This window comes from Babylonia areolata, chromosome 2 (genome assembly GCF_041734735.1).
Source record: "Babylonia areolata isolate BAREFJ2019XMU chromosome 2, ASM4173473v1, whole genome shotgun sequence".
Taxonomy (NCBI): Eukaryota; Metazoa; Mollusca; class Gastropoda; order Neogastropoda; family Buccinidae; genus Babylonia; species Babylonia areolata.
In genome coordinates this window covers 37846948-37914447 of record NC_134877.1, presented here as the reverse complement: position 1 = coordinate 37914447, position 67500 = coordinate 37846948, and the positions used below count along the sequence as shown (strand labels likewise).

The 67500-nt window shown below is 39.8% G+C and overlaps 2 protein-coding genes across 3 annotated transcripts; one reads left to right on the top strand and one right to left on the bottom strand.

Annotated features, from left to right (window-relative positions):
* Positions 1–15662: 15662 nt before the first annotated feature.
* On the bottom strand, positions 15663–34393 carry LOC143300985 (uncharacterized). 2 transcript variants are annotated; one of them, XM_076614959.1, is made up of 10 exons: positions 34248–34393; positions 27665–28115; positions 25749–25796; positions 24903–25019; positions 20969–24404; positions 19674–19770; positions 18965–19086; positions 18342–18400; positions 17081–17164; positions 15663–16331 (listed from the first exon to the last, which is right to left on the bottom strand). In XM_076614959.1, exons 2-10 carry the CDS (start codon positions 28110–28112, stop codon positions 16234–16236), a joined length of 4509 nt encoding a protein of 1502 aa, XP_076471074.1. In that variant the 5' UTR covers positions 28113–28115; positions 34248–34393; the 3' UTR covers positions 15663–16233. The 2 variants fall into 2 exon arrangements, with proteins under 2 accessions (XP_076471074.1, XP_076471082.1); XM_076614967.1 differs by lacking the exon at positions 34248–34393 and adding an exon at positions 28633–28781.
* A 66-nt stretch (positions 34394–34459) lies between these two features.
* Positions 34460–48928, top strand: LOC143300998 (uncharacterized protein C6orf163 homolog). Its single transcript, XM_076614979.1, has 4 exons — positions 34460–34924; positions 36155–36357; positions 46166–46368; positions 48405–48928. Exons 1-4 carry the CDS (start codon positions 34774–34776, stop codon positions 48838–48840), a joined length of 993 nt encoding a protein of 330 aa, XP_076471094.1. The 5' UTR covers positions 34460–34773; the 3' UTR covers positions 48841–48928.
* The last annotated feature ends 18572 nt before the right edge of the window (positions 48929–67500 follow it).

The following is a 67500-nucleotide window of genomic DNA, read 5'->3' as shown; positions in this document are numbered from 1 at the left end:
AGGCCATCACTCCAACTTGGTTAGTTACACAAAGAACCTTCTCTGTATATATGGTTTCGACTACGTTTGGATATTTCGTGATGTTGGAGATGGTAAACTCTTCAATCGCAAATCTAAAAATTATATAATTATATATATATATATATATATATATATATATATAATAAAGAAATAACAAGAAATAGATAAAATAAAATAAAATAAAATCGCCTTTGTCAATGTTGGTATTTTCATGAGTTTGGAAGCAAACGATTTCGATCATATCATTATTCCAAATGTGCTTTTGAATGCGAAAATATTTTGACATTGATGATAGCCGAGTGGTTAAAGTGTTCAGTGGACTTTCTGGGCGTCCAGGGTTCGAATCTCGGTAACGGCGCCTGGTGGGTAAAGGGTGGAGAATTTTCTGATCTCCCAGGTCAACATATGTGCAGACCTGCTAGTGCCTGAACCCCATTTATGTGTCAAAGATCAAATACACACGTTAAAGATCCTGTAATCCATGTCAGCGTTTGGTGGATCATGGTAAAAAGAACACACCCAGTATGCACACTCCCCACCCCCTGAAAACGGAGTATGGCCGCCTACATGGCGGGATGAATAAACAAAACGGTCATACACGTAAAATGGTACATGTATATATATATATATATATATATATATATATATATATATATATATAGTGTGTGTGTGTGTGTGTGTGTGTGTGTGTGTGTGTGTGTGTGTGACTGAAACCTGGTGAATGACAGAGGAAACAAATGATGAGCGTCGAATGTCAGCTTTTAGTCGGCTATAATAATAATAATAATAAATTGTACCTATATGGCGCAAATTCCCCCCAAAGATGGGCTCTAAGCGCCTCACATGAAACAGTACATGTATATGAGCGCATTGTACAATACAAGAGCGCATGAAGACATAGAAGCGGAAAACAAGATCAGTATCCACCAATATAACAAACTGCAGATAAATAAATAATCGTAGGAAAAAGGCACAACACACGTGCGCGCGCTCAAGCACCAACCCACAAGCGCACACACGACAGAAATACTACAATGGTGGGGGCACACAAGGGGAGTGCAGAGGGCGGGAGGAGACAAAGAACTATGTTTCGTTACACCCAAAGACCAATTTGAACAGGTGGGTTTTCAGTTTACTTTTGAAAGAGGACAGAGTTTGTGAGTGCCAGAGATCCGGGAGAAAAGAATTCCAAACAAAAGGTGCTTGATGCTGAAAAGCCCTTTGACCGAATGTCTTTGAAGAGACTTTGGGGACTCGAAGGAGCTTTTCTCCAGAAGACCTGAGAGAAAGGGATGGAGTGTAAATATGAAGGACAGAAGGTAAGTAAGATGGGAGGCAGCCTTCGAAGTTGCGATAAGCCAATATGCCAGTTTTGTACTGAATTCTGTACTGGATGGGCAGCCAATGAAGCAGACGCAAGAGAGGGGTAACATGATCTACCCAGGTAGGCAGCTTGTGCTAATGTTTGTAAAGCGTTTAGAGTTTGGTCTCCGAACGAAGATCGGTGTTATATAAGTATATAAGCATTATTATAAGACTTCGTTTAAGAATGAGTGTTTCGACTATTGACAGCCACACCTACCGTTGTTCCACAGCTGCTGAATTGCCCTCTGTCTAGATGTCTATGAAAATCATTTTGAATGCCCAGGTAAAGTAGACTCGCTACACTGACAACGCCCCCCCCCCCCCCCTCCTTGCCCCCCCCCCCCCCCCCCCCCCCTTTTTTTTTTTCCTGCCTGCAATTTTATTTGTTTTCCTATCAAAGTGGTTTTGTCTACAAAATTTTGCCAGGGACAACCCTTTTGTTGCCGTGGGTTCTTTTACGTGCGCTTGATGCATGATTCACACGGGACCTCGGTTTATTGTCCCATCCGAATGACTAGCGTCCAGACTACCACTCAAGGACTAGTAGAGGGTGAGAAAATACTGGAAACTGCCGGTGTGATTCGAACCAGAACGCGTAGATTCTCTCGCTTCCTATACGGACGCGTTACATCCAGGCCAACATTCCACTCTCTCTCTCTCTCTCTCTCTCTCTCTCTCTCTATATATATATATATATATATATATATATATATGTGTGTGTGTGTGTGTGTGTGTGTGTGTGTGTGTGTGTGTGTGTGTGTCTGTGTGTCTGTCTGTCTGTGTGCCGTTGAGCTTGTTTCGGTAAGCAATACTTTTTAAGTTTAAAAAACGTTTTCAGGAGTCATGAGGAAAACTGGTGAAAACTGCCATATAATCTATTATGCAATATTATCTACTATATGTTTGAAAGTGGAGGGATAGTACTGTATCATTTTGACATCATGTTTAAACTTATTTCTGTTAGGATTGGAAACCGATATGTGTGTCTCCAGGACAGACGAATATTAAACAACAGAAACGTATAATACCAGCTGCACATAGCGCACGGCTAATAAAGGCCTGGAGTTATATAAATTTGTCTAACTTGTATTAATTTATTAATATTTCTAACAACTAAAAACTCAGCTTTTGTACAACACTTCCTGTTTACTAGAAAAAAAAATAGTTAAGCACTCGGATTCATCTTATACATCCTGTTTAAAGGTCAAATAAAGACATAACACTCAGATTCATCCTGTACTTCTTTTTGTAAATAATAATCTGAAAAAGGAATTTTTTTCTCCCTCCCAGACGGCAACGGAATCAACAGATGAGTTGAACTGCTGACCTTTCCAACAACACCAAAGACGTCGTCACTTCCACACGTGTACATATCTGGAGCGAAGGTCACCAGCAAAGAGTCACTGCGGGCAAAATCATGAGCATGGACGACATCGACGACGTGGAGATCGTTCTCCTCCACGAAGGAACAGTCCGGATCGTGCTCCCCTCCGCTATCTCTGAGCACAGACACGAAGGCAGCGGCGTTGGTGAACTCCCCATCACACGACCATTGTCACTATCTTCTCCAGTGGTGGTCACACCCGTCCTTCCACCAATTCAAACCAAACACTCTATCCTATCTAGGATCGATATAGCTTCTAATCCCGAAAGTCAGGCTTCCCAGGAGACTGACTGTGACAGATATGTTGGTTGTCGATCCACAGCAGAAAAGGATATTCTGCAGTCAACCACAGAAACACAAAAACTGTTTCCCCACAGACGGGGTCAAATTTTGATTGACATGACTTCTGAACAGAAAGGAAAGGGTGAAAACCTTGGTATTGACGCTGACAAAAACTACCACGAAAGCGTAACCAGTGGGACTGGAAGCAGCAAGAAAAATGGAGTACCAGTGGAAAAGCGTTTGCGTGCAGATTATTCTTCTGTTCCTTCAACGAGTGTTCACAGTCTGGCCAGCAGCTGCCTGAGCACCAGAACAAACAACAACGGTATGAAAACAAGCGAAGAGCAAAATCACAGAAAGTCCGCGTTTACTACAATGTCGCACGTGGAAATTCCAAGAACGCTAACGTATGACACAAACAACAGCTCTTATTTCACAGTGGCTGTGGATCCAAAGAAATCTGATGAACCGCTCTACCGTTTCAGCCGAGACCGTGCATCACATGGATCAGAGGTCACGACTGCACAACGGTTTGAGCAGGGTGAAAACGTGGAAAGCAGGAAACGACTTGTGAACAATCAGCCAGACTTTGTCACTACTCTCCCGACAGGTGCTACCAGAATATCAGTGAAACAGTCTTGTCTACAACGGGAGAGTAAACCCGAAAACCTACAAATACCAGAGACAGCAAATGTGGTGGAATGTGAAGATACAAAGCATTCAATCGACTCACCCAATGATACTACGTATCCAACCGAGTCACACGGAAACACTCAGCAATACGTCGATTCAAACAACACTTTGTGCAGTGCAGTGGAAGACAGAGGCACTGTGCTCAGCAACCTGACGTTTGATTGTCTTGAAGACGTCCAGGTTTCCTCGGAAACTGAGGAGCAACTCGCTCACTTTCTCCTGGCTGCAGATACATCAGAAAGCGAAAAGCGAATCTCTGCCGCACCCCAACACCCATGCTGACTGGACGGAGGACAGCATCTGCGACAAAGTTTATTCAACGATCAATTCTGAGCCGCGTGTTCTTGACCTTGATATCAACGAGGATTTGCATCTTAATAGTGACAGCTTCGATCACAACCAGCGCACATTGCACATAGCTGGAAAAATCCCCAAAGACCGTCGCCCCCCATTCACGCGGTTCACTTCAGAAAGTGGGTTGTTTGTACCGAATCCAGAAGGGAAAACGTCACCTGACAGGAAAACGAAGTGGGTGGATGTTAAACCCACCTTGGCAGAATCGGAAGGCTCAGTGAGGTCTCGAGATGTCTACGCGCAAGGCAACTCAGACAGTGAATATATTTTCTCTGGACAAACCTACAGCAGAGCGATGTGGAGAAGTACGTCTGCTGATGCCAGTCCCCTCCACCCGTCCTTCAGCTCCAGAACTCCTCTCCACAAAGCCTTCTTCAGACTTGAACGTGACTATTCGGGCTCAACTTCATCAGATGAAGAATGGATTCAGCGATCAAAGAATCCTTCTCTCTTCAGTCGATTACGATGGGCAGGCAGGACTTCACGCAAGTGGGCAGACAGCAAGCAGGTTCTCAAGGAATCAAAACAGGAACATTCTCATTCTGCACACATCGATAATCATGAAAGGGCAGTGCAAGTGCTTGGAAAATCAGACCACAGGAATACAGAACGTTATCTCGAAGCAGCCCTTGCATTAGCCGATTCTAAAAGAAGAAAATCAAAGTCAAGTTCAGTTCATTCTTCCGCCAAAGTGCGACAAAAAGATTTGAAATGTGAAGCCTCAAACCGATACAAACATTCTCAGAAAAAGAAAACCCCAGCAATTGAAAAGGCGAGTTCCTGCTCTTTACTCATATCCAGAACACACCCAACTGCAGGCACCCAGGATGCATTTTCAGAACTTGACACAACAGAAAGAAACTGCTCTCCCCGTGCTGACACTAACGATCTATTTAATGCAGATGCACTAAACGGGAAAGAAACAAATAAGCATGCAAAACACTTTTCTAGTGTTACTGCATTTCCAGCAGACTCACTGACCAGTTCAGATTCACAGAGATCAGCTTGTCCAACGTCAGAGGAAAAAAGGGAAACAGAATCAACATCCTCTGCAGATTCTGTACACACTGTCTATTTTGTACCTGAAAAAACCGCCTATATGAATTCTCCCAGTGTCATTTGCCTTGCCAACAAGTCACAGATGAGGCGTAAAACTTCCCAGCTCACATCTCCAGAAAGTCACCAACCTTCATCTTCTGTCACGGACGTTTCAGACATGGATGACAAGGGAAGAAAGATAAAGCTTCAGGGACTGGTGGCTGCCCAACACCAAACGATGTGTACACAAGACATCGCAAAGGACAAAGATGTTATCGAAAAGCGCTCCAGAACAAAACAAACAATCCGACATGACATTGGAAGAACACTCGTCACAAACGAGGCTGACAAACCCAAAGAAACTGAGTTTGAAGACATATCTTTCGGTAACCGACGAAGAAGTTCCGAGGTAGAAAAACGCAACGCAGCAGATGTCACAGAGTCAGACTCAGCGGTAAATCACAACTATTCAAACCCGCAGTCTTCGATGCTAGATCTGAAACGGCACCACGAGACCCCAACGGTGGAAACAGACGAAGAGACGTTGAAAGGAGCGTCTTCGCTCAGCGGCAGTTCAGAGCCAGGGAGTGTCAGTGGTTCTCTGCACCACAAGGACTCCGACACTGGTCAGCAGACCGCAATGTCCACGTCTTCCAGCAACGGGCTGCTCACGTCGGAGTCGGACATCGGTCCTCTGGTCACCTTCCCCAAGACTACTCTCTGGGGTGCCGCCGCCGCCACAGCAAGTCTCTCCACAGAGGCTCCAGAGTCCGGGGCTGAGAGTGAGCACGACACGGTGACCGCCCTTGAACTCAGGCGGCGCTACTCCTCCGATGAGTACGTGCCTGCTTCCCCTTTCGCCACGCTCCTGAGGCATCAGCCGTCCAACCTTTCTGAGGGAGCCAGGCCGCTGTTTCTGCAGGTGAGGTGTTGTTGTTGTTTGTGTTTTATGGTGTGTGTGTGTGTGTGTGTGTGTGTGTGTGTGTGTGTGTGTGTGTGTGCGCGTGTGTGTGTGTGTGTTCCTCTCTGGAGGACTGCTTTTCTGAAGGTGTATACAAACAGGATTTGCAACCACATAAAAAGGTTAAGGACCACTTGGAAATTTGCATGGTTCTTGTTGAAAGGATGCTGAATGTCTGGCAAACAGCTGAGTACTAAGCAGCCTATCTAACGAGCATCATTCATAGCCAGAAAGAGGTGCTTTCTTGTACCTGCACTTCAAGTTTTCACAACGAAAACCCACAACCATCCTTTATAGACCATTGAATAACTGTAAAAAAATAATAATAATAAATAAACAAAAAATAAAAATGTTGGCTTCAACATCGATTTTTCAAACGCATGTTTCAAGCTGTTCACTGATGGTACTCGTGTGCCTCAAACCGATCCGTTAGTGTGTTTACTGAGAGGCTGGTGGTAGACAAAAGACAGTCTGTATACTTTTAAATTATAATTATCTCGATTATTTTAGCATGGAGACACATGAATGCATACCTGCTCTTATGAAGTGGTCTTTAACTTTTCGTGATCGATGAATGTCCCGTGTCTCTTTGTCATTTGTCGTCGCAATAACGATTAGACTTACCTTTCTTTGATTTGTGTTGAGATGAACTTTGTTCGATGTCGCGGCATACCAATTTCCTTCACTGTAGGCCTACACAGCATGTTCACAGACCCACCAACACATAAACACGCACAGGTAGAAACATAAAACCATCAACTAGTACATGCGCGCGCAACTGACAACATCCTACAGTCTTCTCCATTTTGTCATTATCATTATCATCATTGTTATTATCATTATCAGTAGTAGTAGTTGTAGCAGTAGTATCATCACTGCAACGATGATGATAGGGTAGGTAAATTTCACTCTGTCAGATTGTGAAAAAAAAATCAAGTACTCTTCGCTCGCTTCCTCCCTCCCTCGCTCACACACGCCCAAATACACACAACGACCGTTCTATCTGTCTCTCTTTTTCTCTCGTTCTAGAACGATCAGTTCATATCCATGGCTTCAATACTTCAGTGATCTGTAAAATCATGAGAAAAAAAAAAAAGTAAGTTGACGGTTCTGAATTTCGTCAGAATATTTGAGAGCCACATTCCTGATAATTGTGGAAACTCTCTCTCTCTCTCTCTCTCTCTCTCTCTCTCTCTCTCTCTCTCTTTCTCACACACACACACACACACACACACACACACACACATACATACATAACGCACGCGCGGACATGTGCTTGTATATATGCACATGTATACGTGCGTACACAGACACTCACCGAATGAGATACAGACTGTCCCACATTCCGTCCACCGAAATAAAAAAAAAATGTTTGTAATGGTTGCTTTAATAGAAAATGTTAGCTTAGAAAACAAAAACAAAAAAACATGACGTTGATGTACGCAAAAATATAATTTATTACGTCTTATTATGCTCGTCTTCTCCTTTTCTGTCCAGAGACAGAGATCACTTTCTCGCACGGGGCACGCACGCCAGTTGTCACTGGATATTGGAGAAGAATGGGAAAGCGTTCACTCGCCAAACCTCCACACACTCTCCATGTTCCCCACTCCCCTCCAGGCTGAAGAAGATGTGTTTTTCGGCCCCAGCACTTCTTCTGAGGACCGCAGAGTTGCACAGACTTCATACGGCCGCAGTAGAGCACCGACCGTCCGGGAAGAGTACATCCCCTTGCCGACAATGACGAGTGACATCACATCGAAGTACTCGTGCCTCAGAAAGAAGTCCCACCAGACGTCGGCCAAGCTGAGGCTGCTATACCCCAACCCTGCCGAACCTAGGCCTGTGGCTATGAGCGAGGAACAACAGCGGGAAATCATGTCCACTCTCACCAGGACAGAACTTTCTCGTCTGCAGCAGGCGGGGTCTCCTTTGCTGGAGCTGCTGAAGAGTCCGAAGAAAGACGGCGCTGATAAAGTGAAGAGGATGAGGACGAAACAGGATGAGGTGGGTGATCCTTCGCCGCCGCCCGCACCGGATTCTGCAACTGCGGAACGCCGCACGCAAAACGCCCCGCCCCCCGTCCAAACTTTCACCAGCTCACTGAAACCCATAGTCACTGTCCAGCCCATGCCCCGGGCTCCACAGGAGTCTGATCCCGCTCCTCGGACAGACCACAGAAGCGGGGACGTCGCCATAGCGATGCTTCCCACCGACGTCCAGTTCGACAGCCTGGCATCGCTGCCCCTTTTCAAGCGCAGGCTGCTGCCCAACCCATACAACCGACTGAACCAGCGCTGTCATAGCGGCCTGCAGTGCCCCTGCTGCTTCTTCTTCTGCTTCTTCTGCTGCGCTCCCGCCGTGGTCTTCATGCGCCGTTCAGACTACGAGTTTGACTATGGCTCTCTGCACAAGGCCAGGTATTACGGACGCAGGACTACGGCGCTGTATGTGGTTGGTACTGTGGTGGCCGTGTGTCTGTTCGTGGCCAGCATCGTGGCCACTGTCGTCTTCCTGCAAGAGTTGTTGCTGAGAAGGCGTGGGTGGTCCTAGGGCGTCTCTTGTCTGTTGTCCTGTCTGAGATGCAAGTCCGGTGAAAAGGGTTACCTGTAAACCGTGTGCTCTGTGACAAAGTCTCTCTCTCTCTCTCTCTCTCTCTCTCTCTCTTACACACACACACACACACACACACACACACATTGAGGCCCATAATATCGTCGTTGTTTCGTTTTGTTCCCCCGAAATTTTGATCTGCGCAATTGTGCAGTTTGGCTATTTTTGGAAATTGAAGACAAGACTGGTCAGCGATAATGGTCTGCACTTCAAGTCAAGGTATCTGTCAGTTTTTTGTTGTTGTTTTTCCATACACGTGACATACTTCCAGTCCTCATGAGTACGTCCTTCAGATCTTGGTGAACACACACACACACACACACACACACACACATATATATATATATATATATATATATATATATTTCTAATATGATAGATTTTTTTAATTAAAAAAATAATGGGGCCAGTCCATTTACTCGTTCCTTTATAATTGCAAGTATTTCATCTGTCGTTTAAAAGATCTTGTAACGTACACCTTCCTCTGAGTTTGTGGTGGATGTGAAAGGTTCCCTGATGGTCTGAGGACGTCTACACTGGTATCCTTTGGGTAGAATGAATGGTACGAATGGTTCAGGGTGTACCTGCAGACTGCCGATACTGGAACTACGACAGACGATTCAGGGTGTGGCTGTGTATGGGGGACACGGAATGAGCGGCGTGGGGGCAATGCCACTGAAACGGTTCAGTTGAAAGGGACAGAAAAAAATATTAGATTAAATTAAATTAAATAGAATAAAACGAAATAAAACAAAATAAGATACAATAAAAAGGTTAAAGATGTCGACTTTATCACAGGACAAGTGTTGTCTGTATGTTTCAAAGGCTGTCGCTGTTTGTGTTTAAAGTCCTACCACACACAGCGTACACTTGGACTTGTTAAAATAGGGATCAAAAGGAGTGAGAGGATGGTTGTGCTAAGAACCACTATGAATTAAAAGTGTTGTTTTTTTTCCCCCCATTACCTTTCTTTTTGCTAAAAAGACGGGAGTACTATATGGGTTAAGATTTCTTCTTTTTCAAATTTTTTTTTTGGACAGATATGATGAGTTTGATATAACTCCATCAGAAACACTCCAGATTGCAGGCAGGTTTGTTTTATTTGGGGAGATCAGTCAATTTGTTCAGGTAGGTAGTCCCAGTAGTTTTTTCCACTTATCTCTCTGGGCTGACTTCAACCTAGATGATGTCATGATCTTGATCTAGACAAGAAGGGAGTCTCATTGGTTTTGTTGTTGCTGTTAGAAAAGGCACCGATTTTATTTATTGTGTGTTTGTGGAAGGAATCCAATGTCCATGACTTGAATTTCCTACTCTAAGAGTTTGGGTGGGGCAGGTTCTCTGATAAGCCCGTGCAGGTAGGTTTAAATTTAATCCAAAGACCATGTACTGATTGTGTTTTCAAGCTAACATCTGGTGTGGAATCTCAGCAGATTTTGAATATAGCCATCCCTTCCAACCTCTCTCTCTCTCTCTCTCACACACACACTCACAATCTGTATCTATATACTTGTCATCCAACAATCACAAAACAATGAAGTATTTACATGCTTTGATTCAATGGCCAGGTACTGAGAATTCATATGTATATGCTTCAAATTGTACGTTTACTAGGAATATGTTGTGAAAACTGATAAAGAAAAATAATGACAGTCAAAAACTGCAATGAAGAAACAGATATGAGAATGTTGCAACAAAATCATAATGTTCATTTTTTTAAAGTAAAGCACATTTGGCATTATTCTGAAACAATTTTCTTGCAAAGACAATAGTCATATGTTATCATTATATCATTCAATATTATATTCAGGGGTTGTGAGAAGACAATAGAATATTGTCATGTTTCATGCCACCATTTGTCACATTTGAGAAAATACTTGAAAGAAGCCACTAACTTAAAGCCAGAGATTTCTTTAAAAAAATCAAATGAAGAAGAAAAATAGGAGAAGAAGAAGAAAACTATTCTCAAACAGACAGGCTGAAACATTAAAAGAACCAAGAACCATCACTAAAGGCAAGGATAATCAAAGATTCAACACAAACATTGAAGATTTTCAAATAAGCTGATGTTGCAAACACATTAGACTTCCTCATTTCAGCTCCTATTTAGTAATGGAACAAGAAAGTGGCAGAAAGGTGTTAATGAAATACAGTATTGTATTGTATTACTTTGTCACAACAGAATTTTCTGTGTCAAATTCCAGCTGCTCTCCAAAGGGATAATGCATTGATAGATGCCTGTCTGTTTTCCTATCAAAGTAATTTTTCAACAGAACTTTGCCATGGACAACACTTTTGTTGCCATGGATACATTAATGTGTGTGAAGAGCATGCAACACACAAGACCTCAGTCAATGGTCTCCTCCAAATGACTAGCATCCAGACAACCGCTCAAGGTCTAGTGGAACAGGAGAAAATATTGGTGAGTGTGGGGTTTGATCCTATGTGCTCAGATTCTCTCGCTTCCTGGGTGGATGTGCTATCACAAGGCCACCACTCCACTCTACCTAGAGGTACTAATATTAGAATGTTCTCATTCAGCATAAGAACTACACCATACTAATGAAACATACTGCTTTCTTTCATTATCACTCATCAACAACCACAAGTCCACTCACTTTTCACCATATTTTCTTTTTATTTATCCAAAGTGTCCACATGTCAAGGCAAGCAAAAACAAGTGTTGTTCTAATGACAATAAATGTAGACATTCCAGATCTTGATCCATTCTCAAAAGGTATGACTTAACAAAATGCACTTCACATAAACTGTTTTTTATTATCTAAGATATTTAAGGATTTCTTTTTCTTTCTTTTTTTTCTGTAACAGGAATACAGTTTTTGAAATATTGACATGATTGGATGTGATTAACAAAACTATGATTCAGCTAAAATAGTGTTTTAGGAAATAAAGTTCCCATTTCCCCCCAAAAAATGTCAATAACATAGAGGTACCTATGACAGACAAAATCATTTGAAAAGATGAAATACCCCAATTGGACTGTCTGTGCAGGAAAAAATCAGGTTAACGATCACTCACACCTGAACAGAACATGAGACTTAGTAAATTTTACACAAATAAATCTCTTTTTTTTTTCTTTTCTTTTTTTAAAATCAAAAACAAAGCCAAAAAAAAAACAAAAAACAAACCCAATCATAAAGCAGATAGATGTGCCGGTAGAATGTTCTGTTAAATGACTAATGACAAGTAGAAGAAATAGAAACACAGATTTTCACTAATCTCACAAACAGAAAAAAAAACATTATTTCCTTGCCATCTCTGATAACAACAGTTTCACGTGAAGATACTAATTATTAGGACAACTCCCGCCCCCCCTCCCCCCCAATCAGACCATCATGGAGTACCCTTCAGAAATATTTCTATTTTTCCTTGCTGCCCTATCATCTGCACCATTTTAGTAGCAAAAATCTCATGCCACTCATTCTAATTCCCTCATGCACAGCCACTCATGAGTTCCTCTGTCGCAGTCCCAATGCTGGCAGTCCACAGGGAATTATAAATGTTAGGTTGCCATGAGGCTACACAAGAGGAGACCCTGCACTGCTGCTGAATCACTTTGGTCATGTTACGATTTAACATGCACAGGACACCACCTACCAAGCCCCCTACTGACGACAATAATCACTTAGCTGCAGAGTCTGGCTGAGAGAGAAGACCATCACCATGTTCCTCCAATGACAGTCCCCCAATAATCTGCCAACACCAGACTTTTATGGAGGTCCATTTTAGGTTTGGGACCATGTGACAAGGCTGTACTCTGTGCTTCCTTCCAATATACGTTTCAGCAGCTTGGGTTCCCTACCTTGGTTTAAACAGTACTTTATTTGGAACATCTCGCTACATCTTCATTCCTAACTGGTCTCGATGACATCATCCATCAGCTCCCCGGCCAACTCCTGCTGATCATCTGTGTCTGAGTACAAAATTTGAAGGCTTTTAACTGGAGCTGACTTCTCCTTGCCTTTGAGTTTTAATAGTCTGTAAATGGTGTCACCACTGGCTGGGACATGTTGTGAGGCTCCCTTCAAAAACAACTGCATGCCAAGCTGTGAAGGGAACATCTGCAGTAAGAGAAAGAGGGGATGGCCCAAAACAGTCTGGCAGAAAACGGTGGAGAGAGACCTCGGATGGGCTGACACCAGTTAAACTAGCTGAGTGAGGACAGACTCCAAGATCTGGCCCATTGAATGGAAGAAGAAGAAGAAGAAATGCTGATTACAATACAACACAGATTATTTCCCTGCACCGTGACATGCAGCATGAACATTTTCCAAGCTGAATGTTCCACATTTTCCACTTTCTCACTAAAACATGATTCTTTCCAAAACAATCAATCAACAGTTTTACTAAATGCATATCTAAATTACTCAATGCTCGATGTATGAATACAAACAGGTCTGTGAGAAGAGTTTACACATTTTACTGCTTCTGAGATGGGTGCAGATAAAATAACTGTCACTTTGGTTACCTTTTGAGAATGGATCATTTCTTAGTATTACTTCAAATCCACACATCTTTTGCAACTAAAGTATCCCCAATCGCATTGTGTCCATCAACAATCAAAAAACAAGTGACTGTACCTGAGTAAGTCGTTACAAAATGTCCAGACAATCCAGTTTGCAAAAAACATTGAAGTACATACAGAGGACGAAACCAAATACATATCAAAAACAGACTTTGAACATCTCTTTTAAGCAGAAATACACAAGGAGTTCAAATACAAATGGTACACACCAACCAACACACCAAAATTAGACCCAAAAGGTTTTTTTAAAAACTGAAATGCTCTTTTCAGCAATAATAGCCAGTATCCGAAATGTGATAGCAAAGTAAGGAAGTGACAATCCCCCAAACAGGATAAGAAAAGAACTCAAAAAGATCATTAAAAAAGAAAAAGAAGAGAAAAAAACAAATGTAACATAAAATACACAATCTTCATATCTTTGCGGTGGAAGGGGCAAAATGAAATAAAATTCACACATATCAAAAAATTAAAAAAGGCTGATTACACATACACATATTCACTTGGTGTACAACATTGCACATTTGAGGAAAAGCTTCCCACACCAAGTATTATCCTACGCATAGCAATAAAACCTGTACTGCTTCAAGAACTAGAAGTCAGTCTCTCTCTCTCTCTCTCTCTCTCTCTATCACACACACACACACACACACACACACGTGTACTCACTCACACACACACACACACACACACACACACACACACATGGAAATCTGGAGAAAGAACAGCACCAAACAGTCACACAAATGTTGAAGTGGACTGTGAACCATTACATTAGCAACTTGAAAACGAACACATCCGAATTCCAAACCAGTTCAGCAGTTGTGAACCTTGTTGTCTCCCTCCCCTCTGACTGTAGTATGTAGCTCTTTTCCCTGGCCTCTCAATGTTTCTTTCCCACCTCAATTGCATGCAGGATCATTTTATACAAAATCACCAGAATCTGATTTAGTCATGAATGCATCTAAGCATCCCATGCAAAAATGCAAAAACAAAATAAAAAATCCCAAGCAAAGCAAATGAATAAACAAACAAAACAATCACCCATCCTGACAAATAAAAAAAAAATATATATATATAAAGAAGCGATGACTCCCTCAATCAACCTAAATATTGTTTTTGTTCACAATAATGTCAGTTACTGGCCTTTGTCAAACCAAATGTCTTCTGGAATGTAGATGTTTTCCACCTACAGCAACCAACATCAATCAGCATTTCACCGTCTTAATCCAGGCAAATTTGATATCTATAACTAACAACATTTCACAGTTTTTCTGTCTTCATCAAAACTGGACATATCAGAAAAAGCTGAATACTCCACATAAAAACTGATGAAGCGGACAATCAAACTTTTCTTATTCACTGGACAGGTAAAATCTATTCATTTCAAATTCTTTTTTCCACCTTTCTTTTTCCTCCTTTTTCACTTGACCAGTATGATCTAATGAATTCAATTCCTCTTTTTCACAGGACAAGAATAATCTAATGAATTAAAATCCACTTTTTTTACCTTTTGTTTTTTCTTTCTTTTTCACTGAACAAGTATGATCTTGTAAATTCAAATCCTCTTCATTTGTTTGGGTTTTTTTTCCTTCCTTTTTGACTGTTATAATCTTATGAAGTCAATTCCTCTTTTCACAGTACAAGAATAATCTAATGAATTAAAATCCTCTTTTTCCATTTTTCTTTTTTTTTCATTTCCACTGAACATATATAATCAAATGAATCAAAATCCTCTTTTTCCACTTTTTCTTTCCCCTTTTTCACTGAACAAGTATGATCTAATAAATCTAAATCCTCTTTTCCTATGACTGCTTTTTATTTTATCCTTTTTGATTAGACAAGTACAATCTAATGAATTCAAGCCTTTTTTTTCACAGGACAAGTATAATTTAATGAATTAAAATCCTCTTTTTCCACCTTTTGTTTTTTCGCCTTTTCACTTAACAAGTATGATCTAACAAATAAAAATCATCTTTTTCTACTTTTTCTTCTTCATTTTGACTAGTCAAGTATAATCTAATGAATTTAAGACTTCTTGCTTAGAGGACAAGTAAAATCTGATGAATCAAAATCCTATCTTTTGTTTTTTCTCTTTTCCACAGAACAAGAATTATCTCTTTTTCTACATATGTGTTATCCCCTTTTTGACTAGATAAATATAATCTAATGAATTCAAATGCTCTTGATCAGTGGACAAGTAAAATCTAATGAATCAAAATCCTCTTTTCCTACCCTTGTTTTTCTTCCTTTATCACTAGACAAGTTAAATCTAATTAACTCCCATCTTCTTTTTCAGCTGAAAACTATTATCTAATAAATTCCAGTCCTGTTTACTGGACAAGTAAAATCTATTGAAATCAGATCCTCTTTTCCCATCCTGGTTTTTTGTGTCCCCCCCCCCCCCCCCCCCCCCCTTTTCATTCTTTTTCATTGGCCAAGTTAAAACAATTCAAATGATCTTTTTCCAACTTTTTCTTCTTTTTCACTGGACAAGTACAATCTGATGAATTCAAATGCTCTTTTCTCATCTCTTTCTCCTTTTCCTCTGGGAAAGTATAATCAAATGAATTCAAGTCCTTTTCTTTCCACCTTTAATTTCTGCTGTCCCATCATCCTACTGTTTCAATGGCTCTACCCCCAAGCCAGTAACAGCATTCCACAGAGGATTTACATGTTAGGTCTTTTTTTCTTTTTTTTTTCAAATGCTTCTCAATACCTTCTTCATCAGAGTTTAGGGGTTTATAAAGAGTTTTTGTTAATGACTGATTGGCTCACTTTTTAATTCCTTTTTTTTTTTTTTCATAATATAAATCAATACTGACAAACAATGGAAAGTTGCAAAATGAAAAAACATCTCTGCTCACACAGACGCACGTAATACATTCTTTTTTTTTTCTCCTTTTGTTGTTTTAGTTTGGTTGTTAGTTTTCCACCCCCTCTAAACAACTTCTCAAAATAAACAAGGCTGTTTTCTTATTATGCATTCTTTTTGAACCTGCGAAGCAATTCGCCATAATCCTCCACCGGTTTGCGCTGATGTGGGTTGTATTCCTCTTGAATGGACAAGTTTCCATCTGTTGAATAACAAGAACACATACTGATGTCAACCTTGACAGAAAGTACTAAAATAAAATTTTAATATGGGGTGGGGGTGAGGTGGTGGAAGAAAACACAAAACAACAGAAAACAAAACACTTATTCGACAGGATGCAATGCACAGACTTTCTGAGGAAATCATTAAAAACAACTGCAGTACAACAATCTGTTCAAAATCATTTTCCTCTTGATGTTTCTGATTCCGCTGCTCATTTTAACTTATTTCCAAGGATATAGAAGCACACACTGGTTTCTCACTGTGCTTGCATCGATTTTCCCACTGTGCTTCAGAAAGGTAAAAACGGAAAGATATAAATGAATGATATTCCATGCTTTGGTGAGCAGACATCTTCTCTAAATCTGACAAGCTGTTCTAAAATCATTTTTCCTGCAATGGAGTAGATCTAGAGAATGTTATAAATGTCCCCTACCAAAGTCCAGTTATATATGTACATGCTGTGTACATTTGTACATACTAGAAAATTGTCTTGGTGCTGTCTTTGCTTGAAAATACCAATTTTGGTAAAAATATGTTCCTGTCCAGTTTCTGTCATTGATAATGTAATTAAATCTGCATTGCAAACAGTATATTATTCATATTGAATGGCATCTCTGTGTGTGTTTTGTGTGTGTGTGAGTGTGCACATGCACACCCACACGCACACACACACACACATACTCTTTCATACACAAATTAACTGACTGTTACAAGATCTTGTTCACTTACCCAGATCAGCATACTCACTACGACAAAATTCCCGCCTTCCTCCATAACTCAATTTGAATTCCATCTCTGGGTCTTTGGATCCCTCTGAAAAGAAAAAGAAGGTGAAAAAGCATGACTGAAACATTCTAAACAATTCTAAAGCTACACAATTTGCTAACCTTGTTCCAAATAGATTTCAGTTGATCAATCATCACTCCCTTTGATTTAAAAACCCAATCCTAACTTTGACTTTTCTTTTTACTTCTTTGGAAAATTCACTTGATATTGAAGTCTTCTTATTCACTCTAAGCAACAAAGAATCTCTTCACAATAACATTATCACTGTTTATAATTCTTTATCAATATCAGGACTGTAGGGATCCATTCCTGTTAACCAACACAACTGTTCAGGAAATGAAGTCTCAAAACAGTTTACACGAAGTTGGTACAGACTTTTGCCCTGTTTTGCCAAGTTTTACTGCAAAAGTCAAGGAAGATCACAGTTTATTTTCATTTGTGGTTTGAATAATCTTTAAGTGTTCAACAATACACATGATTACATTGCAATCAATGACAAGAGCATCAACAAGCTTGAAGCCTATACTGTGCTCACAACGTTGCACTTCAATTTTAACATGACGGCTGATGAACCATATTATCAATTGTATCAAATAACATTCATAAACAGTAAGTAATGAAATAATGAAATAAAACAAAATAAACAAACAATACATAATATAGTAAAATAATGCTAATTTTTTTTTTTTTTTTTTTTTTAGTGTTGGATACAGAAAGCCATGACTCTCAGTCTTAGAATGGAGCTGCCTTGGCAAAATCTGTTAGGCTTCTGACTTCTGATCCAGTGTTCATCAGTGATCAGGGTTCCAGGCTTTGAAAACCAACTTTACTCTGATTTTCCTTACTAACCCAGGTGTGGATGGATACCAGACTTCGGTTGTGGAAGGCTAAAATGGCAGAAGGAGAGAACTAGGCCCCGCCTACCTGTGCCAAACCCTAGACACAGTGGATATCAATTCACAGCCCCAGTGGCTGTAAATGGCTATGGAACCATTAACCTTTGACTCGTAATCTGAGCAGCTAGTGTACACTGCAACTAGGTGGTAGTGGGAATCAGAGTGGATGTAATAAGCTACGGAATGTGCTGCCAGGCATCCAAAGAGCAAGGGGAAAGTCAGTAAATTTTCTAAGAGGACAGATAGATTAGCTACCATGATCTGCATTCAGAATGTAATGGTACCTAGCAGAAGAAAAGGCAACTCACGTTCAATGGCGGTGCTGGCAGCTGCTTCAGTGTGGAACGTCACAAAGCCAAAGTTGTCTCTGCAAACCGAACAAACATTTTCATGTTCTTGCATAAAATATTACAACTCACTCTGTAAAATATAAGAACTCACTCATTAAAATTTATTCTGATTCCGATTCTCTTCATCACAAACCAAACTAAAAAAAAAAAAAAAAGCATACCCTTGCAACCTGTTATTCACAGAAAAAGAAATCACCAAATATACCGCCGGTACAAACAGTACACATACACACTCAGTACCAATAGACGCTGTAAATATGCAACATATCACAAATCAATCAAATCCATCTCTTTTTTTCCTGCTGAATTACTTCTGCTTAATATCATTTCAGCATGCAGTTGTTGCTGTTGTTTTCTGTTTTTTTGTTTGTTTTTTCTATTTTATTTGATTTGGAATTTGGCACATCACAAACATGTCTGCTAAACAAAATGGTGGACATTTGCAATATGTACCATTAAATTACATATGAAAAATTAAAAGGAGGAGTTTGTATTATACTCCATGTTTGGTGTTAAATATACGAAAAATTAAACAAAAATTATAGTACAAACTGCAGTAAAATAAAAAACAACAAACTCACTGTTCCTCCCTGAAAAACAGGCGAACGTGGTCAATTCTGCCATAGTTTCTAAAACGCTTTTTCAGCTCGCTTTCGGTGTATCCTCTTGGGATACCACCAACGTACACAACCCTGCGTTCCTTCTGCAAACACAAGTATATAACCATCAGTGATTAACTACTAAAAGTTTTGTCAGTTATCAGATACTGAGATGGGTAGGTTAAAATCACAGGAGTAAAATAGTGACACTGTTTTAGCGTTTATTCATCAACTAGGCTGCAACTTTATGTAAACACAATTGAAAAAATTCAATGCGGATTTGTACTATACATAAAGAGATGTTCATTTTCACATCATTTTAAAGAAATGCTTATCTTCACATCATAAAATTCACATGTGTCTATGTAATCCAGCAACAGAACATCAATCAAAATTCAAAATTCATGTCAGGGATAACCAGTGTAAGCAATTTGAAAACAAAAAGAACAACAACAAAAAATAAACAAACAACAACAACAAAAAAAGGAGAAAATAAGGTGCTCAAAGGTGCTCAAAAGGATGATTGAAATCAGAATAATACCAGTAAAAAGCCTTCTATATATGCCACAAGGTGATGGAAATGGATAATTCAAGCTACATTATTCACAAATCCAGTCTAGTGAGAAGAAAAACATATTTTTTCTGAGGAAAGGACATAGCACAAACATTTTTATCTTAATAACTCTCTCACCATCTTTTGGGTCTGCTCCTCATCAGTCGTAGCTCTTTTCCGCCTCTTCCCATGTATAGGTCTATCATCATCATCTGATGACTCCTCAGGGTAGTTACTGAAACATACATAATACTTTTCTGAGAAAAAATAACAAACAAACAAAATAAACAAATGCTAACCTGGAGATAACCATGACCAGGAAAAAAAAAAAAGAGAAGGAAAGACCGAAAAATCCTAACTTACAGTAGAAAAATCTGAGTGATGACTCAGTTATGTCAAAATCAGAAACATCACAAATCATAAATACAACTTACAAGTACAAACTGTGAAGCAGCTTTTAAGTCTCAAGAAACTGAAAACTGAGGGTGGTGGAGTGGGACCTACTTCATAGTGCTTGACATTCCACAAAGAGAACCTAATTCTTTATTTCTTTTTTTTAAGGGTGGGGGTGGTGGGGTGGGGGGGGGGAGGTGGGACAAAGTTCTATCGGCTACAGATCCATCATCCAGTTCATTCACCTGTTTCATTATCACAACAGGCAGGTCATAATGTCAAATAAACAGCCCAGTGGTAATTAATTAACAAATGTTTTCATAATAACAGTTAATTTATAATGATTACACACACACACACACACACACACACACACACACAGGCAATGAACATACACCAGGAGTAATGAATTAAAAACAACAAAAACACTGACAGTTGTTAACAAAATCATAAAGATCTTAAACAGGACACACAGACACACAGACACATGCACACAAACACCACAGGCAATTCATTGTGAAACAATTGTTATCATTTTTATCAGGAACACACACACACACACACACACAAACACACACACAAATCATGCCACTATATCAATTCTGTCAATAGTGTCATCAACTACACTGATTCAGACGTAGTGTGACTGAAATGAGAAATGAATTAAACAGACTACTGACAAGTTCATTAAGATATATTTAACACACACACACACACACAATTTTGTCAAAAATGTCATTGTGGAACAGTAACAGAGGGCTTTTCTTTTTAAAGTAAATTATACTCTCTAAACTGACTAAAGTCCTAGTCTATGATAAAATTTTGTGGAGTAACCCACCTTCTTCCAGATTTCTGAATCTAGTAATTAACTCAAATCCCAAACATGATGTCTTTGGCTTGGTGATTGTCAGATAATACTGATATAAGTGATTTAAACCACTTCACAGTAGAATCCCGGAAGATAGATTACTGCTGAAAATTTGGATACAGTGAGTATAATCAAAGCTTTTTAAAAACGATCACAAAATTCATTCACTTACCTTGATCTGCGTGAGGAAAATGAGGATGAATCTGTGTTCTGGTAGCCCCTCGATGACCCTGAACTTGATCTTGATAATGCAATTGGCTCATCAGCCTTCCTCTTTCTTTCTCCTGTTCTCAAACCTTCTTGTGACTTTGAAGGTGTTAGCCGTGCTAAGAAACTCCTTGGAGGTGCTGGACTGGAATTCAAAGCCAATGTTATTGATGGAATGTCATCTCGATCCACAAATCTGGGTAAGTCCAGCTCTCTGACCTCGTCAAATTGTGTGCTGTTGATCGGGTTGGTAGCATAGCTCGGAAGCTTGTTAAAACCAGGCACGCTGACATGTTCAGAAGCTGATGGTTCCAGGGGAAGGAAGTCATTGGCATGCATGTTTTCAATGTCGGCGGCCCTCAGCTCCTTTCGGCCACTCTGCCTCTGAATGGAGGGGTTGGAGGGACCAATGTAGCCAGGAAGCCTGCTGATACAGCCCTTCTCTACCTCCGGAGGAGGACCTTTTCTAGGATTCCTACTCCTGTCCTTTCTTTGCGGAGTTGAGCTCCTAGAATGTGTAAAACTTCCCTGAGACTGATCGCTGTCCAGGGAAGCGTTACAGAAAGTGCCAGCCTCACCACGTCCTAGTCTGTCAGTGGCTCTAAGCGGAACCTCTGGAGGTAGCCTAGACAGCTCAGCCTCCTGCATGTCCTCCCACGAACATGTGGATTCTCTCCACCCATGTTCAATGACTGAATCTTCAAAGTGACTCTCACCAACAAATGGCGAGCCTGGTGCCTCTCCTGGATAACTCCCATCCAGAGATGGGGATGACAGGATCTGGTCTCCGTTAGGGACAACAGCATCAGATTCATTTCTGACACTGCGTGCAGGATTTCCAGGGGATGCAGGATCAGACACTGGGGATGGACTCTCTTTGGCAACAGAGCCGTTGTTGTCGACAAGTGATGACTGCAGCCAAACTGGTGAAAAACCTCTTTCAGACAATCCTCTGCTCTCCAGTGGACCAGCACCAGAAGCCGGAAGGAAATTCAATGCGACACTATGATGGCTGTCTTGGTCTGAGACTGCTGGGTTTGTAACACAAGTGGCATCTCTTTCACCAATGTTGCTTCTAATTGTCCCTATTGTGGAAACAGTTGGCTTTGTTCCGACATCACAGTTTTCTTGCTCAACTGCCTCTGCTCCAGGTTTTCCAGAAACAATGGTGTCATGTGCCTCTGATCTGCTGATGCGAGAAACAGGATCAATCTGTCCTCCTGCAAAGGAATGTGTGTGTGTTGTCCCATGTCTGTCCTTCAAAGTTTCGCCCAAGTGATATTCTTTTGCTTCCCTACTGGCAACCTCCTCTGATTTCAGTTTCTGTTTGCTTATATTATCACAAGGCATTTTATTTTCTCTGCCAGTTTTTGGAACACAGTTCTGATGAGCCGTTCCAGTGGTTCCAGCAAAATTCTGTTTCTGTGGCAGTTTCCTTTGATGACTCTGTCCATGACCATTGTTTTTGTGTTGAAGGTTTTCTTCCACATTTTTGTGAGTGAACGGTCGGCTGCGAGGACATGTTGGTGAAATCTGTGGAATGTCTTGACGTGGAAAATGAATTAATTTGTCAACACTCTTTTCTGCCACAGGCATATCATTCCTTTGTACATCAGCTACGTTAGAATCAGCCTGTCTGTCCCCATGAGCAGAAATCCAATCAACCATTGACTTAATATGCCTAGCAAGCCTTTTAACTGTGTTTGCTGTATCACTGATGGCAGGGCCAGCAGCTGCTGTGGAACTCTTGGGTGATGGGACAACTTGGGAGGTTACACTGCTTTGGCCACCGGTCACTGAAGCCCCAGTTGTAACAGCCACACAACTGTTGACCTTGCTGGTGTCAACCATCATTGTCTGGGCTGGGAGCCTTTCTGAGGCTGAAACACCAGTCTGTAACTGCTTCTTCCAACAATGAGTATTGCTCTTTAGGTTGGAAGCAGAAATACTGGATGGTAGCTGCGGCTCAGCAGTTGTTAAGTCCTTGAGTTGGACATCAGCATGCTCATGTTGAGCAGTCAAGTCCTTGGGCTGAGTAGCGAAGTGCTTAGGTTGAGCAGCACAATTCTGGGGTCTCCTCTTCAACATCACGTTTTTGTTCTTCAACTGGACAACAGTAGTATCACTACTCCCCCTGGCATCAGGTTCCACAGCAACTTTGCGCACAGAGCCAGTGTCTTTTTCCACAGGTGAAGATGCGAGTGTCACATCCAAACTCTTTTCCAGCGGTGGTTGTCTTCCCAGCAATGGTTTCAGTGTCCCTTCACAGATGGGTTTTGTATATAAATCCTTAGCGTCAACCATGACCCGGTGTGGACAAGACAGGAAGTAGTCATGATCCAGCAATGACTCTCGACCTTCAGACCCAGGAGGAGGCAACCTGCCCTCTTTGTCATTGCCAATAACTGAGACCAGATGTTCCCCATCTTTCTTTTTCTTTCCACATGTGCCACCATTTTCACTTTGTTGAACTGACTTGGAAGACGGATGGGTAGACAGTTGGGAAGAGGAAGTGGCTACATCTGAACCAGATGCCTGCTGAGCACTTCGTGTGGTAGGCACTTGGGTCTGGTTTTCAACTGCTCTGTTAGATTTTTTATCACGATTAACAATGGCCTGAGTAATATTTGTCACAGTAGAGCCAACAGTATCTGCGGGAAATGAATCTGCTGTACTCACAGTTTCTGAACTTACATTTGCACTGGAAGCCGACTGACTGTCAATAACTTTTATCACAGCTCGCTTGGTTTCGGACTGATTTACAATTTGTTGGGGACTGTCAATGAGACTGATCACATACGGACTGGTTTTGGACTGATTTACAGCACTATACACAAGTGGAATGATCTTGGCAGGCAGCAAACTTTTTGCCCAATTCTTTCCAGATCCAGACAGCAAGCTGACAGCCTGGGTTTTACCTGAGACGGCAGAGTTTCTGGCACTGGTTTGTGGTGCTTTAGGCTGTTTCCGATTTGCCTTTCTGAACACTCTTTTCTCAGGTGAAAAGCAAGGAAACAGCGCTGATGTAGATGCTCTTTGGGGCAGCGATTCCTTGTGAGTAGACGGACTCTCAAGCACCTGGCTTGGTGGATCCTGACCAGACTGATGTGAGGGCAGCGAGTCCTCCTCCTGAACAGGCTCAGCCTTGACTGGTGCAGTCTTTGGTGTGTCTGATATCAGCGGCATCACAGTTTCTGTTGATGACATCTTCCCCAGTATTTTCCGTAGTCTCGACGAGCCACCTCTGGCGTGCATCAAGGATGCAGCAGTTGTACTTGAACGACCCCGTTTCGCCGGGCCTGAGCATGGAATCATGGCCGTCCTTCGCTGTGGTTGACTCTCACGACGAGCACGGATCTTGTCGATCAAGCCAGGGGGTGGGGTCACAGGGGGTGTCACCGCTGAAAGAAAGAAAGAAAACTCTCGCATTAAGCAGTTCTACGTTTGTTACATGCACACACATGTGCGCGAGCACAAATAAAAACAAATGCATAATGATAAGCACACACATACACATAATGATAATAATACTTTAACAGTAGTAATAACAACATACAAATAATGCCAATAACATCACATTTGAATATATTTTATCTGTAATTACACAATGTGACTAAACATCATACTGAGAAAATACAGACACACACTCTCATAAAGAATGATAACAACAGAAATAACCACAATTTCTTTTTTCTTTTTTTCTTTTTAAACGCTAACAACATCATATTTCAACAGACATATATACAGTCACACAGACCACATTGGTCACAATCTCACCTTCGCTCAGCAAGGTACCACAGGATAAAGAGATCACCCACAGACCACACTGGTCACAATCTCACTTTCATTCAGCAAGGTACCATAGGATAAAGAGTTCAAACTGTTCTGTCATGCCCTACCTGGGCTGGTTGTGGCACTGCCCATCCTGGAGACCGGAAGACTCTGAGACGTCAAGGGAACTGCTCTTTCCACACGTCCATGGACCTCACTATCATCCTGGGAACTCGAACGGGATACTGCCAGACCACAAATCAAACCTTCCAAGTCAGAACAGCCACTGAGGTGTAAACATGCATGAAGTACACCATAAACAGTTCAAGGAAAAATGGGTTGAAGTATTTTGTACCAAAAGTACAACTCCTTGATTTCCTTTTTTTTCTTGTCGTTTTCCACATTTGTCTAACCTGTCGCACAGGACCCTTAAAATTCATGCCTTGAAGGCAAAATAACACAATTATTGGCTTAAGTAGGTGAATGAGGGCAAGAGGATGTGGAGTTGGGAAGGGGGAGGGGTCATTTTAATTCATATTTAATATACTTCATACAACGAAAACAGACATCTGCTTTTAGAAGGAAGAGGGAAGTAAATTTTATTTCACTATCAACATACTTTATAAAGTTATATGGTGTAAACAGGCATCGGTTTCCTGTATACTATAAAAACAAAAATGAAACTAAAGTGAGGTTATGCCTCTCATGTTACATAGTGACAACATTTTCAGCGACAAGATTTACTCTTCATTCTGAACTGAATCATTCTAGCATCAAATTGAATAACCTTTATCACTGCAAAACTAAGAAACACAAGTGAGTATATAACACACACATACACACACACACACACACACACAGAGTTACATACACACACATGTGTACACATGCACACACATATCAGCAGCACCATTACATTTACAGCCTCCATCACCACCACAACCATCCAATTTCTAGTTACGCAAACTACTTACTCTGCTCAAACTGTTCCAGCAAGCTGTCCATGTCAAATGCATGTATTCCTGGGATAAAAGAGAAAAAAAAGAAAATAAAACTGTAGCTAAACATGGTATATAAGCATGTGATAAGCATGATTACTGGTAACAGCAACACAGCCGTTCTGCTCTTATATACAATTACAAAATATTTGCATGTAAAAGACAACAGCAGTGATTATTCGCGTATTCTCTATTTTCCTCTTCCTTCCGACTCCTCCTCCCCACTTCTTTGTCTTCTTATTTATCAATATACTTTTCTTCATCTTACTGATTCTAAAGCACATGGAAACACAACAAACAAAATTTACATCTCATGTGCAAAGACACACACTGTGTGACTTAGATAGTACTGGGCGCAACAGTCACATGCAACAAACACTAACGCACAAAAAAACCCAGACATGTGTAACTAAGCCATCATCAAACATTAAAGAATGCAACTAATGTCCATCATTAGAAAAACACACACACAAAAAAAAAAGTATGAATGGGTATGTCCTGTTAACTTATCTATTTATTTCATTTTCCAATGTATGTCCTTTTTGTTTCGTTTTTTCAGCCAATAAAGAAAGCCATGTTTTGAGCACAAAGAAAAAGAATGAAAAAAAAAAGAGGAAAAACCAACAACAATAAAGGTGCTCCATGACCTGCATGCAACTGAGGCCACAAAAAACAACAACAAAAAACATGGTATTCATCATGAAAAAAAAACCGGTCATCTGTCAAGGTTTATCAATACTTTAAAATGAGAAAGCACAAAGAACATAATTCCCATTACTATTTACCCTGCAAATCTTGAAACGTAAGCAGAAATGACAGTTGCTGAAAATAATTCTAGAAAATACAGCAAAAGCCTTGGGATGAATCAATATGCTGTGACTACGGCAGTGTAAGTGAAATGAGTTCGCAAATCTCTGCATCTAAGTTGTCTACCCAGGCCAAAGGCAGCCTACTATGGTGTTGCAACAGACTGTCATATACTGGAGTTCAAGGCCAGCGTCCTTGTCAAGGCTTGCCTTTCTCATCTTGATCTGGACAGCTTCCAGTCTTGCCTTGTGGCCAGGCAACTTTAATGCAGCTGTGAACTTAGTTCACTAACAGCCTGTCCAACCCAAAACACTAACCGTCTGGCTGCAGAATGTGGTGAGAAACCACTGAAATACACTTTAAGTTGATACTTTCAATTCCATGTACAGGAGATTTTCTTCTATTGTGGGGCCAGAATTTGAGAATCTTCATTTTTTTGGAAAAACTTTAGAATTTGAAAATGAAAGTCCCAGAGTTAAATGGACCATGAGGTTCCAGCGAATCCACAGAAAGTAAAGAGGGAATTCTGCTACAAAAGCAGCAAAGTCTAGAACAGCACTTCCAAAGGTCCAGAATGTAAAACAATCATTGTTGTTCCAAAATCAGTTAAGTTCCACATGCTAAAGTTCCACATGACAACTCTTAAAACACACAAAATAACAAACTCACAGCAAAATTTCTACCCAAATTATTTTTGTCATCTGAATGAAATACATCATCTCTGGTTTGTCGCAAAACATAAAGAAAAAGTCACTTTTTTTTTTTTTTTTTTTTTTTTTTTAAATCTCAACCTAAGCTGTTCCTTTCAATTTATTTGAGTTTCTCTTTCATTTCATTTAATCTTTATAAGTGAATTAAGCTCTCTCTTTCTTCCTGGCACACACACACACACACACACACACACACACACACACACACACACAAAGTCATGATACATTCAAATGTCAGCACTGACCTGCCATAAAGTAAATGTATAGTATACATGCACAAACACACAAAATCAATCAGGAATGCTATAGATTATTGCAGTTCAGCAAAATTCTTCATTTAAAAAACACAAAAAAAACCAACAAAAAAACACCTACCCTTTGGGTCCACAACTACTGGATCAGCCTCTCGGACACCTTCATCCACTGATACAATGGTTCCAGACTCCGAGGTTGTTGCCAGAAGGACAGCAATATCTGAGACACCATCAACAGTGGCAGACTCCTGTGCATCAGCCATTACAACTTCAATCACATCCTCAATAGTGTGCTGTTGTGAGGCCGGCTCAGTGACCTCGGTGCCACCAAAATACTCCCCATCTTGTGGAGCAGGAGGAGCTGAGGAAATACCTTCCAGAAACTGTGCGATATCCTCTGCTGGCAGACCCTCATCAAATGGCAATTCTCCAAAGACTTCATCGATTAAATTGAATCTTTGAAAGTCTTCTTCATTTCCAATTTCGTCACTCGTGTTCAGGAATTCAACTGTTGGTGGTGGGTTTTGCTGAGCAGTGTCTGATGCATCCTCCACAGAAGACCAATCCATGATCTGAAAAAAAAAAAAATCAACAAAGCATGCTTAGTTGATTTACATGCTGAAACTAAAAACTAGTATGGGTCTATAAAGTATAAATGTGCACAAAGTGTCTAAGCATTTTTTTAAAGTGAATTCCAAGCAGATTAGATCTAATATGGAAAGAAAGGTGGCATGTATTCTGTAAACTTGGACGTACAACTGTGTGTGTGTGTGTGTGTGTGTGTGTGTGTGTGTGTGTGTGTGTGTGTGTGTGTGTGTGTGTGCATGAGAGAGAGAGAGAGAGAGAGAGAGAGAGAGAGAGAGAGAGAGAGACTCGAGAGCTTTGATTCTGAACTATGGAAGTGAATAAGACAGCAGCCTACAGAAGAAGAGATTGTCCAGACACTGGAGGCCACATGTTCTGCATGCCTACATCTGTCACTACAAGGTAAGCCCTTGCCTGGAACCTACAAGGAAAAAGGAAAAGAGGATGTCTGAGAAATATGTGGTGTCGCGACATGGGGGCAGATATGAAGAGGACAGGCCGCACCTTGGGACAGCTGGTGTAGGACCGGGATAGCTGGAGAGCTCCTGTTGGTGGTCAATGCCCCAGGTGTAGGTGAGGTGCAAGATAGAGTTCAGAACATAGACTGAAGCACTCAATTCTTCTTCATCTCGTGCATCACATGGACAACTAGTAAATATGATACCACTGAAGTGAAGGGAAGAGAACACTTTTTACAAAAAATTTCAATAGATTATAATCATATATATCATGAAACTCCTGTGAAATTCATATGTGGCATTTGCAACATATGAATGGATGTACAAATGTCATTTTAAGTAAAATTAAAAATAAAGACATTGTAAGACATCCACTGAAAAATCAAATGTATCTTCTTTTGCCTTGTCCTGTTCTGACTGAATTGTGTTACGATCTGATATTTTCAAGACACAACGTTAATCCAGACTGTTCTTTCCAGCCAATCAGCCAATGAATTAATGTTACTGAGCTGAAATAATGATTTCATTTTTTGTTTTCATGGTATGCATAGCCACAGCCTAACCGAACAAACTAGTACTAGTGTGAGCTTCTCTCAAGTTTTAACTACTGGCACAGGGTGTGTTCAAGCATGGTACATGCTTGTATAGCCACTACTTTACAGCATGACTTGGGCTGTTTTATGCATGTTATTTCCATTGCCAACATTTTGTGTAAGACTCAAGTGTATCATTTATGCAAAAAGGCTTCTTTTGTTCTTCACCTGTGAAGCTAATCTGATAACCTTGCAATGTACACTCATGACCAAGATATTTTGGCTTGAATTCTGTGGCAATGTTTGTGTTGAATTAAAAATAAAAATAAAAAAGACCATGCTTGAATACACCATGTATGGTTAGGTGCCATGAAAGTATTGCTATCAATCAATCAGAAATACCATTATGATATACTGGTGATCAGAAAGCATTGCTAATACTCAAAATGTTAGATTTTCCTTTACAATATCATAAATTATATGTCATCATATACACAACCCTTTCGGTTCTTTGGGGTTTTTTGTTTTGTTTTGTTTTCCTTTATTCCAGTGCATCCTATTCCTAGTGAAAATTTTAATTAACTTTTGACCAGTAACTAACTTACTGCTGCAGCACAGCTCTTCACAGACCAGTGCCAAAACAATCAGAAACAGATTGGGGTCACATCTGGAAAGCAAATCATCTAGATAACTTTTCAAGGACCTGTGGTCACATTTGGTCTGGACAAACTATTTCTAATTTAATGTATCGAACAATTTACACATATACTGATATAGTGCATAGCTCCAGTTGTTTACTATAATACTATACATTCTACTCTCATCGCAAAAAAACAAGACTTTTAATATTCATTTTAACATCCAACAGTATGAGTACTGGATCATTACAGATCCTATGTTTCAGTGTTCCATGCTTGAAATCTATGTACATTATACATACATTTCAGTAGTTCTTTAACACTAAATCAGCTTCTTCATTTGTTTGTTTTTGTTTTATTTATTAGTAAAACCCAATAGCACCCTTCTGAAATGCAAAATGTAATTTGCAACAAACTGTCTAGTTTAGTAACTATCTAAAATAAGCACTATATATATTTATATTATCTGCCACATTTTCAATCCAGTGTCCGTCTGCTTTGTTTCTCTTCCTTTCCACATCACCTACTATGTCAAGGATATTCTTTTCTCCTGTCTGCTATTGTAACATATATGAACAGATGACACTAACACACTTACAATTTCCCTTTCCCTACCACTGTTCAAACAAAGGCTATGATGGTAAATTTGATAAATAGTTTTACCTGTTAGTGTTATCAATTGTACATCATGATGCTAATACTCTGTAATTCTTTCATAGAATATTTCATTTTTGGTGAATGTTTAAGAGAACAGGAACTCCACATGATGTGGCAAAATTAAATTCATAACAGTGAGAAACAATTATAAAATAATATGATTTAAAAAAAAAATCTCCCATACACACCCCCAAAACTCAAATTTTCCATCATGCTAAGGTCACCCAGCCCCCTAGACTAACCTTCACATTCATCTGTTTATGAAATCAGGACTTACACTGTATCAGCAGTTACCTACAGACCTGAGGACCACAGGGTCAAAAGTGTTTAAAGTGGGTCAACAAGATTAAGGAACAGTTTCCCCAAGCATACCCTTCTAGAAAGTCAGGGTAATATTGGGTGTAGAAGAAAGTGTTGTGCAAGTTACATAAGTTTCAGTTTTCAATATGAATATATATACTTAAGTCTGTGAATTTAACAGGACACTGACACTGAGAGAGAAAAGTGTGTGTGTGTGTGTGTGTGTGTGTGTGTGTGTTTGCATGTGGATGCGCATGACTGCGATGGAAGAGGGAGGATGAATTTATACACTGCAAATTGTAAATACTGAATAAGCGTTTTCTTTCACACATGGTTTGAATACAAAAAGTATACATATCAAAACGAATTATACACAGTGAAGAGAACACATACCCACAATACAACTCCCCCAGCTGTCACCCTTTTTATTATTTTACTTTTCAGCAGCAAAATGTGTTTCAACAAGTTAATCAATAATCTGTTTATAAAACAATAACTGCACCACTTGCACAGACAAGCTTCCACACATACAATGATATACACCCCCTCACCCACCCTCCACCCCAACAACAAATGATTCTAAGTTGTGGTGGAGGATGGAAGAAATAGACAGGATGAGGCTGCTTTCAAAAATTGGTCTGGTTGATATTACTGTACACAGCAATCTAAGTAAAACATTTATCTGCATGAAGTTAATAATAATAATAATGGATACTTATACAGCACACTATCCAGAAATCTGCTCTAGGTGCTTTACAAAAACGCGTTTGTTAACATAAAACATTATATCTATGTTACACACACACACACACACACACACACACACACACACACACACACACACACACTGCATACAAACATTTTAACATACATGAGTATCTAACAGCTACCCTAACACATAGGCACACATAGGCAGGCACAAACTTACATAAACACATGCACACGCACACACAATACACATTCATATACATGCATGTAGTTATGTACACATACATATGTATACACACATAGACAAGCACAGCTAACGCAAAGGAAGTGGACCTGCCACAATTGAACTTATTGCTGAGGGAAAAGGTGAGTTTTGAGACGAGATTTGTTGTGTGTATGTGTGTGCGTGTGCGCGTGCGCACGTGTGTGTGTGTGTGTGTGTGTGAGGCACAGAGAGAGAGAGAGAAGGGAGGGAAAGCAATTTGTAAAGACCACTTCATAACCCTCTTGTATACTGCATAACATTTGGAAACTTCTGCATAATTCAGTTCAATAGAAACTTCAATGGTGACAAACCACTAATGTCAGCAATAAATGCTTTTTCTCCATTTGACATATATACCTGCATTTATAAATACACAGAAAATCAAATGCGTAATAAGTCTAGACATTCATGCATACCACAAAAATACAGCCTTTTGTAGGTCTAATCGGTTTCTTATCTTGTACTTGTTGTAGTTATACATCCAGAACCTGTGACTGTGACTGTGTGAGAGGCATAGAATCAAGAAACAGGAAGATAGACAAAGGCAAACTGGGTATGGGAGATTTGGGAGAAGCATAGCTTTCTGACACTTTCTTTTACATAGAAGGCAATGCACACAAACAAATGTTCACACACTACGCATCAAAGAAAAATTTCACTGTAAACAGTACCAATAAAAGATAAATAAAACCTATTACTGTACAATTACACAATTTGAAAAAAAAATTAACAAGTCAAAAATATTTTGAAGACAAAACATAAATATCACACACACACACACACACACACACACACACACGCAAACTTTCATCATTTATCCATTACATAATAACAGGGCATACAGACACATTCTGGTCAGTGTGGAAACTACTCAGCAGCATAAATTGTAAAGCTAAAAGATAGGCTCATAAGAGGAAAAAAATATATGTTCAGTTTGAAAAGAGAGATAGGGGGGCTGGACAGAGGGACTGAGAGATAGACAAGAGACACTCAGAGTCAGAGAGAGAGAGAGAGAGAGAGAGAGAGAGAGAGAGAGAATTCTTTGTTTTCTAGGGAAATATATTGGCACTGGTTGTATAGATACTTTTCATCCAGTCCTCTTGGCTTTGGACTTTGGAATATATGCTTGTCACTTTACAAAAACCAAATGATTAAAAATTAAGTAAGCATTCTGGCAGTGAACAAATAAACACACACACATCAGAATGTAACACTGTCTGTGAGGCAGACATCCACAGTCTAATACCAGTAGTGCATAAGCTTGAAGGCATAAAAAAACCCAGGAAATACATACATGAGAATACATAAACACTGATGGGGAGTCAGCCACAGAAAGTCTAATAGTAATACCATTTGTGTAGTAATAGACAACCACTCAGAGTGGGAAAGAAAGCCAGCCTGAGCCATCTATCTAAAGCATAAGTTATATCACATGTAGAATATGGTAATATTGTGTGGCACCCATACCTTATGAGACAATGTATAGCAACAGAAAGGGTCAAAAGAAGGATAACAAAATGATTAAAAGAATGCAAGAATACAAGATACCAACAAGACTTGCGTACTTAAATCTACACTCCCTAAAAGGTAGAAGATTAAGAGGAGAATTGAATAAAACTTTTAAGATATCAAATAACATAAACGATGTAAATGCAAGACATATCTTTACAATGTCAAGGAACTCAGTTATGAAAATTTGTTTAGAACACTGCAACACCACCCTTAGAAAAAATTCATTGGCAAACTGAATTGCACAAATATGGAATGCACGACAAACAGAAGTTAAACTTGCACAAAATACTAACATGTTCAAATATCTCCTTGACACCAACACCATCTCAAAAGAAAAAAATATTATTATGAAGAATGAAAACAACGTTTCTTGCAGAAGTGTACTTGCGTACCCTGCCCAACAACAACAAACAAAAGAAGAAAATAAATAAATAAAATAAAATGAAAGAAGTGAAGATGAAGATTCGATGGGGGCATAAAAAAGGCCGATAGGTCTAGGCAGATGACTTGCCAGTCCCTATATCACTACTACTACTACTCAGGCATGCAGGTGGACGGGCCAATTCAGTTTGTTTCATGGAGGTGTACAACCGTGCGGGATTATCCACACATGTCCACCACTTTTAAAAGGCATAAAAAGAAGACTCTATCACGAAAAACAAGGCAAGCAACGGGTGAGAGTGAGGCACAGATTGATCGTATCGCTCCGAACAGAAGTAACCGTATCCACTTAGAACTTCATTTGCATTTGTCAAATATGTAAACATCGGGTGTCTCGACTCATTTACGAACATCAGCAGAAGAGAACAAGGGAAAAGAACGGCTACCCCTTATCAGCCACGCAATCAATGCAATCAGAGCAGTTTGTAAACAAACTGACGACCTTTTTCCGCGAAGAAACTCGCACTTGCCGTCGCGTGAACAGAGCACGTGGTGGACGGAAAAGAAGATGTGGGCTCAAGCCTCGAGTCATCCATGACTGTTCTGGCAACCTTGGCTTCATATATCATCTGTAAATACTAAAACCTTTCTATTAACTGCTACAAACCTGTGTCTTGTGATGGGTGCTCTCAGTTGAACGTGGCGAAGGCTAGACACATATCCAATATGTAACGTGATAGCTGAGCGTAAGGGGTACCAATCTGACTTCGTCCACCATTATTGCCGTGTGACGTACATTCACGCGTCTGACCCCGAGTCTCGCGAGATTTCATTCATGGCAACGACATTGTAGCAGACGCTAAAACATGATTCGACTTCGTGGACGATCATGCGAAGTTTGTTTCTTTGAACTGATAGTTTGCTGCGTTTGTTGCTCAAATCTTTGATGATTTTGTAAAACCAGCAAACGGGCTCTACAAATCCCGTCTGGTGTGTGATACTGTGAAACAGGGAAATTTTGAGAACCAAATCCGTCTTCGTGAAATTTGAACGATGTGGAATCTTACTGTTTGTTGATTTTTTTTTTTTTCTCTCTCTCTTTTTTTTTTTTTCACATCACACGCGGCTTCTCAGAAGTTCATATCTAAGCGAGTGAAAGTTCTGTTTGTTGCTTTTTTTCACAAGGGATTTGGATGCAAAAGATGAATAAAGACAATTTAAAGATGGATTTGACAGCATCAGTTAAATTCCCTCAGTTGGCACCAAGGTATCAAGGTATGCCGAGAAGATATGAAGAAACAAAGCCGGTTGTCATCCAGGATTTTACCCACAGAAAAATCTTAGGTAAGGAAATCTTGCATAGCCTGGTGTTTCACATTCAATATTAATACCAATAATACTAGGGTGAATCTTTAAAATCCCACAGGTTTTGACCAAGCCAGTATTTTTACCCACAGAAAAATATTTTCTTGGGTGAGGAAATTTTGCATAGCCTAGCGATTCACATTCAGTATCAATACCAATGATACTTGGAGAGTCTTTAAAATCCCATAGCGTTTGACCTCCCAGGATATATCTTCAGAAAACACACACACACACACACACACACACACACACACACACACACATATTTAGATAATGTCATCATGATAACCCAAATATTAGTATCTGGGTTTCTAAAGATTCATTCATTTCATATTAAACAAAAATCAAGAACTGCATTAGAGGACAGAGTGAAAAATACTAAGAAAATAACAAATATCATAGATATGTATGTATACAGTATATATATATATATATATATATATATATATATATATATATATATATACAGACAGATGTATGTATGTATAGATAAATAGAAAGATATATATATATATATATATATATATATATATATTCTTGATCAATCCCAAGTTTTTAAAAACAGGACACGGCACCATGAGGTGTTGGGCTCACTAGATGAAGCAAGTTATGCAATTATAGAATAAATATTGAATCCAGGCCCAGATGCCTTTGTATTTTCATATTTTCAACATGGGCAAATGAGAGCTTTTTAAACCACCACCCACCCTTAACAAAAAAATACAGTATTAAAGGTATATGTGAATGTATGGATATTAGTTATATTCAGCCTTTTCAGGTTTGAATACTTTTAATGTCTGTACCAACCCTCATATGATTTGGCTGATGGGAAGCTGGAGGAGGGGGCCTATGAAACATTACACTGGCACCACCAAAATTCATGACAACACATTGAGATGTGCTGCAAAAAATGCCTATTTTTATATTGGGCATATGTGATTCAAACTCACAGATTGACTGCAAGCTCAGCATTCAGCCAACTGAGCTAACCAATCATTGCAAAATAGCAGCTGACTGAGACAGTGTTGACTTGTTTTGGGTTGTTGTTTTTTAAATCATTTTCAAACAAACCCTTTTATAATGATAAAGTATTTGTGCATGAATAAGTTTGTAGTGGATGATATGCAGTGGTTTTATGTTTGTAGAGGATGACATGACATCAACAGGAATTGCTGCTGACCTCTTCCTCTGTTTCCACTTGTCATCCAGGTATTGGCTATGACATTCAGTCTCGGCTCCTGGACAGGCTCGAAAGAGAGAAGACTGAAGCTATTGAAGCCACAGAAGTGGCCACATGGGAAAAAGCGGAAAAGAAAAAACACAGTGCTGTCAAGAAAGTCCGTGATGAGGCAGCCAAGAAAATTGAAAAAGCCCTGGAGCAGCAGAGTAAAGATCATGAACAAAGGATCAAGGTAAATTGTCATTGTTGAAAGATTTTTTAAAAATTTTATTGAAGCTCTTCTTTATTCTTGTTCTGTGTTTATCGTCTGTAACTTTCATTGTCCATGCACTGTTATTAATATTTAGGTGAACGTCTATATGTATCCTGATGTGGTCTCAAAAAACAACTATGGCCACCTTTTTTTCTTTCTTTTTTTTTTTTTTTTTTTTTTAAAGAAGTGCCAGTACCAGAAAGAAGCCAGGTCTCTGTGACTGAGCTGTCACAAAGTGACTAATGTAAATCTCTTCTCACAGGCTGTCCACATAATCTTCTTCAGCAAATTCAAAAACTTCAAAACTATGCTGCCCATCTGACTCTTAGAGTCCTATGTACTATCACAATTCTACCCACCTCCATACACTACTCTGGCTCCCAATTGAAGCAAGAATTAAATACAAAGTTGCGTGTCTCTGCAGTTCTGCTTTCAACTCCACAGGACCTACATATCTTTCTTGCGTTATCAGCGCATGCACTCCCTCAAGAACTATCCTCTCTTGCTCTGACTGTTACCTTCTGAAACGTCCTCATGTCAATACAAAAACCTACGGTGAATGTTCTTTCCTCTTTGCTGCGCCTCATATCTGGAACAACCTTCCTCATATTATCCATGTATCTGATTCTATCTCAGCCTTTCACTCTTCACTAAAAACTCATCTTTATAAAACCTATCTATGTGTACTGTCAGCTTCCTTCTCTGTCACCATCCTTGTCAGCTCACTGGATGCATAACGAATGAGAGAGGGAGAGTGCAGGGGCAGGAGGCAGTGGAGGGGTTTTGAGAAAGAGTGGTCATGAATAATTCATGTAATTTGAATTTTTACTTACATATAAAGCACTGTGAGCTCTGACAGAAAAAGGGTCATGTATAAATGTTAATTATTACTATTAGTTATTATTATTATCATTATTATTATTATTATTATTATTCTTGAAACCCAACAGTCAAACCATTTAGCTGTTGTACCTTCATTGAAATTATAATTATAAGCAACTTACTGGGACTGTAGGTGCAAAGCTGCTTTAAAAAGATAAAAAGATATATTGAATAAAGAATCACTTTCACTGATGTAATAAAACCCACAGGATATAGGCTTCATCTTAAAGTCTTTTTTGATGGCACTGGTACAGATAATGCTCAGTATTATGACTGATTATAGACTTTGTGATTATTTTCTTTCTTTTGTTTATGCAAATGCAAATGATGAGAAAGTATTAATTGGATGTATATACAAAAGTCCAAATTCATCAGAACAGAACATTGAAAAGTTATTTGAACTGATAGAATCTAAAGAATTGACAAATTTTGACAAAGTTTGTATTATGGGTGATTTTAATTACCCAGCTATACAGTGGGATGGTTTGTGGACAGGCCCTTCCGATAATAATCTTATAGAATGTCTGAGAGATGCTTTCCTGACTCAAAAGTGGCAAGACCAACAAGAAATAGGTCAAAGACCTAGCATTGCAGATCTAGTAATGGTGAACAATACCAGGTTGGTAAGTGAAATCAAACACCTAGATCCTCAGGGAAAGAGTGACCATGACATTCTGGTTTTCCAGTTCCATATTTCAGTGGTGAAGTTAAAAGCAGAAATTAAGTATAAATTTGATCTAAAAAAGGAAAATTATAATAAAATAAGAGAAACAATAAATAAAATGGATTGGACATACATGGAGGAACAAGATGTTAACAAGTGCTGGAATGATTTAAAGACACTAATACTTAAATCTATGGATAAACTTATACCTAAAATTACAGGTAGACAAAAACAGAAATTAAAACCCTTATGGATGAACACAAAAATAATGAGAAGCATCAAAAAGAAATATAAACTATATTAGTGTTTCTTAAGAACAAAAACAGGTTACTCATATTTATGTAATGTAACAGAAAGGAATAAGTACTGTAAGCTCATTAAAAAAGCTGTAAAAGAGTATGAAAGAAACACAGCAAAAAACGGCAAATATAGCCCAAGAATGTTTTGGAAGTATGTGCATGAAAGAACTAAGAACGGGAATAGGAGTACTGAAAAAAGAAGATGGTAGTTTATCAGAAACAGTTAGGGAAAAAGCAGAAACTTTAAATAATTTCTTTGCAAGTGTTTTTGCGAAAGAGACTGTTACGAATTTACCTAACCTTGGAGAAAGTTCCAGATCAGGAAATATTAATGTATGTGATCTAAGGGTCACCCCTATGGCAGTTGAAAATAAATTAAAAGCTTTAGACCCATATAAAGCACAAGGACCAGACCAAATACCTTCAAGGAACCTAAAAGAGTTGAGCAAAGAGTTGGCTATTCCATTGAGCATCATCTATAATAAGTCACTTGAAAGTGCTTCCATACCAAACGACTGGAAGATGGCTGACAACTATTTACAAGAAAGGGTCAAAACAAGAACCAGGTAATTATAGACCAGTGAGCCTGACATGTATAGTGTGTAAGATTTTAGAATGTTTTATTAGAGATGCAATGATTTCGCATATGAAAATAAATAACCTTTATGTAGAATGTCAGCATGGCTTTAGACAGAATAGATCATGCATAATGCAACTATTAGAAGTAATCAAAGATCTGACTAAAATGACAGATAGCAGTAAATCTATTGACATAATTTATTTAGACTTCAAAAAAGCATTAAATTCTGTTCCACATGAAAGACTGTTATTAAAACTAGCCATGGTATCACTGGTAACTTACTGAACTGGACAAGAAGCTTCTTAACAGGTAGAACACAATCAGTTAAGATAGGAGAAGAAAAGTCAACTTGTGCAAACGTAATCAGTGGTGTTCCACAGGGCAGTATTCTTGGATCAGTACTTTTCACAATATATATAAATGATCTTCCTGATTGTATATGAAGTATGTGTAAAATTTTTGCAGATGACACTAAAATTGATGGTGATGCACGCAACAATCACGCATTACAGACTGATTTATATACACTACAAGAATGGTCTGACAAATTGAACCTTTATTTTAATGTTTCAAAGTGTAAAGTAATGCACACAGGGAAAAGAAATCCAAATAACAATTATCATTTGAAAATAGAAAACACCACACAGAAAATTGAGAAATGCCATCGTGAGAAAGACCTTGGAATAATGTTTGACAATAAACTTTCCTTTGATACACATATTGATAATATTATAAATAAAGCCAATCAAATGATTGGTGTAATTAAGAGAGCCTTCAGTTATTTAGACAAAGATATATTTTTCAATTTATATAAAGCATTAGTTATATAGACTGCATGTGGAATATGGTAATACTGTGTGGCGCCCATACCTTAAGAGACAATCTATAGCATTAGAAAGGGCCCAAAGAAGAGCAACAAAATTATTAAAAGAATGCAAGAATATGAGTTGCCAACAAAGACTTACATATTTAAATCTACATTCACTAAAAGGTAGAAGAGTAAGAGAAGATTTGATTAAAACGTATAAGATATTAAATAACATAAATGATGTAAATGCAAGACATATCTTTAGAATGTCAGACTATGATAGTACAAGGAACTCTGTAAAGAAAAATTGTTTAGAACACTGCAACACCAACATTAGAAAAAATTCATTGGCTAACCAAATTGCACAAACATGGAATGCACTACCAATCGAAGTTAAATTTCCACAAAATATTAACACGTTCAAAAATCTCCTTGACACCAACACCATCTTAAAAGAAAAATTTTTTGACTATGATGAATAAAACAAAGTTTCTTGCAGAAGTGTACTTGCATACACCGCCCAACAACAACAAGCAAAAGATGAAAAGATCAGAAAATGGTCTGTTTAAGATATTTCCTTTGTTCCAGAAAGTTTAAGTGCCTAATATCAAGAAACAAATAACACAATCAAGAGTCATATTTATGCATATATTTTGTCAGTATTCTCATGAAAGGAATGAAAATGAAATATAATTTAGGTGCGTTTATCACGCGCGCACACACACACACACACACACACACACACACACACACACACAACACACACACACACACACACACACACACACACACACACACACACACACACACACACACACACACTTATGACTTATGCTTGCACACACACATGTGTATACACATGCTCATACACCACTCACACATTAACCGGCTTATTTCATTTATGTATAATCTACTTTATCATGAAGCAATTTTTATTCTTTATCAAAGCTACACATTAGCAGAAAATAGACTGAGTAGCACCTTACAGTCTATTGAATATCTTACTTTTCCCGCAGAGAGAAATAAAGAAATAATGTTTGAATATATCTATTGTTCATGAGAATAGATAAGAAGATAGGGCAATAGCTATTAAAATGATTATCACAGCAAACTTTGGCACGCTCAGTAGCACAATAGCTATAAAGAATATCACAGCAAACATTGGAAGCGTGCCAATGGCTCAGTGTTTGCTATAACTGACATGCTGCTTCATTCAATACAGCGTAAGCCATACACACAAAGACATGACTGACATGCATGACGGCTTAATTTCAATGGGGAACCACAGCTTGAAGTATCGCAACAGGAGTCGGCATGGTTGTACACACGGTTCGGTCACAGAAACAAACTGAGTCGGAGAGAGAGAGAGAGAGAGAGAGAGAGAATGTGTGTTTATGGACTCACAAGTACGCACTAACCAATGTACATGCAAAGTTGTCTTGGGGCCCATTTTACTTTATTAGATAGGTGGGTATACCGGGTAGGTAGGTAGTCACGGTACAAACCTGCCTACTGATAAACTCAAAGCAGTTTCACCACTGAGTTAGCAGCCAGACACTGAGCGGAAAATCAGGTGATTGTTCCGGCGTTTCTCTTTCAGTTGGGGGATCAATATCATGTCTAAAACGCCGATCTTAATACACTGACACTCAGGTGACTGAACGTCATCTTCTGACAATAACTCTGTAACAAGGTGTTCAGCATGTGCCTCAGTTGTAGTCAATATACATTTTTTTTTTAAGAAGAAAAAAAAAGCAACATCGAACTATGTCAGTTCATCAAAACACAAGCTTGCTTACAGTTTGTTTACTGCCGATCACCACTAGTGTCAGTGTGTAACAGGATAGTAAACAAAATTCTACTCAAATTCAGTTTGGCTGACAACATCCTTACCTTGAGCCTCCGCTCCGATTTGGAGTTTGACTTTCTGAGTTTCTCCACTGCTTTTTATACCCAGCAGACCGTTGCGTACACCATCTCCGTCTTTGTGCGTGTGTGTATCCGTATCCGTGTGTGTGTGTGTGTATGCCGCGCGCAAACGTACGTGTACTGTGTATGTGCCGTTTGTGCCGCGGCGCGTGTGTGTGTGTGCCTGTGCGGTGTGCCGTGCGCGCGGCGTGTGTGCCGCGGCGTGTGTGTGTGTGTGTGTGCCGTGCGCGCGGCGCGTGTGTGCGTGTGCGCGCTCGCATGTACCGCGTACGTGCATGTATGTGTATGTGTGTGTGTGTGTGTGTGTGTGTGCGTGTGTGTGTGTGTATATATGCAAGTGTGTGTGTGTGTCTTTCTGTCTACATCTCTCTCTCTCTCCCTCTCTCTCTCTGAGTTTGACGTCTGCGTGAGATGAAGCAAATAAAAAAGGAAAAACAGGTGTCGTCCAAATTATAAAATGACGCAGGATACTTTTTTCTGGAAACGTAACGAAACACAAATTGAACCAGTCCTGAGCTATGGAGCGGAAATAAGGGGACTCATGACAAATAATCAAATGGAAAGAGTCCGTACATACTTTCAGTTCACAATGAAGCGCTTTCTTGGTGTCCTATTAGTCACCAAACACTACAATGTATGGCGAAACTGGCAGGTACCCATTGCATATTAAATCAATTGTAAACTGCATGAAATATTGGCTCAAACTTACTGGACCACCAACATCACGATTATGGAGGCAAGCATACAAGGTGCTGCTGCTGCAAGGGAGGAGAAGGGCAAACAGAATTGGGCATTCCACATCAAGAAAACACTAACGGAATATGGATTCGGTCTGGTCTGGATGTGCCAAGGAGTAGGGCACGAGAGCGGCTTTGTATCTGAATTTAAAGATAGACTTATTGCATGTTACAAACAAAACTGGTACGGAGAAATATAGAGAGCATTGATAGGTATAAATTGTTCTATTCATTTAAATCAATTTTTCAAACGGAGAAATATATCGAGATCGTAACAAACAAGTGGCACAGAATCTGTCTTGCGAGGCTCAAATTGAGAGCACTTGGACTGAACGCCAACATCCCCTTGCCCAATGTGTGGCGAAAGCCCAGAAGATGAAAACCATTTCATATTTGACTGCAAAAGATACGAAGAATTGCGAAGAAACTGTACCCTTTTCAATACAGCTCCAGTGCAGAGAAAAGATTTGCTCGGCATACTGATGACAGAACATGAAGATATGATACTCTCACCGTAGCAAAATATGTATCCGAGGCAGTAAATATACGCAAAACGTCTACTGTCGGTCCAAGTTAATACTCATTAATTAATTATAAACTTAGTATGGGTTCTATGAGGGAGAAAAAGGCACAGACAAAAGGAAGGGTTACATTTGGATAGTCAGTTTCGACAATGTATTTTTCTGATGTGCTATATGTTTTATATGTACTTTGTTATGTGTTCGTAAATATATGATGTGTGTCGATGTCACATGCTTAGATAATTATTATTCGGATTATGATATGTACTTTGTTTCCTGTGTACTGTTCAAACCTTAGAGACGAACGACTGGGGGGAAAATGGCACAGTATCCGCCTGCCACATAGACATTTTAAACAAACGACAAAATACCAAAGTGCCGCTTATCCCTTAATAGTTTAGTTTACTTTGGTTATGTTTTTCCTTTCTATTCCGTTTTATTTGTTTTGCACCATTTTTGTTCTGATTTGTACCTACTATGTCACTAGAGCTTTACAGCTAATGACATTAAACATTTCAGTGTTCAGTGTTCTCTCTCCCTCCCCCCCTCCTCCCGCCCCCCCTCTCTCTCTCTCTAATAGACCTTTATAAATCGAGTTTGGCATCCTCCGGCACACACTGCTGGAACGATCATGCCAGACACCTCAAAGAACCCTTTTCAATCACAACATTCAAAGAAAAACTTGGACAGTACATGCGTGCCGAAAGCCAGACCGAAAATCTGGTATAATATTGTCACTGACAATCCTTACAAACTATGTCGAAATGCGTCAATCAGTTGATCACGCCATAGAATATTGTTTTCAGAGATCTAATGTGTTCTCCTTACAGTGGACATAAACTAACGAAATCAAACTCAAGTTTGGTCATGTCTACGATTTTGTATACTCACATGTATTGTGAACCATCCTCACCTTTTTTTTTTTTCTTTTTTTTTTTTTTCGCACTGACATATCTTTACATCTCTCTCTCTCTCTCTCTCTCTCTCTCTCTCTTATAATGTGTCCATTACCCGTCTCCTTATTTGCTATCTCGTATGTCTCTTACATCAGTGTTTTAAATTTTATCATTTCTGTGTTAGTTTCTCTCGAATCATTCATGTGTTGCATTCCTGCTAGGGTTTTGTTGTTGTTGTTTTTCCCTTGGTGTGTGTGTGTGTGTGTGTGTGTGTGACTGTGTGTGTGTGTGTGTGTGTGTGTGTGTGTGTGTTACTCGTTTCCGTTTCGTACAGATGTGAGTGATGTTGTGTCTCTCCGGCAGTTTGACGCTGTGTTATACTTGTACATTATACGTGTATTAAGTATAGCAACATTTATATGCGTATATGTTTGCGTGTCTCTTAGAACAACGGCAGATGTGTAAATCGGCCAAAGTGCTAATGTCTTCACCGTTGGAAAACTCATTCATCATTCATTCATTCATTCATTCTCTCTCTCTCTCTCTCTCTCTCTCTCTCTCTCTCTCTCTCTCTCTCTCTCTCTCTCTCTCTCTCTGCCGTTATCTCTTTTTTTTTCTTCTTCTTTTTCATTTTCTATCTACTACTTCTTGGCTGTTTTCAATTATTTTGAGGGCTTGGTGAAAAGAAGCTTGTAGCTTATCCTTTTACCTTCAACAAAACATTCAAGTTTGAGTATGAGTTCCTGCAATTATAACTCCCCCCCAACCCCACACCCCGCACACACACCTCCTTCCCCTCCCTGATAATTATAATATGAATGTTATCTTGTGGCAGCTGATACACATGTTCGGTTTACAATGGTGGCAGTTGAAAAAGCCTCTAAAGGCCATAATGATAAGGCCATTACTGTGTTAACGTGGGATAAGACTTGACAGTTTTATGACTTTACAACATGTATTGCAAAACAGGTCAGTCATGGGGAATGTCAGCCTGGGTGTCTGAGTGTCATCCCAGTTGTGTAGTGTGTGTGTATGTGTGTGTGTGTGCGCGCGCGCGCTTCAAAAGCAAACAAATAATCCCACTTTCTTCATTGGATTACATGTGTGTCAGAGAGAGAGAGAGAGAGAGAGAGAGAGAGAGAGAGAGAGAGAGAGAGAGAGAGAGAGAGAGAGAGAATGAATTAATGCATTTTTATTTCTGAGGGTAATAGAATAACATTAAGCAAACAATTGCTTTATTTCATCCAGCCTTCCAAGGGCTGAGAGAGAGAGAGAGAGAGAGAGAGAGAGAGAGAGAGAGAGAGAGAAGAAGAAGAAGAAGAAGAGGTAAAATCAAATCATGTTCCTGACAGCCCATGTGACAGCTGAAAATCCCGTATCATGTTAAGAATTTGATTGAAACAACATCGAAAAGACCACTTGGAAACAAAGTTTGTCAAAGTCAATTAAACAATGTCCGTCATTTAAAGTTTGCTTATCGTGAAAATGTTCTCAACTCTACGGTAAACTCTATATACTTGGGAACATTCCTAGCGCTAAACACAGGGCTGCAAAGATCATCTCACTGATGCAACTCGGCCCGGGTGACAGTATCAGCAAAAGGCCAGACTGTTTTGCTTAGGCTCTGAATCAAAATTAAAATCAAACCGTTCGTCCAAGCCCGTCTCTGCCTTCCGCTTTTCGCTAAGAACTCATGTTTTCATAATCTTCCTGTGAAACATTAACAGCAATCTCTTTCTTCCGCAATAACGCAACAGACATACATGCCAAACTGTCAAACTCACTGTGCATGTATGAGGTATGAGAAGGGGGGTGCGGGAATGGGGGGTGGGGGGATAGAATAACTGTGGTCAGGAATGGTTCATTCCAGATGTAATGTGCAACTTTTCTGTCGTGTTAAGCGCCGCCGTGGCCTCTTTACTTGAGAAAAAGGGGCGGGTTTTTTGTTTTGTTTTGTTTTTCATATGTATATATATTTTGTTTGAGGGGGTTGGGGGGGGGGGGGTATGATAGTCAGTTGTGTCCAACTATGACCATGAGAACAGCAAAGGATGCAACTCCTGTCCCAGCTATCTGGGTTAGAATTTGATTATTGTGGAGAGTGTCTTGCCCAAGTTACATCCCCACTCTCTCGGCCAAGAGGGTTTTAGGACAGTCGGCGTTGGGATGGTTCCCAAAAGGCTAACTAGCTTCCAAGGCTGCAGCACTAAGAGCACTAAGTGCAGTCTTGCCTCCTAGTCCTTCACAAAAGACCAAGCTATAAATGGCTTCCCATTGCAATGGAGAAACCATTGAGCATGAAGCTGTCACTTTGCTGTTCACCCAAATGTAAGCTTATGTATATCTGTGATATAAGCGAAGCATAGGGATTATTATTATCGTCATTATTATTATCATCATCATCATCATTATTGTTGTTGTTATCATTATGATGATGATGATGATGATGATGAACAATTCACTACGCGCAGGAAGAGGTCATTCGGGTGGAGATGGCCATGCAAAAGCTGGCCATCGAGCAGGTGCAGGAGGAGCGAGCCAAGGGGGAGAAACAGCTGGCCCAGGCAGTGCAGCAGGTGGAGGAGAGATGCGCCACAGAGCTGGAGCAGGCAGTGGCCCAAGCACGCCAAGAGGAGCGCGACGTTGCTGCCGAGAACATCAAGGTTTTAAATGAGTAAGTTATATAATATAATATATGTACGGAATGTATATATACACACCCAACTCTAACGCCCTCTCCCCCCCCCCCACCCCCCCACCCCAACCCACCTTCGAGGAGAGTAGTTTGGTTGTGTGTGTGTGTGTTTTGATTTTTTTTTTTTAACTCCTGACCAAGAAAGGCAATATCACACACGCGCACGCACGCACACGCACACACACACACACACACACACAAAGCATGCATAGCAGTTATGTACTTCTCTCTCTCTCTCTCCCTCTCTCTCTCTCTCTCTCTGCGATATACACACAAGCACACACACACACACACACACACACACACACACACACACACACGGTCTTTTTTTCTTTTCTTTTTTTTCACATACGGGAACACATTTAATACTGACTTACTGACTAACTGAGAAAAACCACAACAGACCCTAACACCTTCCAAGAATATACCCCTCAAATTCTCAACATGCAGCACTGACTGCTAATGACAATGCTGAGGAAAACGCACACCCTAACACGGACTTCATAACTGGAGCATGGGATTAGCGCTCACTGGCGGATCACACGTCCCCCAGATAAGCCCTGGAACTTACAGGCTGAGCCACAATACTAGTGCTCATATCCCTGTCAGCCTCAACTCCCTTCGCGCTTGCTGGAGTGGAAAATCGGTGTAACAACAGCATATTGACGGTCGACGGAACACTTGCTCAGTGCTAACCTGAACATGGCGGCGGCTTAACCTTTGTCGCCACAGCCATTCAGAAGGGATTATATTATATATTTTCCACGGTGAATGGACGCATAGCAGTTTGGCATAACGTTTTGCTTAATACAAAAAAAAAGTGTACTTCTACTTCTGTGAAATGCGTTTGAAATGTTCAATCTTTTGTTCTCTTTTTTTTTTTCTTCTTCTTCTTTTTTTCTCACCCTTGCAAACACTATTCTGTCAGTCCTTTTTTTTTTCCATTTTACACGAAACACTGTTATAATCTGAGTGTTACTTACAAAATATTGGATACTGTAAACAAACAAACTTTGGTAAGAAGGAATGGTGGAAACTAGTTAATTCGTTTCTTAAAAAGAAAAGCATAGACTCGAATGAAATCCCCCCAATTTTATACAACGGTAATATCTGTCATACAAACAAAGGAAAGGCAGTAACTTTTCTTTTCTTTTTTATTGATCAGTTCATTTTGGATGGTGAGGATGATGAACTGCCCAATAAAACCTTTCCGCATTCCAGAACTAAAAGAAATAATTTTAACCACTACGTGTGTGAAGGAAGTTTTTCTCAATTAAAAAAAAAAAGAACAAAACAGTAGGGCCAGACCTAATTCATGATACGATATTGATTGCATCACTTCAAGTTATTCAGATCCCTTGACCACTTTTTTTTTAACAGAGGTCTAGATGAAACTAAGTTTGTTCGAGTATGGAAGACTGCTCATGTAAACCCTTTACATAAAATAGGATCTAGTGATACTTGCAACAATTATCGCCCAATTTCTCTACTTAGTTGTGTGGGCAAAGTTTTTGAAAGGTGTATTCATCAACATGTTTTCAATTTCCTGGTAATTAATAACAGTATTTCCCCCTCACAGCCTGTATTTATCCGTGGTGATTCCACCGTGAATCAGCTTTTATGCATATATGGTGATTCATGTCTTTCATTTGATCGTAAAGTTACAACACAAGCAGTATATTTTGATATCTCAAAAGCATTTGATCGTGTTTGGCACAAAGGACCTATTTATAAACTGAAAGTGAATGGTATTATAGGGAAACTTACCAGAATGTCATTTTAATAAGACAGGATATTTGATGACAAATGTTTTCCCTAAAAAATAGAAAAAAAATGTCCTGTGCCGAAGAATTTTTTTTATGTGCATAATTACGTTTTGTGCTCAAAATCAACACACACACACACATACACACACACGCGCGCGCGCGCGCGCACACACACACACACACACACACACACACACACAACACGCGAAAAAAACAGCAACAAAAACTGATTTTGTTCTCTTGCCATAGGAAACATGAGGCCTTGATTGAAGACCTGCGGAAGGCTCACGTGGTCGACATAGCCCAGGAGCTAGCCCTGTTGACGGTGAAGAAGGACCAGGAGCGAGACGAAGCCGTCCAGAAAGCCCGCGAATACGAACAGAAGCTTACCAAAGACATCGTGTCGAAAATGACGGCGAAGTTCGAGGCCGAAATCAAACAGGAGTCCGAGAAGATCTACGACAAAATCATCCAGATACAGGACCTGAAGACGCAGCTGGACAGCGCGGAGAAAGAGAAAGAACGGCTGGCGGAATTCCTCCACACGACGCGCTTCTGGTTTCAGGACTTCATCGACCGCGTCCAGCAGGTGCAGAAAGGGTATGCCGACTTCATATTGCCTCCTGCCTACATCGAGGAAATCGAAAGGGGTTTGATGAATGCACAGCCGGCGGTGAATGAATGATTCAGTCAGTGATTCTGCATCTCCTTTGGTCCTTCGCTAAACTAAATTTTGAAAATGATTAAAAAAAAAAAAAAAAAAAAAAAAACTAACACAGGGGGTTTTTTTGGGGGGAGGGGTTGGGGTTTTGTTGTTTGTTTTTTTTCAAATAAGGATTGGTTGTGAGGGATGGAGGTAGGGGGACACTTTTCTTATTGTTTGCAGTGATTTGTGTCTGTGGTTAATATCTGGCTTGAATTTTGCCCACCTTGAAAGACTTGAACAAAAGATTTGTGAAACTGGTTATGAACGATGAAGACATGATATTGATGATGATGGTGGTAAGATTTCCAAACGTGTAACTGTTGCATTAACCATTCCCCCTTTTTTTTTCTTTTTCTTTTTTTAATGCCCGCAGACTGATTATTCATCAAAATTGCCTCATATATTGCCAAACTTTAAACACAGAACATCACATCATCCAAATCCAGACTTTTAGAGAGTGTGGTAAAACGAAAATGATTATTCACAAGACTCTGTCATGTTCAGTGTATTGCGATCATCTGCAATTTAACTGGATATTCATATAGTTGTCTACAAAAGAACTGTTTGCAATGGGTTTTGTTTTGTTTTGGTTTTGGTTTTTTTGTTTTTTTTTTTTTTTTTGGGGGGGGGGGGGGTGTTGGGGGGGGTTAATTATCTTCAATGTAATGACACAAATGTTTGTGTAGATTTATAATGCACAAATATATAGCCATACAGAAGAGCTTGCCAATAAATAGCTTCTCAGATGTTTATGATTTTAAAATGCAATATGGATAACCACGAAAAAGAGCATACCATTGTATAGAGTGCGTCTCAGTGTTTGACACAGCCTAACATTCCCAAATGAAACCCTTCCGAAGATCTTATATTATTCATGTTTCCATAGAGCAGCGTTGGTGTTTAGTGTTACATGTTGGACTGTCGCACCTCAGTATATTCAAAGTTAACGCTTTTTCAAATGTCAGTTCACGTAACTGATAAAAACTGGAAAACTAACACACATACTTTGTTATCCTTCGTTTGTCACTCGCATGCTCTGACGTGGTGCACATTATTACGATTATCAACCCAGTTTACGAAGAAAGCATAACAGTTACAAGAAACACACACACACACACACACACACACACACACACACACACACACACACACACACATCAGAAAGTTTAATGTACGTCGGCATTGGACCATAATACAAAGAGCAAGGGTGGGTTGGTGGGGTGGCATTTAATTACACTGAGCAACCTTTCATATGTATGCTAGTTGTCAGTGCTGACTATGTAAGAAATGCACTGTACATAATTAAAATTAGTCCCATTTAATAGTTGTGCTGTTCTTGTTGTTTTTTCCCTGTCGTTTTATGATTGTTAAATGATGCTCAAGCCTTCTTTTTCTAAATTCTGAAATGAATTTCTCTTGAATGATTTCTTCTCGTGAGAAATGGGCTTTAAACGTTGCTTGCTGTCTTCTTGTATGTGAGAGAGAAAGAAATCTTCAAAATTGTCATATGAAACTGCTTCCCGTTACAGCGCACTTGGACAATGTTATATATACATCCTCACAGTTTGTGCCATTTCATATCAAGTCTTCCATCATAATCGTTGTAGTTTCTTTTGTTTTACCTTTTTATCAGTGTAGTGATTTTAGCTCAAATAATGCTAAAAATCACAGAGGCATGCTCCAAACTGATGTAAGTAGATATATTAAGGTTGGTGTTTGGTCATAGTTAAACTGACAAAGCTAAGGAACACACACAAACATTATTAGTGTTGAAACTGGAGCAATTCCTATGGTTTCTTTGTCATTGGCCACATCATCTTTTTTATTATTATTATTATTTTTAATTTTTCATGTGAATACTTTCTAAAGGATTTTGTATGATGAATCTGGACACCATTTTATATGGTTTTATACATGTGTGACCCCCCGCAACCCTCACACCCCCCCTTTATCTCTCGCTCTTTAGATATATATATATATATATATATATATATATATATATATATATATATATATATATATATATATATATATACACACATACATAAAGCGGTTAAAAACGTTTATAGATAGACAGATATAGTTAGATAGAGAGAGAGATGGAAAGAAAGAGAGAGATACATACATATATACATACATACATATGTTTGCACTTGATTTTGAAAATGTTATTTTGAAGAATTTTTATTGTCTGTTTTGTTTTTACTATAATTGTGCACAATCTTATTTACCCTGAGAGTACATATGCGTATGTGTTCATCATTTATGTTATTTAAATTTTGCTGGTATTTCAACATGTCACAGATACTGAATTATACGATACAAGTTTATAATTTGTAAGGCTGGGTTTTTTTGTGTGTGTTTTTTTTTTCGTTCAAAGTGCACACAAAAATTTATTTTTCAATGTTAAGGGAGCAATAGGTATACGATATATTTCACTAACTTTGATAAAACCATTTGTGCATGTTACATGTGTGCAACATCTGGTTTGAATAACACATAGCTGTATGGTGCACTGTTTGCATGCTGCAAACACAAAGCAATGATTTTAAGTAGGTACTGTCCATGGATGAATATGTGCAGTTTTATACTTGTTGAATGCATGTATGTATGTATTTCTTTACACACACACACACACACACACACACACACACACACACACACACACACACACATATTTACATATATATATATATATATATATATATATATATATATATATATATATATATATATATATATATATACATACATACACACGCACATATATACATACATACATACATACAAACATGTGTGTGTGTGCACGCATGTGCGTGTGTGTATGTGTGTGTGTGTGTGTGTGTCCTGAGAGAGATGGAAAGAAAGAGAGAGATAACTATATCTATCTCTGTAATAAGCTGTGATGTCAAATAGATAGATAGACAGACAAACAGACATACAAACGTACAAGCAGGTATGCACACGTACGTACATACATACATACTTACATTGCGTTGCATTGCATTGCAATGCATTGCATTGCATTACATTACGTTACATTACATACAGATTTCTCGTGCAGATACCACAATGGTTGGGACCACTTTGCAGTGTGCACAGATGGATAAACGTGATTTAACCAAACCATTTCAATTTAGACAGGCATTTTGTTCAATGATGAAACAACGAAACTGACAAGATTCAAGTGGATTTGTTAATATAACAAGCACAACTGTTTACGGAAGCCCCCCGCCCCTCCTTTTTTTTAATAAGAAAAAAACAGATTGCTCAAAGTGTCAGGGCCTTAATTTTTCTTCAAGGCTACATGTTTATTTACCTTTAAAAAAAATGTATCTATCTGTGTTTGCTGGCAGGAGCTGCAGGAGTTATGCACACAAACAAACAAATATGTACACATATGTAGTGTTCGGTTCGTACCATTCAACTGTTTACAAAGGAATTAACAGCGTGCGCGACATATAAAGTATGAAAATGTTATAACTTCTGGAGGTAATAGCTGAATAAGATTGTTGCATTTATATTGCTGAACAATTGATGGCATGGGGTGAGAGAACTTTATACCTATTCTTGTTTGTTTGTATTGCCGTATTTTTTAAAATGCATATCTACTAGCACTTGTGCATCTGCTTGCCAGCGAAATGTTTCTGAGATTCATTTTCATGATAATACATCGTTGTTTTTGGTTTTTTTCCTCATCATCAAATTATATATTATGAATATCACACTTTGGGGTAATTGATGTTACAAACAAGGCAGCAGCCATACTGGCTGTATATTGACTTTTATGGTTGTGATAGTAAAGTGATGGTCTTTTATCACTGACAAACTAATTTTCCTGTAAGTGATTTAAAAAAAACAACAACAACTAAACACACAAACAAACAAATACCCAGTTAGTTATCATTTATGAATTGCCATCAGTACAAAGTATCTTAATTCCTATATCTTCAGGCCTATTTGATTGTTACTTCATTTCACAGACACACCACAACTTTTTTTCCCCAACCAATGCAGCACATTTCTTGTCTCAGCAGTACAGACATACATGTTGGTACGTTTTGGTTTTTTGGGTTGTTGTTTTTTTTTATGTGTGTGCTTCATATTCCTTTTGTTTTAAAAGAAGAACAGTTATTCATCTGTCGGTATTATAACGAAAAATTTAAATGCTATGTTTTATCAGTATATCATTGACTTATTTGTTTGTTGTTTGTTTGTTTGTTTGTTTTTTTTTTATTATTATTTTAATAATTTCGTAAATGAATCATGAATCATTTTGTTTTTTAATACTTTAGCCATAGCCTCCTGCAGAGGTTTTTTGAGTGAAATATGACATATATTTTTCTGGTCATTACACTTTAATATTTGACAGCTAAATAGAATCATAAAGTAAGATTGGTGAGATTTTCAGTGAATTTTAGTCAAACTCAAAACGCTTGCCCAAAAATGATCTCGGATTTCTGGAATTTAAATATTTTTTGTTGTTACTGTTGTTTAAAGAAAGAAATGAAAGGATTTTAAAGGTCTTAAGTAACTTACCTCAAGTATCATTATTGTTGTAATCAGTTTTATAATAAGTCATCATAACAGCTATCAAGTTTAAAACATTACTGGTTTACCGTCAACCATCCAGAAAGTAAAAGCTCAAAAATGTCTTTTTTGTTTTTGATGTTATAGTGTGAAAGTCTTTTATGCCATTGATTCATATAAAAAAAAATGTGTGTGTTTTTTTTTGGGGGAGGGGGCAGGGTGTTTTTTTTTTGTTTTTTTTGTTTTTTTCTTGGCCTTTTCACAGAAAACCTCCATAACAGCTTTTGATGTTGTTTATATATATGTTTTTTTATTATTCATATTATATTTACTGATATACTTGTACAAGTGAACAATGTATTTCATGTAAGTGACTGTGTGATGTGGGTTTCTTTTTCCTGCAATAAACAGATACAACGATGCAGTAAGGTGTATGGTTGGTTTAAAAAAAAGTAGATATGTATTAATGTGGATACATATGAAAAGGAAAGGATTGTGATTGATATTCATATATGTTAATCATCTTGAAGTACACAGCTGCTGAGTGTGTGGCATGTGACACAATGCAATAAAATCTAACTGAACATCTGGATTTGTTGACTCACCTTACTTATGTTTGTTTCTTTCTATATATCTGTCATGCAATCTGTTACTTTCGTATGTATACGCCTGCAGAAGATCAAATGCACACGTAAAAGATCATGTAATCCATGTCAGCATTCGATTGGTTATGGAATGGGAACATACCCACCATACACACCTTCAAAAACGGGATATTGCAGCCTATATCGCAGGCTATAAACAGGGAAAAAAACCTCAAAAAAGCACAATCATGCGTGTAAAAAACCGTTGCACGCTGTGTGTGTGTGTCTGTTTGTGTGTGTGTAAGACTAAATTCTGACTGAATGATACAGGAAACGAATGATGAACGCCAAAAAGGCATTCCTTTATTGGTTCGACCCAGGTAGGCAGTCGGCGCAAATGACTAAGTGTTTGTAAAGTGCTTATAATAATTACGGTGTTTAGTTTCAGACTGAGGATAGGCGCCTAAATTAGTATCCATAGCATCACAATCATACAGACTGGTCCCTCATGCATACATCGCAAATGTTGGGGCCACTTTGCAATACACACACAAACATGGATAAACAGGATCAAATCAAATTATTTCAGTTGGGTATGCAAGTTACTCGATAATCAAACAACGAAAGTGACAAAATTCACAGTTCAACATACTAACACAATACTCTGGCTCAACGGCTACCCTGGTGTTACATCACATGTCAACATCCCCCACACTGACATCCGCGGCAGACAGGCCGACTTCGAGAGACGCATTCACTCCAACAATAGGCTGCGAGGTGACGGTAACAATGAGGGTGACAATGTACGTGACGCGGTGGCTAGCTGTTCACAAGTCAGGCTGAACGATCCTCTTGCACACTGTCACTCATGGTCTCGACTCACAAGGTGGTTACAAAGACCGTCTAATGGTGTCGTTGGTGGACAGTAGTTACCTAATTCCTATCGTGAATCCGCCTTGATTAGTCATTGTCTCGAATAAAAGTCTATTATTTTAAATTGCTGGACTTTGAGGGTCAAGTTCTTGGCTTGCGTTAATGCTTGGAGAAGAAAAAGGGAAATCCGTAACGTCGCCAAGAAGGGAAGGCGTGTGAAGATGATGCAAAGGAAAAGAAGAAAGAAAAAAGAAAGAAAGAAGGAAGGAAAGACTGAGGGAAATAAATGTTCAAAAGATGTGGTAAGGTCCACACACACACACACACACACACACACACACACGATATACACGCTGCCCTCATCCATAACGGCTGGCCCCCAGTTCATCGCATGCCTACTGCTTTTCGTTCTTTTTTTCATTTATTGTATCTATTTATTTTCTAATATCACTCAAAGCGAAAAGAGGTAAAAATAAACAAACCAACGCAAACAACTACAACAACAAAAACACACGCACACACGAACACACACACACACACACACACACACACACACACACATGCATTACATAACAAGTGCCCCCACCAGCTGCGCCGTCTATGTCATCGCCGTGTTGTGGCAACATCTTCCGTTCCTTTCCAACAACTTCCCACCACCAACCCCCACCCCCCACATCACACCCCAACCACCACCACCGGCGGGCGTCCTATCAATTGGTTAGTTTCAACGGAGACCGCCAAAGTGTAGTCATCCACTCACCCCCTCCACCTCTCTCCCCCCTCCCCACACCCTTGCCTGCTACCCAAGCAGACAATGAGACGACTGGAGAACCCTGTTTGTTAGTAAGACAGGGGTACACATAAAGTGGGTGTCCACTTGCCCTAGTTGAGGTCCACCACATTGTTTCTTTGGGGCCGCCAAACGTTGTCATCCACGATCGTTCCCACGTACTGTTCTTTGTATAGTTGTGTCTGGATTTGCTCCATCACTGAGTCTGGTCCCACTCCCCCCCCCCCCCCCCCCCCATTCCTCTCCCACCTCCTTTCCCACCCATAGCAAACACATACGCACACACACACACACACACGCACACACACACCACCACCACCACCACCGCTTGAAGAGTTTATTCTATTTCTTTTTCATTTAGGGCTGTGCCCGTCGGGTGTATTCCTGGGGACTGCCAAGGGTTGGCCTAGCTGGAGACTGTGAACACACCAGTGGACTGCACCCTCTCTCTCCTATCAGTTAACAGCACATCCCCTGGTAGCCCTGCTAAATTGCGCCCAACAGCAACCTCCCACAACACGACAATTTTCATTAGCATACTAATGAAGAATTAGAAAAGAAGTTAAAATCCTTCAGGACAACTGTAAACTCTCATTCTTTTAATGTGTGTGTGTGTGTGTGCACGTGCGTGTTTGCGTGTGTGCGTGCGTGCGTGCGTATGTGTGTCTGACTGGTGTGTGCGTGTGAGTTGTGAAAGTCGACCTGAAGCAATGTCCACAATGTTGTTTCTATGGAGGCCGCCAAAACGTTCCCGTCCACTACGTTCCCACGTACTCATTCCATTCTTTGGTTGTCTCTGGATTGTTCTCAGCTGACTGAGTTGGGTCCTTACATTCCTTCATCCTAGCTCTCACTCCCCCACCCTCCTACACCCTATCCAAACACATTCACACACACACACACACACACACACACACACACACACACAGGGGCATATCACCACCACCACCAGTCCCCTCTCACACATACCCACCCCTCACCCTGGCGCCCCAAGTGATCAAGTGGAATGCCTGAGGACCTTTGTTCGTTTTTACGGGTGGGACGTTATACAAGGTGTTACACAGGAGAAGGGGAGAAGAGGGAGGCCGGAGGCGGTGGATCTTATGGCGGGAAGAACAGGAGAGTACGTGTGTGCGCGCGCGTGTGTGTGTGTGTGTGTGTGTGTGTGTTATGTATGAACACGGGGTTGAAGTCAGCGCGAATGCCCACCTCGTTCTTTTCTTAAGCTGTTTTCAGATTTGTTCCATCAATGAGCTGGTTCCTGAGTGCTCTCACTCCACACACACCCTCCTCCCCCACCTGACCGATACACACTCACACACACACACACACACACACACACACACACACACATCTTTTCACCCCCACCTCCACACACAACCATTATAACTCCCACTTTCTTGTCATCGTAGAGAACGTCGCCCAAGCCTTATGCAACCCCCCCTCCCCCACTCCTACCATGTACACACATCCAAACCTTCCCCTCTGCCTGACAAACGAAATCGCCCCACCCCCCCCTCCTTCCTCCACCAACACCACCACCCTGCCCACCGCAAATCATCCACAACAGCTGGACCACTACTTGCTCGCCATTTTCTCTCGCTTTGTCAAAGACGCTACTTCATAGGTGTATTGAAACGGCTGGCCTCTACACACGGCATGAAGAGAAAGCCTCATTAAGAAGATGTGTATTTGCTCAGGGGGGGGCCTGAAACCCGGATTTGGTGGAGGTTGTTTTGTATTGTTCAAGGGGAAAGAGGGGGAGGGGGCGGCATTGGGGGGGTGGGTGTGGGAAGGGTTTGGCAAGTCTGCAGTGGAAGTCTGCCCGGGTGGAGGTCCTAAAACCTTCATGTGGGAACGGACTTTAAAACTTCTTGCAACTGAGCCCAACAGGCCCAAGACCACATGTGTACCTGTACTGAACAAGGGGCATCAGTCAGTAGGTCGTCATATCACTCCTGTCCATCCACAGCACGAGTGACTTATTAAGTTACTGTTGATAAAATTAAAATGCCTGGCCACATGTGCATGTTTGTCACATTTATCATCCACAGGTGTGAAGGTCTGCCAAGTCTTGTTTTTTATCTTCTACTTATCGATTGTTTGTCTCACCCTGTCTCCTCTGCTAATCTGTCTCTCCCTCGTTCTATCCTATCTGTCTAACCCAGTCTCTCTCTCTTGGCTCTCTGGTGTGTGTGTGTGTGTGTGTACAAGTGCAAGCATGTCTCTTGACCCACCAATCTTCCGTCATTGCAGCTGAACAGTCAGTTGACATGAACGAGCATGATTGCCAAGCTTTTCCCAATAACAGTCCACGCTTTCAGCAGAATAATGTCTTCAAAAAATTGAAACGGTTTGGCTTAAATCTTCAAGACCTATGGTTCTTGGATTGTGGGGATGGAGAAGAAAACCCATCGCAAAAAACAGACAGAGAGCGTGTGAAAATATGAAAAAAGAAAGAAAGAAAGAACAAGGGAAAGAAAGAAAGAAAGAAAATTATCATTCTTGGCGTTCATGGCTGCACCATCAGGCAGGTTCTGGTGATGTATAACGTTGTTTTCTCTAGCCCTTCAGTCGTGGCTGCCATATAGTTTGGTGGAAAAAATGGTGAAACAACCTGTAAGGTCCACACACACACACACACACACACACACACACTGACCAAAGACTCTGACTGAAGCCCTAATTAAAAGCAATGTGACCATTGGGCAGCTTTCGAATAAACCGTTAAAACTCCACTGTGCTAACAGGCTGTGGGCTGGTTGTGTTTGGGAGTGGGTTTGGCACCCTGCCGGCTTTTTGGCGTTTTGTTTTTACAAAGTCAGGTCCGACTCCCTCAAAGAAAACAATAACAGCCCTAAGAGAGAGAGGGAGAAAACTGGTACCTTCAAGTGTCATGCGTTGTCAAGGCAGTGTAGTTGAAGAGGCAATTAACATGTCTGGACTGAAGTCCAAAGCCATGTACCAGGACAGGTGGTACACACCCTATTATTCAGCTCCAAACAAAAGGATGTGGCCCAAAGCTATGGCTCACACTCACAAAGAAAATCCAGCCAGCGGTAAACTTTGGTCTGTGGCACACAGACGTGACTTCAATCAAAATATGTCTGCCTACCTGCGCGTCGCTAGCACTGGAAATGTCCATCTGATGATCTCTTTTTTTTTTCTTTTCTTTTTTTGAATGATTTCCATTACCAACGCATTTCACACGTACCTCTTTATCAAATATCACATTCAGCATGTTCGCAATTAAAAAAAAAAAGAGTCATGTTGTGTCTCTCGGTTTGATGCTGCATTATCCTTGTGCATGTATACATATACATTAATTTTGGATTATGTTTGTGTGTGTCTTAAAACAATGACAGATATATAAGTCGGCCAATGTGCTAATGTCTCCACTGTTGGAAAATGAATATTCATTCATTCATTCTCTCTCTCTTTCTCTCATGCAACATCTTCACACTCAACCCACAGACAGTACGGTTATATGACATTTTATTCTGTTTGCGGCATTCCACTCATGGACGTATATAAGTCTGTGCCTTGCACTACACACTGGTCTATTTTTAGGCCTTCCGCGTCTACAGCTTGGACGACATGGTGTATGTGTGGAGAGTGTGTGGAGAGCGAGTTGTGTGGACAACCGAGGGAAGGAAGGGGAGGGGGATTCTCTACCCCTCTTCAAGTCAGATTCAAACCACTGCATCGACTTATTGTTTGGTATCAGTCTTTGAAAGTAAAGCGGCTCGCGGTTCCTTGTCACTGATAAGAAGCTTGCCTACAACTATGACTCGACGATGACAACCATATGACCAGTTTATATAACGTGGCCATTGTCTGATACCATTGTATTACTGTCACCAGCTGTGCTTTGATAACTACAGTCAACGAACACCACCACCACATGCGTGTCAACCTTCCTTGCAACGTCTGTCTGATGCAAGCGTCTTGATTTTATGGTCGGACATGTGTGTGTGTGTGTGTGTAGGGGGGGTGTGGGGGGTGGGGAGGTGAGCGTGTGTGTGTCACACACATACACACACACACAGGTGTGTTTGATGCACTGTTTACGCGTGCAGAACGGGGAACGGGAAAACAGATGTGGCGGTCACTTTGCTTCAGCTGAGCGGCCATACTTTCGGTCCATTCTATTCTAAGTGCGTAGTTTCTATCCCCCTTCCATCCAACCCTATTACCATCACTCACACCCTCTTCCCCTTGGGTACCCCCCCCCCCCCCCACACACACACAGAGAGTCTTTGTCTCTGTCTGGCTCTCTCTCTCTCTCTCTCTCTCTCTCTCTCTCTCTCACACTCACACACACAAACTCTGTCTCTGTATGTCTGTCTTTCTCTCTCTCCCTCTTTCACACACACACTACATTGCTCCACACCCTCATTCCAGAAACCCTGAGGTGAAAAGATGACATGGTGCATAACTGGAACACTTGGAACTTGGCATCGACTCGTGAAGAAAGGCATTGTAAGAGTGGAGAGGTGATATGAGTGGGCAGTTGTGAGTTTCTGTGAATGGTGATGTGGTCGAGGCGTTCGTCCAGACGGGTGGGTGGGTGGGTGAAAAGGAATCGAACACTTCGTGGACAGGGTAATTGGGAATGAGGGGGAATGGTTCGGGGTTAGGGTGTGAAAGCGATCCCTTGACACACACATGACACTGGCCTTACGGCGGAGACGCCCTTTATTTGCACCGCTGTGGTTGTGACAACAGCTCCACACGGACCCTACATTCTAGCCGGCCCTCCCATGAAGGGGTGTATGTTTTTGCATCCCAAGTTTTATCTGGCCCAAAATCTGCCCACTGGGCAGGAGACAATCAGGTCCCACACTTGGCATGGGGCACACTTCTGACTTGCTCCACCCTGAGTCCATCTCTTCCACTCCTCACTAGTAGCAGAAGGCCTGGGTAATAATTGTTTTCCTCTATACTCGGGAGAAAAGGCATATTGATGAGGACAGATGCGTCTCACAAAGCACAACGAATCATTCGCTAGCCACAGGGGCACACTTTTCTGCCCACTCATACCAGCATGGCAGATACCGCATTCAGGCCCGTTAATTCGGCCCATCACCCTGCCTGAACAGAGTTCCAGCATCGACTTCTCAATCAACTGGCGTTGGAAAGCACTTCCTGCACTTGGTCTTCCCTGCCTGACCTTTTCAGTCTCGACACACATCCACTCCTGTGGTTACAGATGGGCATTCCTTTTCAAGTACTGTCTTTCCAGTGAGACACTTCCATGGATTTCTAGCCTGGACAGCCTATCCCATCATGGAGCCCCAGTCTTCAGCCAAGGGCCTGTCAGAGGATGACTTTGTTGTCACTTTGGAAGCAAGCACCATGTCTTTCAGGCACACTATCAAGTGTTAAAAACGAAAACATTCTAAAAAAAACAAAACATTCTGGGTTGTTGCTGTACATAATGGAACTAATTTACGCAACAAATATTGTTTCTGTACACTGGTATTCTTCAAGTATCCATGAAATCGCCAACAAAATGAAGCCTCATTATCTTTGCACTGGTCCAGTTTGGTTGGAATCATTCTATGTTAGCTGGCTGCGAATGGGAACAGGTGCCACATTCATACTGCGAAATGTAAAATGTATCATCAGGTTCAAGTAGCGAAAACGTTTATGCATTATCAAATGACATGTAAGTTCACAAGCCCAGCATTTGATGTATTCTACTGCATTACTTTTTGTCACAACAGGTTTCTCTGTGTGAAATTTGGGTTACTCTCAACCAAAAGACTAGCACCCAGACGACCATTCAAGGTCTATTGGAAAGTTGGAGGGTGGGGGGTGGGGGGCGGGGAGGAGTAAAAATCCTGGTCCGTACATGTGGACATGCACTTCTTACATGCATGACTACTGAGCCACCGTTCCACTTCACACACAATATGCTTACTGATAGGACATCATTTCATGACAGAAAACAAATGAAAATGTTCTGTCAAATAAACAGAATAGTAAACAATACCGCTGGCTCTGTGTAACTACTTATCAACAACTGTGAAGCAGAATGCAGGTCTATTCTGCAAGCAAACTCAGAGATGAATGTAGAAATCCTTAAAAAGAAAAAAAGAAAAAAAAAGGAAGGTTCTGATCATATACAAATATTACTTTCTTTCGGGTAGAATTTCAAAAAAGAGGGAAAGCGGCTTCTCCACTGGCCCTCTGCAAGAAAGGTACAGTGTATAATTGTAGCAGAGCACAGATAATAACTGTTTCGTCTTGGCTATTTACCATTGAAACCCAAATGCAGGTAACACACACACACACACACACACACACACACACACACACACACACACACACACACACACACACACAGCAACTCTGTGTGTGTGTGTGTGTGTGTGTGTGTGTGTGTTTGCGTATGTGTGCAGCCCCATCATCAGCATGATATCAGGAGCATTACCTTTACACCAATTTTTCTGAGTCTTCCACACACACACACAGCCACACCTGGGTTCATCTACCAGTCCGAGGACCAGCAACTAAGTAACAACTTAGGATCATTTAGCAAGCAATGCTCCAAGACTGTAAAGCTTATCTGTCACCCCTTAGAAGAGTTGCATCTGAAAATCTACTTAAGATTCAGATGGAGCAAAGACAAAAAAAATGTATGGATAAAATGTCACATTCTGAGTTGGATTACAGTTAAAAGAAAACTCTTGCGAGCTTGAACATATACTCCATTTGGGAAATCTTAAATGGGAGCACATGCACACTCCCTATATTTTTCGCTTTCTAGTTCTTTGCGATGATATGGATACTTCTAAAGCGCCTATCCTCGGTTGAAGACCAAGCTGTAAGTGATTTACAAACATTTGCACAACAGGCTGTCTCCCTCGGCAGAGTCGACTGACAGCTGCTATTGGGCGCTCATCATTTGTTTCCTGTGTCATTCAGTCAGGTTTCAGGCACGCGCACATATACTCATGCAGGCAGGTGACATTTTACCTGTATGACCATTAATGCATTTTGTTTACTTACCCAGCCATGAAGCCTTTGTCAGGCTGAATCATTAACACCAATTTCAACACCATGCAAGAGGAGAAGAAAAAAATGTCAGTGACTTCTCTCACTGAAAGCTTGTTTTCTGAACAATCAATCTGTTACTGATCATATGTTTGTGCTCTTCACAACCTATTTGCTATTATGATAGTAATTGATCTTTTTTTTATCTATACTTATTTGAGCCACTGAAACTGAAACTAAAAAAAAATGTATGTATCTGTGTTTGCTGGCAGGAGTTGCAGGAGTTATGTACACAAACAAACAAAAATTTATATATGTATGGATGTACACATATGTAATGTTCAGTTCGTACCATTTAACTGTTTACAAAGGGATTAACAGCGTGCGCGACGTATAAATTATGAAAATGTTATATCTTCTGGAGGTAATATGTGAATAGAATTGCTGCATTTATATTGCTAAAAAAAAAAAAATTGATGACATGGGGTAAGAGTACTTTATACCTATTCTTGTTTGTTTGTGTTGCCGTACTTTTTAAAATGCATATCTACTAGCACTTGTGCATCTGCTTGCCAGCGAAATGTTTCTGAGATTCATTTTCATGATAATACATCGTTGTTTTTGTTTTTTTTCCTCATCATCAAATTATATATTATGAATATCACACTTTGGGGTAATTGATGTTACAAACAAGGCAGCAGCCATACTGACTGTACATTGACTTTTATGGTTGTGACATTAAGTGATATGATGGTCTTTTATTACTGACCACCTAGTTTTCCTGTAACTGATTTTTTAAATCCAACTAAACACACAGAGACATACCCAGTTAGATATCATTTATGAATGGCCATCAATACAAAGTTTTCTATATCTTCAGGCCTATTCTATTGATACTTCGTTTCACAGATATACCACAACTTTTTTTTCAGTCTATGCAGCATATTTCTTGTCTCAGTAGTGCACACATATATGTTGGTACATTTTTTTTTTCATGTATGTGCTTCATATTCCTTTTATATTTTGATGTTTTTATTTGAAAAGAAAAACAGTTATTCATCTGTCGATATTATAACGAAAAATTTAACTGTTATGTTCTTATCAGTACATTATTGACTTTTTGTCTTGTTTTGTTTTGGGTGTTTGTTGTTTTTTTTGGTTTTTTGTTTTTTGTTGTTGTTTTGTTGTTGTTTTTTTGTTTGTTTTTGTTTTTGTTTTTTTGTTGTTGTTTTTTTGAAGATGATTTTCTAAATGAATCATGCTTTTTGTTAATACTATAGCCATAGCATCCTGCTGACGTTGTTTTTTGTTTTTGTTGGTTTTGTTGTTGTTGTTGTTGTTGTTGTTTTTTGCTGTTGTTATTCTTGCATCATGTACAATCATCCAGATTCAGATTTTTTTTTAGAATTCAAACCTGGATAGCTAGCTGAGTTGATTCACAAAGATGTTGAATGAGATGTCGTTTCCAGAAGAGTACAGTGAGTGAAATATGACTGATATATTTTTCTGATCATTACACTTTGATATTTGACAGCTAAATAGAATCATGAAAAGAGATTGGTAAGATTTTCAATGAATCTTAGTCAAACTCAAAATGCTTGCCCAAAAATGATCTTGGATTTTTTTAATATTACTGATTCATTCTCAAATTGAAAACTGTTGTTTAAAGAAAAAAAGAAGATAATTTTCAGTTCTCTTACATCAGGTATCATTATTGTTAAAATCAGTTTTATCACAAGCCATCATAGCAGCTATCAAGTTTACAGTTTGCACTACGTCAGTATGATGAAAACATTACTGGTTTACTGTCAACTGTCCAGAGAGTAAAAGCTAAAAAATGTCTTTTGTTGTTGTTGTTGATGATGATGATGTTGAATATAGTGTGAAAGTCTTTTGTGCCATTGATACATTCATAAAAAATGTGTATGTTTTTTTTTCGGGAGGGGGCAGGGTGTTTGTTGGGGTTTTTTTTGTTTTTTTTTATAGTCTCGGGAGGGGGAGAGGTGTTTTGGTGTTTTTTTTTTTTAAGTCTCAGTCATTCACAGAAAACCTCCTCAACAGCTTTTGATGTTTATTTATATATATATATATATATATATATATATATATATATATATATATATATATATATATATATATACATATATATAATTCATATTATATTTACTGGCATACTTCGTTAGTTGTTTAATCAAGCGAGGCATATGAAGCATTTGTGATGGGTCTTGTACAAATGAACAATGTATTTCATGTAAGTGACTGTCGCGCCCTACTTGTTAGGAAAGGGCCTATCTTCTCACACAGAGGACATCAGGAACAAATGAGTTAAAATCGATAAGTTTATATTTTAATATCTATGCTAATACAAAACAACCCAAAAACAATTGGAAAGTGAATAAAATAAAGTTCAATTGGAAAGCAATAAACACCCACAAACACACACACACACACAACAACAACAACAACAACAACAAAAGACGCAACACAGCCGATTCGAGTCTCTGGTCTGATTCTTCAGACAACCTTGGCTACACCTTGGCAGCTGTTGAAGTATCCTCTTCCTGAACGTTCTAAGCGTCACCGCGGAACTCGCGCACTCTGAAGTTGGGGCAAAAGGGGTGGGAATGTAGATGGAGGGAAATGGGTAACAAGGGGGTAATTTGGGGTCTTGTCAGACGATGACAGGTCTGTGTCCACTTTTCAACGGAGATACGCCTCAGTGAACAGAGAGTGAGAACCGCCCGCAGACTGGGGTAGGGAGAATCGGACGGAAGGAAAAGGGGAACACAGGAGAAACTTGGGGAGTTCACAGTCGACTGCAGCTCTGCATCCTTTTCTCACTGGAAACACCCCTCGCCCAACCAGGAGAGGGAACAGCCAGCAGACTGGGGGAGGGAGAACTGAATAGAGGCATGGAATACTTTCTCTTCCCCACGTGGTTAAATACAAAAACAAACAACCCAAACTCAAGTCACTAAGACTTCAAACACAAGAGTGTTTTCATCAACCAGGAGGCCCACACTCTGGCTCCACTCAACTGGGCATCCAACTGGATGCCACCCACACACGGCTACTCTGCATCTCACAAAACATACAAGGGGAAAAACCTACTGCCACTCCACAGAACGTGAACACGCTCAACCTCACGTGAAATTCGGGAACGAACTCACGCACTTAGAGACCTCACTGGGGAAAATGGAAACAGGCATATGAAAAGAAGAATATAACCAAATAAACAAACTTCCCGCGACAGTGACTATGTGTGATGTGGGTTTCTTTTTCCTGCAATAAACAGATACAACGATGCAGTAAGGTGTATCGTTGGTTTAAAAAAGAAGAAAAAAAAATATATGAATGTGGATAGATATGAAAAGGAAGGATTGTGATTGATATTCATATGTTAATCGTCTTGAAGTACACAGCTACAGAATGTGTGGCAACGCAATAAAATCTAACTGGACATCTGGATTTGTGGACTCACCTTACTTATGTTATTTATATATATATATACAGAGAGAGAGAGAGAGAGAGAGAGAGAGATCTGTCATGCAATCTGTTACTTTCGTGTATATACGCCTGCAGAAGATCAAATGCACATATAAAGGACCCTGTAAACCATATCAGCATTCTATTGGTTATGGAATGGGAACATACCCACCATACACACATTCGCAGCCTATATTGCGGGCTATAAACGAAAAAGAACACACGAAAAAGCACGATCATGCACGTAAAATAAGTTGCACTCTGTGTGTGTGTGTGTGTGTGTGTGTGTGTGTGTGTGTGTGTGTGTGTGTGTGTGTGTGACTAAATTCTGACTGAATTACACAGGAAATGAATGATGAACGCTAAAAAGGCATTCCTTGATTGGCTCGACCTAGGTAGACAGTCAACGCAAATGACTAAGTGTTTGTAAAGCGCTTATAATAGTGTTTGGTTACTGACCGAGGATGGGCGCCTAAATTAGTATCCATATCATCACAAACATACAGACCGACTGACGCCTCATACAGACATCACAAATGTTGGGGCCACTTTGCAATACACACACAAACATGGATAAGCAGGATCAAATCAAGTTATTTTATTTTGGGCATGCAAGTTATTCGATAATCAAACAACGAAAGTGACAAAATTCACAGTTCAACATACTAACACAATATTCTGGCTCAACAGCTACCCTGGTGTTACATCACATGTCAACACCCCCCACACTGACAACCCTGGCAGACAGGCTGGTATACGCTACGAAAGACGCATTCACTCCGACAATAGGCTGCGAGATGACGGTAACTGACAATGTACGTGGCGCGGTGGTAGTCCAGGGCAGATACAAAAATGGTCCAAATGTGAGCAACAAAACCGTTCTTTTTACGATAAAATTGAATAAATCATACTGATCACACTGATATAAAGTTTACCGATGTAGGTGGGCGGGAACATAGTTAGATTTTGATTTTCAATAATTATTGTTCACACTTCTGGCCATGAGGGAGCGCATTACAAAGAGTCGCAAGGCAAGAAAACGCTAGGGTTATGCAAGCACGGTATAAGGGGTCGCCAGAGGAAAGCGTTTAGCGCTGTACAGTACATGTAACTGATTGCTGCCACGCTGATGCTGTCCTATACCTTCGTTAGTGGGACACTGCGGCAGATGACAGATACCGTACAGAAAATAAGAGAACTCTTTGGTGTCAAAAGGAAACAAACTTTTTTTTTAATTTCATGTACTAAATACTAAATTGGCAGAAGACGCAAATTTGCTTTTATGAATGTTTTCCAGTTTCTTACCAGTCATGACATGTCATAAAGAATGAAAACAATATTTTACTGACTGCAAAGGTGAATTTACGAAAGCAG

What these genes read in the sequence shown, in the direction of transcription:
- LOC143300985 (XM_076614959.1), bottom strand. Translation starts at nt 28,112, where the DNA reads ATGGATTGGTCTTCTGTGGAGGATGCATCAGACACTGCTCAGCAAAAC. An exon ending in AGTAGTTGTGGACCCAAAGG is followed by an intron (nt 25,797 to 27,664) that starts GTAGGTGTTTTT and finishes CTTTTATCCCAG; the next exon opens with GAATACATGCATTTGACATG. An exon ending in TTTTCCTCACGCAGATCAAG is followed by an intron (nt 19,771 to 20,968) that starts GTAAGTGAATGA and finishes TGTATGTTTCAG; the next exon opens with TAACTACCCTGAGGAGTCAT.
- LOC143300998 (XM_076614979.1), top strand. Translation starts at nt 34,774, where the DNA reads ATGCAAAAGATGAATAAAGACAATTTAAAGATGGATTTGACAGCATCA. An exon ending in ATCATGAACAAAGGATCAAG is followed by an intron (nt 36,358 to 46,165) that starts GTAAATTGTCAT and finishes CACTACGCGCAG; the next exon opens with GAAGAGGTCATTCGGGTGGA. An exon ending in AACATCAAGGTTTTAAATGA is followed by an intron (nt 46,369 to 48,404) that starts GTAAGTTATATA and finishes CTCTTGCCATAG; the next exon opens with GAAACATGAGGCCTTGATTG.